Genomic DNA, 72,089 nt, shown 5'->3' on the forward strand with positions numbered 1-72,089 from the left:
TGATGCCAGTAGAGGAAGCCAATAATTACGGAATTGATCCAATAGAAATAAAACAAGATTTAGCTTCTTAAATTGATTCTCTTATGGTAAAGTATTCGTATGCATGCTAAGGAAAAATATATTTATTAAATGTTTGTCATAGGAGCCACAAGAATAAACACTCATTCTCTCTCTCCAAGGCTCCTTTTCACATTCTCTATGTTTTACTCCATGTCTACCTCTAGTTTTACTCATGACTTGATTTTACTGCTATAATCAGTTTGTCATTCATTCATTTGGTGTAAGTGAAAGTGAAGTTCGTTAGACGCGTGGCGCAAGCATGACTGGTTTACTTCACGGGAAACCCATCTCCCAAAGGAGGAAAAAATTCCAGAAAATTCTATTTCCTGGAAAATTTACTAACAAGGTTTTGGTTACTCAAAGTTTCACTCACAATGTGGGATTTAGTGGCCTCCCTGGGTGGAGGGAAGACAAAATATAATAAACACGACAGAGGCTCACTGGCATCGAACTGATCGCAGTGTATTAGGAAAACAAGTTATGAGGAAGCTATGAACACAGGCTTTGTACTTTGAGAAGTGGAACAGCTCAGATGCCTATTATAAAGATTGGAACTAATAGCAATGCCCCAAAGCAAGGTTTCTGTTTCAGGACCGCCTATGTCCGTTTTATTGTTCATTCATAAAGAAATCTCAGTTTGTCAACAGGAAGCATACCAGACTCCTCAGGATCTAAGAATTTCATTTACACAGAAAATTACTATAAACACGTGCCCTTCTTTTAAAGAGAGCAAAGGCAAGCTGAAACCAAGCATAGGGCATTTGGCTTATCTGTCTTTTTGCCAAAGGAAAACATGTAGGAATTACAATTAGTTTTTTTATTTAAAACATGTTTCAGAATTTTTTTCGGGCATATTTATTTTGTGCCATTTGTTGACTTCACTGTGAATTTAAATAAGACTTCGGTGTGCTCTTGGTTTATTTGACTTTTGCTTTAAAAGGCTAGGAATGAATTTCAGACTGTAAATTTGGAAATCTTTGGAGTAGCACCTCCTAGCTTCATGAAGGAGGCACCAGTTAAATCAGCCCTTAGGAGTGAAAGGGTATAGTTTGAACAACAAAAGACTGAAGGAGATTCCCCTACTCAGAGCAGGTTCTTGGATGTAAACAGTGGGTAGGAGTCAAATCCTGTTAATTAAGTCAGAGTAAGTTTGTGGCGCAGGACATGGGCAAAAAGGAGGTAAAGCTGGAAATTTAGGCTGGTACTCAGCCCAGAATGCCAGGACGGAGAGTGTATTTTAATAATTGGTTCTTGATAGATAGTGACAGTTTTAGGTAGATTTCCAACAAGCTAATGAATAATATAGAAAGGGGCAATGAAAAAACATAAACTGTTACGGAGCTACTTTTCTGCGCTAGGCGAGTTACATTCCCCATTGTGTAGAACAATGGTAGGGACACTAAGATCCAGAGATGCTGAAACTTGCTGAGACCTACATATTGAGCATTTGGATTTATATTTGTTGAATGCAGAAAGTCTTAAGAGCAACAGGATGCAAAAGAAATGCTTCATGATCAGAGATCTGGCCTAAGACACGGAGACCAGAAGCCAGGACGTTGGACTGAGTCTCTAGCTATATACAAACAACACTGAAAAACAAAGTCTCCTGTTACAGAGCAAAGGAAAACACCAGGAGTCTAGTTGTATTATTTTTTCAGATTATGACCGTATATAAGATTTCTGAGTTAGCATACTGGGCATGCTGAATAATTTACTTCCTGTTAGCTTCCTAGTAAAATACTCATAATAACACACAGAGTGACAGCAGCACTATAAATTAAACATGAGCGAGGAACTAGGAAAGAATTTTCTCTAATTGCCTTTCTGGTGTAACATTTGCAAAGGGCCCCACACTCAGTTCCGACCTCTGAACCCAGCAAAGTAGCCTCCAAAGAGAGGAGGCAAACATGCTTACCACTCTGATAGAGCTCTTAGACTGAGGTTTGAAGAGGTGCTCCCCTCTGAGCATTGGTATCGACTTCTCCGAGGCATATGTACTGAAATCTGAGCTATTTCAAGCCAGAGCCAGTTCTTTCTTTCATTTCTTCTGCATGCATCATCTTCTCTCTAAACATTAGGATCTCTGACTCCTATTCAGAGACCAGGAGTTTCAGCATCAAAAAGGCCAGGAAGTAGAGGAGCTAGAAACAAGCGAGATGAGCAAACATGTTTGGTAGCTTGCTGCAGTTCTGAACAGCTATGGATTGCATCGATTCTAGCATCTGCAGAGCACTCTACTGCTAAATGTGGAAAAACTCACACACAGTTACCTGGGTGACTACCGGAGAAATTTCTGCTGTGCTCTGCAAGATGACAGAAGGAATAGGCAATGCTTTTGTTTTTAGATTCAGATAGGAAACCACATTTCCAAATTCAAGTGGGTCTGGAGGGGACAAGTCACTCTCCTTATTGTAAATGTCATGTTTTGTTAGACATTTTTGTACATTTAAAGAAAAATAACCAAAAGACACACTGCACCAACACCTGAAGCCCATGATAACAATGTATAGAATAAAGGAGGACTACATTGCCAAAAAGATGTGCAGAAACGCTTTGTTTACTTGGCTTTATGTTGAAATCTCCTGATTAGAAATAATACCAGCACTCAACTCTAGTACTTCAGATTTAATTGATCTTGAGTAAAGCAAAGCATTTATCCTTTTGATATATTTATGTTTTACATCTGTTTTGGTTAAGAACTAAGAAACTAAAAGCAAACCTGAGAAGAATGTGTAGTGATTATCTATATCCTCTAGCCTTACACATACATACATGGCCCCCCCACATACCAACACCTACCTCCACAGTGGTACATTTGCTTCAGCTGATCACCCTACACTGACACACCATCACCTGAAGCCGACAGATTGCCTTGGGGTTTAATCTTACTGTTGTGTATTCTGTGGATTTGGATAGATGAACAGTGACATGTGTCCCCCACTTTTCTGTGTGTGTATGTATGTATATATTTGCAGTAATGGGGATTGAACCCAAGTCTTTCATGAGCTACACCTTCTGCCATTTATTTATTTATTTAGAGATAGAGGTTGAGGGGCACAGTTTTCCTTCTTAGACATATTTTAGTTCCCCATATGCTTGTATAGCAGGATCTTCTAAGGAAACACATCAACATTAAAATGTTAAAGCGAAATAGCAAATCAAATAAGCCAAAGTTGCGTATGGCTTAAATGACTTCTTTGTGTCTTCTTTATTTAAGAATGTTTTTTCATCCAAAAGAGTTGATTTCAGAATGGTAGAGGGCAGTACCAATAAGGCCATGGGTGTTGAACTGAAAGATTAGTGGGCTCTGTCCATGGCGGTAGACTCCAAGCAACCACCTGATGAAGGTCTAACTTTCTGATGAATGAGTAAAGAAAAGTGAGTTCCTCAACTACTTCTGAACTCCCTGATCCTTGATTGTTTGCTTCATGTTTAAATTTGGAAAGTGGATGATATGGTGTATAAGTTTCTTTTTTCTCTAATCTACACATTAAATTGTTTTTCTTTAGTAGCAGAATCTATCTAGCATTGAAGACAAAAAAATCAAATAAAAAGTATGTTTTTCTAAGTTTTCATCAGCTGCTTTACACTTCACAGGTATTCCAGGAATGAGTTTAGGATAAAGTGAGTGAAGAATCTGTGCCCAGCACCGAACTTAAGGGGCACATGTTTTAGAGCCTCAGCTTTCATGGAAAAAACTCTTATTGCTACACTGAAAAATCCCAAAATTAATATAAAAATATTCACGACAAATAAAACCTTAACAGTCTAATAAAAACAGATTGCACTTATTATTTGTTTTTGTATTTTTGTTTTTCTTCTGGTACCAGGAATTGAACTCACAACCTTGTGCTTGCCAGGCAGGCTCTGTGCCACTGAGCTAAATCCCCAGCCCCAGATTACACTTTTTAAATTAAATATTTGGCTTTACAAATTGATGTGAACGTTTTTTCAAGGTAATTCATTGCAAAGGTAATTTCAATGCAGATTTGTGGTATCCATCACTCGTACAGTAAACTCGCAGTAATTTTATATAGAGAGAGTTTAAAACATGAGCTTTAGCCTCAAAGAATTTATAATTTAATGTAGGCTGGGATAGAGAAGTTGGTGTGGTAGGGAAGACACAAACTTTTGTAAGTAATTTTAATACAAAACAAAAAAATGAAAAATGAAATAATACAGCTAATCCATAGTATGGTTATTTAGAAGACGGGGTGATGGATTTTGCTAAGAATATGTATTTGTGTGTGTGTGTGCAGTATCAGTAGTAAGTAGTAAAGTAGGACAGTTTTATGAAAAATGTGACTTATTAACTATATAAGGTTTTCTTGGAGAGATAATGGAAAGGTCACTAGACTGAAGAATAAAGTGAGAAAATTCAGGAAAGAAGGAGTCTTTGGTGGCAGAGTCATATGTGTGTGTGATTGGGTACAGTGATTGGATGTGTGGTTAGAACTTGAATGAGAATCTACCATCGACTGGATTCAGGCACTGGCTTGAGGAAATGAGCTCAAAATATCCTTTAAAGTATGGAATCCTCACAAATAAGAACCCCCTGTATTCTAAATGCAGTAGTGTGCTGAGAGTGTGTAATTCTTGCCTAGTAAACTTAGCCAAAATGATGTAGTTAAACATCTAGGAAAGCATGCTGCTTCCAAAACTTAACTGTGAACTGACAAAAGGAATTATTCACTCCCCATTTGTAACATGGACGCGGTGAGTCAGAACCAAGACAGCGCATTTTTGAATGTGGCCCTTTATTCTGATGAGTTGTTCACCTTTAATACACCAGTTACTCCGTGAGGTTTGGAACTGAGCTAAGATTGAATGCCATGATTGAGAATCATTTCTGTGAGAGAAAGCACAGCACATGGAAGCATAATCATTTCTCAGACTGCACATTCACTCCTAGAGATGCAGCATCTTTGGTCTTGACTTAAAGTTGTGGTGTTGAGTATTTTAGCACATGGAAGGTAATGGTTTTAGACAGCAGAAATAAATGAGAATCTCCATAATCTTTCTGACTTGGTATTATGGTATCTAGTGGCAAGTGCAGTGCATATATATCTAAAGGTAAATAATAACTTCATAAAAATGTAGGCAGAATTTCATAGTGTGTCTCCTTGTTCTCCTCTGATCTTACCTACTCTTAACTGCAAGACATGTGGGCTTTTCTCTTTCACTCCTCCTTTTCCTTTTCTTTCTTCTCCTCTCTTCTCTCTTCTCCTCAGTTCTCCTTTCCTCTCCTCTCCTCTCCTCTCCCCTCTCCTCTCATCTCCCCACCCCCTTTCTGTTTTACTCTCTCTCTGCTTCTTTTTCCTTCTTGTCTCTCTTTATGCTAAATCTCTAAGATATTGTTTATTATCATTCCTTTAAGGGACTGACCAAATTTCCAGCTATTGTATTACTGGTAATTTGTTTTCTAAATTAGGAAACTGTGGTCCCCGCCTCCCCCCACAAAAAAAAGAAAATGAAACTGCTTCCCCCACTTTTCTGCTTTATTCAGTTAAAATAGCATTAGGGTTCATCTAAATGGCAAAGTTTAAGAGTATATATTTTGGCATAAATCTTCATATACAGTTATTATTAAAAACTCTTAATCTTTAGCAAAAGTTTGAGAATTCTGTTGTTGTTGTTGCTCTTCTTCTCCTTTGTTTTTTGTTTTTTTTTTCTTTTGTTTTTTTTCTGGTAGCAGGAATTGAACTCACGACCTTGCGCTTGCCAGGCAGGCACTGTGCCACTGAGCTAAATCCCCAGCCCCTCTTCTTTTCCTTCTCCTTCTCTTTCTCCTCCTCCTTCTTCTTCTCCTCCTCCTCTTTCTTCTCCTTCTCCTTCTCCTTCTTTTTTGCCTTCTCCTTCTTCTTCTCCTTCTCCTTCCCCTTCCCCTTCTCCTCTTTCTTCTTCATGTTTTTGCAGTGATAGATATCTAACCAAGAACTGCCTGCATGCTAAGACAGCATTCATATGTAAAATATTTTAAATGTAAGAATAAATATCTATAGTGAGTGACTCATTTTGGAAACTGAATTGCGACTATGAGTTTTGGTAACATGTTTTTGGACTCCTTAGATTTGCCAGTAAATAGGCACACTCATTTAGAGCACTTAATTTTTAAAAATATATGCTATTTGCATGTAGAATAAGATTTTTTCAAAAAATGTTCATGAAGTAACAAAAGTTTTATTCTTCTCAATTCTATTCATTTGACTCTATGGAAAAAATTCCATTTAGCTCATTCAAAAAATGTGTAAACCTGGCTTCATGCATAACACCAATTTTCTAAAATAGATGGGCCGGAGCTGGTTTCCGCAGATTTCTTACAATCAATTGTGTGCGGCTGGAAGTTAGACTGACAGCGATTTATAATAAATTACTCATTACTAGTTTATGTTATCTTCGCCAGTATAATCTGTCAGTTGTTCCAGCACTGTCCTGGGTTCATAATCTACCTAAGGTTACTAGGTTTTTAGGAAACACATACTAAGTACGAGTCTTCCAAGAGGGAAGGACTGACTCCCAGCTTCTGCTGCTGCAAATCCTAATCAGTAAGGAGAAAAGAATCGTAGGCATAGTTACTCACATCCAACGAGAGAGTCAGAGTCTGTATTGATTGATAATTTTTTATTTTAAAGAGGAAAAACCCCAAAACTTCAAAACAAGATAATAGGAAGGTAATAATGGTTAATGCATTGCATATTCTTATCTTTAAATTAGTTACTCAGAGTTCAAGATATGGGCATTTAATTGTCCAAACAATGTTAGCACAAACCTTTTCAATGAACTAAGAGAAATTAGTAGTATAACTATCTTAACTATCATATATATATATATATATATATTTCTCTTCCTTATATATATATAGTATATATATATATATTTTCCTTCCTTATATATATATTTCCCATATATATATATATTTCCCTTCCTATGTACATATTTCCCTTCCTATGTACATATTTCCCTTCCTTCTTTTCCCCATTCTCCCATCCCAGTTTCTCTTCTATTTTCAAGTTTCTTCCCACTTTACAATATCTGTTGTACAGTTTTTCTCTTATTTACCCTTTCTGTTTCTCTGTGTTGATAGATTTATATGGATTCACTCATAATTTTTAAATTCCTCCCTGCAGGATCAATGGCAAAGACACCAACAGGATTTAGGAGTGAAGTTTATTACTTTAAAGGATCTGGAACTACCATACTTCATTAAGGTGGGCCAAATTAGGGTGCTTGTAGATATTTTCTAAATGGCACATTTCCTCTTTCATTCATCTAATTAGAGAGGTTTCAGTTGTTCGGGAAAAGACCCAGCAGACTTTTAAAGACTTCATTACATATTAAAAACTTCTGACTTACTATATGTGGGGAAATGAAGGGATTTTTTCTAGGTTCACACATACAACTGATAGAAATTTTCATTGCAATTTTAAATTTTGCATTAGACATTCCCGATCAACTGAATGATGAAAATATTCAGAAATCTTTTTTATTTTTTCAGGAAACTGCATGAGGAGTATGAAAACAAAGCAAAAAATAATAAAACTCAATTCATCTTTCCATCTTTCCCCTGGGAAATTCTCCAGAATCACTGAATCAATCACATGTCTGTATGAACTGCTGTCTGCGACTAAGATGAACAATTTTTGTTTAAATATTGTGTTTTGTAACTCTAAACATTGTTTCTGGAGTGAAGGTACCAATTGAAGTGAATGTGCATGTGTGTGTGTGCGTGTGTGTGTGTGTGTGTGTGTGTGTGTATACATAGACAACATGCCAGCAAAGAAAAATTGACTTTAAAAAGTTGATAACAAAAGTACAAAAAGTGGCATATTTTATAACTTTTCATTTTCTGGAAGAATCATGGAAGGATAGTTCAGACTGTTGCCAATTCACATGCTGTAAAATTTCTAATTAGTGGGTTAAAAGGATATGTTTCTGAGATTTTAAAGTGTGGAACGTGAAAACATAGATTTCACTTGATTGTCTGGACATTGGGGCTCTTGGAACCCTGAGATGCTTTGTAAAAAGATTGAGGTCCCTGCTGACAGGAGCCTCTGGACCCAGCTGAGACTGACCCTAAATGTCGCTTTTAAGACACCAGCCATGTGAGTGAGGCAGTTTGGATCCTCTGGGCCACTGGAGATGTGCAGGAGAGGTAGAACTAAGCTGAGCTCTGACTGATGGAATCATAGGATAAAACACCAAATTCTGTGTAGTTGGCTAACAACATTAACGAGAACATTTTCATTAAACTTTTGTCTTATTTGGTCAAAATCCTTGTTTACTGTCAACACATAATTTTAAAGATACATTTTGCTCTAGGTAATAGATTACCCAGACTATCAGCACCTTTTTTCCTTTCCCCTGCGTTCAACCTTGTTTTTGATTGATCTTTTCACTGTGGCTATAGATTCTCAGTGTGCACCAAGCTTTTAGCTAACCTTGTCTTTGAGCCAAAGTGTAAACCCTAAGGTGACTGCATATCAAGGTTCGATTGGTCGATGCTTTTAGTTCAAGCTTTCATGATAAATCTAGTAACTTTGATTCTATTTCTCTTGTGTACTTTTTTATATTACAACACCAGTAACTGGATCTTAAACTCGTGAATTTTTCCCATGGGTCTAACAGAATAGCCTTTCTTATATTCTACTCTAGGTTGACATTTTAACTTGTTCTTATCTATGTATTCATTTTTTAACAGGTAGTATAACAAATGCTAATCAATCAGTAGCTTTGCATGGCACCCCTTCATTATATCACATTTCTAGAGAGGTCCAGGCTCAGCATGGCTCAGCCAGGTCTCTGCTCTGGATTTTCCAAGTCTGGAATCAAAGTTTCACTGGGGCTATTTTTTCTTTTCTGGGGGCTTTGAGAATTAAGCTGATTCCCATCTTGTGTTAGACTGCTTTGTACTTCTGTAACAGGATACACAGACTGGGCAATTTATAAAGAAAATAAATTTATTTCTCATAGTTTAGGAAGCTGGGAAATCCAAAGCTGAGAGGCCAGCATCAGGAAGGGACTTCTTGCTGTGCTATAACATGGCAAAAGGTGAAGGAATGCGATAGATAGATAGATAGATAGATAGATAGATAGATAGATAGATACAGAGAGACAGAGACAGAGAACTGAAATCACCTACCTGAAAGCCATAAACCATTCTTGACATAACAAACACTCTCTCTAGACAAACCACATTAATCCATTCATAAGAGCACAGCCTTTATGACCTAATCACCTCTCTCTCTCTTGTACTGGGAATCGAACTCAGGACATTGCACTTACCAGGCAGGCTCTTGTGCCAGGTAACTATATCCCTGACCCCCAGTCACCTCTCTTAAGAATCCCACTGTTCAACATTTTTTCCTGGGAATTAATTTTGCAATGAGTTTGGAGGGAAATATCCAAACTGTACCAAAATTCCTAGATTTTTATTACTAGACTCTTGTTTTTTGCAGTTGTAAAGCTGAGGTCCTTGTGTCTTTGCTTGCTGTCAGCCAGAGGACACTCTCCTTCTCATTTCCTGGATGCAGCCTGCATTCCTTAGCTTATGCCTTCCTTTTTAAATGGTCCAACTTGGAAATGAAGCATGGTATCTTTTTCACGCTTGAAATTTCTCTGATTTCTCCCTTTGCCTTTCTGTTCTGCTTGTTAGAATTCTTCTGATTACATTGGACCTTCCCAGTTAATTCAGGATAATCTGTCTGTTTTGAGGTTTGTTGTTTAGTAACATTAATTCTATCTGCACAATACTTTCACAGCAGGACCAAGATTGGTGTTTGACTGGATAATAAAGGCATGAGTATTTTGGAGGATATAGAATTCTGTTTTTTGCAAAGTTACAAACTAACGACTTGCAATCAAGTAGGTAGTCACCTTCTTACTAACTCATCTATTCTTGATGCCTGACATTCCTAGTCTGTGACTTGGCTTGTTTTTTTTGTTTTTGTTTTTTTTTTTTAATTTAAAACAGTGTTACCTTCTGAAAATATTCTCACTACTGCCTTTAGCCCACTGTCCATAACTTGCTATTCCCTGAACTCTTTCATGATGATTATCTACCTGTATTACCATCCATGCATTCAATCACTCATTTATTCAAAAATACTTACTGAGCATTTGTTATACGCTACACATCCTCCTCATAGCCTATAATAATGTAGCTATAAATAATGAAGATATATGTTCAGGTAGGTACATTTGTAGATCTGTGTATATTACCGGAGATAGAAAACATCTGAATGAGGGGCTGGGGATTTAGCTCAGCAGCACAGCACCTGCCTGGCAAGCGCAAGGTTGTGAGTTCGATTCCTGGTACCGGAAAAAAACCAAAACAAACAAACAAAAAAACATATGAATGACCATATCATGAAACTGTAAATTTTGATAAGAGCCATGAAAAAAAAACTGAAGCAGGAATGTACTGCTTAGTTTAGAGTTAGTAGAGGCAGTCTCTCAGAGAGAATGTTTGAACTAGGATTTTATGGAAAAGAGGGAGGCAGCATATATTAGGAAAAGAGCATTCTGAGCAAGGATTCTACACGTGGTTCACACTTGATACATTGGAGGATAAGCAGGGAGGTGAATTAACTGGAATACTGAGCTGCAGCTGGAGAGCAGGAGAAAATGTGAGGGTAGGTAAGCCCGTTCCTTTGGGACCTCGCAGGCACCAGAAGGACATTCTTCCTTACTTTGGGTCACATACGAAGATGTTGCAAGACTTTTTAGCAGAAGAATGAAATGATCCAGTGTGGCATTATGTGACCAGTCTTACTGATGAAGGAATCAGGCAGCTTCACTTAAAAGCATTTGCTTGCTGGCTGTAGTGATACACACCTGTAATCCCAGCACTTGGGAGGCTGAGGCAGGAAATTCACTGAGAGTTCAAGGCCAGCCTGCACTACATAGTGAGTTCAAAGCTAACCTGAACTACATAGTTCAAAACTAGCCTGCAGATTTAGACTTTGATATCTGTGACTGGTCCTGAAAGTCAGGACCGTTAGTAAGAAGGTGACCTCTTCCTTGATTCCAATATAGATCATTAGTTCCAGGGATGAAACTTTGTAGGAAACAGAATTCTAGAGGTATCCTCCAAAATTCTTATGCCTGACAATTTTGAAGCAACATCCTTGTTTCAAAAAACTCTAAATAAATGAATGAATGAATAAATAAATAAATATATAAAAGCCATTTGCTGTGTTCAGGCTGGAAAAGGTTGGTGGTTTGGATTTAGGTGGTAGCAACAGAGGAGCTAAGAACTGAGCAGTCATAACATAACCTTGGAGGAAGGAATGTCTACTACTTTTATTCATGGGGAAACACTGTCTGAGATGAGCACAGCTGGTCAAACTTCCAGCGCTGCATCACTCTTTTGCTTATAAAGGCTGTTGTGTGTTTATATCTTCTGTCTGATCCTATTCAATTCTGAATCCTGAGCTCCCTTCTTAAAACTCCTTAAAAATACAACTAATATCTAAGCAACAAGAGAAAATGTCTTTAAACAGGTTGTGGGATAGGAAAGGCCTCTGAAAATGACAAAACAACCTAGGTAAATTCTTTGCAATGTTTATAAGGTGACGTATATTGGAAAAAGAAGGGTTAATTGTTCTTGACATTTTTATAGATGAAACACTTGTTAATCTTGAACTAGTTTAGTCACTAATTTTTGAAATGAATCTACTTACAAGTGATTAAGAAATATACTTTTTGGCTCTCTAAGATTTAGATGCTTTTAATCATAAGTAATAACAGCAGCAACAAAAGGGCTATGCTTTCAGTTCAAGGCAAATCCAGATGAAAGATGAAGTAGAGAGACAAAGCATGGCAGGCGTGTAGGAGGGAGAGAAATCCGCGCTGCAGGTAATCTTATAAACATGTTAGATAGCGGTCTTGGGTCTTAGGTCTGCTTATTTTCCTCCATCCCAACGCACGTGTCTCAGATGGTTAATTATTCCAGGATTCAATTCTTTTTATCTATGTAGCAGACATGCACAGAACTTTTAAACCACTTTTCCTTCTCACCTATGTCTATATAAAAGCATGGTAGTCAATTTATTTTCAGGACTGTCCACAGATAATCAAAATCTAAATATGCATAATCCATGGAGTTTGAGGGTGGGTTGTGATCATTTATTCTGTGGGAAAACATAAGTAGAATTGGACAGACAAAACACTCTAATGTGTGTGTATATATATATATATGGAAAGATGCAAGAGAATATAGACTTTTATGATAATTTGCACTTCACAAACATTTCTATGTCTGTTTCTAACCCTTTCCTTTGTTCATTCTGCTCCTAATTTAAAATCTACCCCTCAGAATGTCTTTGACATTGAAACAGCTCATTATTAGCTGCAAAACTGTAAGGCTAAGTGCTTAAGTTTGAAGTTTATTTGTGTGTTAATATTTCTAACATTTTAATTGTTCTCAAACTAAAGTTCCTCTTCTCTCTCTTTAAATAGTCCTCTGTTGCATTCTCAGCTCTTAACTCTATTCTTGTTTTTTGCCTGTTTTTCCTTAGCCTGCTTGCCACTTTCCTTGGAGTTTCAGGAGATCTCTTGCTGTACTCAGGAACCCACTCTGCAGGACATGCAAACACTCCTCCCTCCACTCCTCCAATCTCACAGCCCTCCATTCACCATGTGTTTGCTCCTTCAGACTCACTGTCTATAAGGATTTCAGTCTTAGTGTCTAAAGATGGTAATGACTGATAATAAATACGTGAGGTGCTTACAACAGCGCTTGGCACTTGGTGAAAGCCAGGTAATCACTAATGATTATCGTACTGTGACTGTCATCTGCAATACTGGAATGTCAATGCCCACTCACAAGGTTGTAGAGAGAAACCTGCAGTAAATATTTTGTGAGGTGGCCAAAGGGCCTGACATGAGAAGATTAACAACTCTTAGCCATGTTGTGATCATGTAGTTGGCAGACTATCTTTTAAAAAGTGTGCATTTTTAATCATTTCTTTAAAAAGTACAGATGGTACTGAGAAAATATACAATACTATAATTCTAAAATAATGCTAGCTATAAGAGGGAAATTCAATGTTTGTATCTTATACTAAATAGTTATAATTTGGGGTTTAAGAGAGTCAGCGATCTTAGGAATTTTAATGCCATAAATCTGTTACCAAATAAACAGAATTGCTAAAGAATTTCAATTTGAAAAAAAGTTCTTGGCTTCTATTATTATGTCAGCTTTAATTTTATGTCTGGAATAAGTTTATATACCAAACCAAAAAATAATGCAAATTCTATTGTTTGTTGTTCCTAATTTAACAACCAAATTTCAAAGTGGGCAAGCTTTAGAGAGGAATAATCTAGCAAGAGGAACTTGAAATAATAGCTCCACAGAACTTTAATAGATAATATTGTCTATGCCAATGTGAATGATGAACGATAGAAGTTATAGAGAGCCTAGGACTTTCTTGGTGCCCGCTTTTGTGCAACTGATGTCATAAGCAAATTGAAAATAACTAGACAGTAGTTTCCAACTCTAAAACATATTATATGCAGCATATACTTTAACCTAGTTTACAATTTGTATTTATTGTGTCCACTGAAACCACAAAACCAATGTTTTACAGCTTTAAGTCACACACAGGAAAATGCTTTACAAAATAAGATATTGCTCCTCAATGAAAAATATTACAGAACAGACAGTTCCCAAACGGCTCAGTTCAAGTGGTTTACCTGAAAAGCAGAGCTGTTGTGGAATGCAGGCTACAAGATATAGCAATTCTTTAAGCAGTTGACTCAGGTTTGAAGTTTGCAAAAGCTAAGAAACATTTTAAACAAGACCCAGCTTGGTTTTCCTAAGATTTTTGGTCTTTCTACTGCATTATGGATGATCACTTCTGGAAATCTGAGGATAATAAGCAGTTTACAATTTTATATCTTATGTATACTATATAAATCTTCATTATTTTTCTCTAGCAATGAAAGTATATTTCAACACTTAAAAATCTCAACTACACCTACTTATGTTTATTACTTGACTTTATTCAAATCAAATTATTTGTACCACAGCTTATGTCAATGGAACACATTTCTGTAATCTAGTTAGTTGACTACAGTGTCTATTTATGTGGGTGATCTCCACTAACAGGTCATTACTAAAATGTAAGGAATGCTTGTCAATCCTAATTGTAGCAAGGTAAACCAACAATATTTATGTCATGCCTGAGTGTACAATGCAAAAATATTATTCAGTCACTGTAGAGTTCTTAGTTGAAAATGTAGCTGCAATTACATAGTGAGTACTTCTAAATACATTCTCAGTATAGAAAATGTGCTTCTAATACACTGTGAGCTGTTAAAGTTAAGGTTGAGACATAGTCACTAAGTGTTTACCATGGGCATAAAATATCACAACGTTAAAATGTTAGGGTGAATACACCAACGTTTGAATGTAACATTGATGGTTTAACAATTCTGAAATGTGACTCACTTAAATACGATGGACTTGATAGACTTCAAGTTTTGTTGACAACTTAAATATCCTCAAATATACATGTAGGCTGTGTCACTCCCCATTGGTCAGAATGACCATTGGCTATGTTTACTTCCTGAATTTTGAGTGTGCAGTTGTGCTGAGGCTTGAGCAAAAATGTAGAGGTCTTCCTTGCAAATTTTAAGATCACATAAAAAAGTAGAACTGAGAAATACAACATTAAGCAGTTGATCATGGAAGATATTAGCACCTCAGTAACCATTCTTCATTGGATGTGTCAAAGTAATATGAAAAAAAATGCCCTGTTTTATTAGCAAACAATAGTTCTCCTCACAGTATTAGACTCTGAGTCACTGTTGTGGCAATATTTTATAGGAAGATGGACCATTATTTATCTTTTCATTAGACCTATGCAGTTTATAATGACAGTTAGTGAATCCATCAGATGAGGATTAGAGACAGCAAAATTATGACTAAAGTGCTAGTAAATTAGTAAGGTGCAGTTAATTGGGAGAGCTAATATGTATTCTAAAGTCTAACTCTCAAAATGAACTAGTTCTAACAACATATCCCTTTATTTTCCCCACAAAACCTGCAGTAGAATTATATTATGTCACTAAGCATTTACTAGGTGAATGCTTTGCTGATGTGACCATCTTGTATTCCTATCTTTTGCCTAATACCTGGTTTTATATTTTAATATGCTCCCATACTTTAATTGAACAGAGCACAATTATGCAGTGTAGACTGTGTGTTTTATGATGATATAACTCAATAAATCATTTTGTAGTTCAGGCCAACAGACAGCTATTAGGAAAATATTTCAGTGGACGAGTCAGGTCAGTAGATCTATCTCTGACAATATAAAACTATAGGTTGTTGGCAAATGAGAAAAATACTAGGAAAACATAGAAATTCATTTTCTTTGAGTCTAAATGACAAAGCACCTTGAATTTGTTTCCTATGTGTACTTCTGTACTTATGGTTATTTCATGTATTCATAGCTTTGAACTCTATAAAAATAAGGTATTTGGCCTCAAATTTAATTATAAGGAGTTACTAATATGCCGCCCTCTTTCTAATGAGATTTCACACTCAGACTTAGATTACTAGCAAAATTCAGTCATTGTTAAATTCAATCTTATTTTACAAACTGACCTCGAAGCCGTAGCACAAATCTCAAATTTCTCAATCTGGCTAGACATGAGCTTGCTAGCAAAGATTCAACAGAGGGTGTCAGAACCGGAGATGGAGCTCATGAACTGTGCAGTGAGTCCAAGGGTGCTTTGACATATTACAGGATCAGACTGTGAAGTTAGTGTTCTCATGTGTGTTACTGCTGCCTCTCTCCAGTATGATGATCATAGCTCTGAGTGATTTTAGAGTCATAAAAAAACCACATTTCACCAGCAGATATCCAATGTTTGTACAAACAGTTGAAATTACCGGACCTGAATCATGGAAATCCCATTTGTGTGTGTGTGTGCTCATCTATAGAATGCTACAGATATTAGAGACTAAGTGATATTAATTTTTGGAAGTGTTTCTCAAGCCTCAAAAGACAAGCTTTGCTTTATTGTTATTCTTATCACTCAAAAGTTGTGTGTAAAGGACTTTCAGATAGAGTATCAACAGTGCTTTGTGTTTATCTATCATGTGAATGAACCTGGTTCTTTAATGTGTCTTAGCTTCAGTGGAAAGCTTCTAGGTCAGGAATGATGAGCCTTTTAGAGTTTTCCATGATGCAAACAGCTGGCTGTGGCATGCATGCCACAGGTTTACCACCTCTGTTCCAGACTATCTGTATGCTCATGTGTACAATTTACCCCTTATTTGATTGAATAAGCATTTTTTCTTGTCTGTGACTTGGAAACATTAGTGCTGATGAAATATAAAAGACCTATTCGTGGAGCTACAGGTAATGAACACTACTGATCAAGAAAGATTAAATTTAAAATTTCCTTGGAAAGAAGAATGATAGTATCAGAAGAAGGAAACATGAGAATGTACACATATACACTTGATTCACACAGAAAGCTTTCAGTATAAAAAAATACAAAAGCGCCCAGTGCTGTATATTATGTAAACACACAAAACTGTACTTTATACACAAACATGAAGCATAAATTAAAAAGTAGGACTATAGGAAAAAGTTTAAATATAGAAGAATTTGCACATATTTTTGTTAAATAAGAATAAATAATTTTGTCACACAAATTCACATACCAGTTGCAAAAACAATAAATTACTTTTCAGTGCTGCAACTTATTTTCTTTTTGTTTGTGATTCATCCCTTAATTCTTAGTTTAATGAGATAAAACTGTTTCCACAGGAAGGCAAAGGAAATTGAATTTGTAAGATAAATTACAGCAATGTTTTTATACTTCTAAACCACAAGGCAGGGCTTAATTTAACCTTTTCTATTCTGAAAGAAATAAACGTATTTTCTTCTGGGTTCCCTCTGTACTTAATAAAACTTACTCCAGACTGCTTAGTTATGCAAATGAGATTAAATTCTTACAAACCTGAGCATTTTAAACAAACTCTTTTTTTCTCCCTCTTTTCAGCATCTTGAACCCTAAATCGGTTTGCTTTTAAATTCAAAATGCAGGTACAGAAATGTGAGACAAGATACAATCAAACTGGACAGAATTATAGTCATAGAGCACTTTCCTTTTGCTCACTTTTTTTATCTACTGAACATTCTATTTCTCTGAATTACAGTTTTCAGTCTATACCACTTTTCTCAGGAGTTGTGGCATACATTCCTCAATTTCGTGATACTCATTAACAAAAAAAGGAGAGAAAACTTAAAAACCTTCAAGAGTGGTTAATTTATTCTAACCTTTCTAGGATTGTTTCAGTGAGAAGTATAGAACTTCGTGCATCTGGGGAAAAGTGAGTCACTGATAAATATTACCACAAAACTCTGAATATACTATGGTGAAGTCGAGTGGAAGACAACCATGTTTACTCTTCAATACTTTTTAATGTTGCTGGAAATATAACCACAGAAAGTGAAAATGAATTTTGTCACATTTGAGTTATTTGATTAAAATTTCCAAATTGGGTAAAGTAACACTGAGCTTTGTACTGATTCTGTTCTCACAGTTAAATATCAGTATGAGTTCTTTTAATTCTTTTTCTTTTTTTTTTTTTCTGACCAATTTGAGAGCTTTGTTCCCTGCCCTTGTCTTTGTTACCTGGTGAACTCCAGAAAATATAGGTTACTAGTCTTGTGTAGATCCAATTCTTGAAATGATAACTCCTTAAGATAAAATTGCTATGTATAAAACAAAATAATCCTATGAAAATCCAAAAGATGATTATAGATTTTGTAAAATAATTATCTGTTCTTAAAAATAATTTCTTAAGAAAATATCTTAAACAAGAGACATGTTTTCATAGCCCCTGAAATGAATGAATTAATGTGATATAGTGAGATCAATTACATAATTCTTTTATAATAAAAATATTTTATACTAAAAATAAATTCTCATAAGTTTAATGGAATCAAATCAATGATTCCCTAAAATTTTTATATTTAAATCTTTCACAATAGGCACATTTGGTATTGTTTTATAAAATTTTATATAAAATGATTGGCTTTTAGTATTTCACATAAAAGAATAAATCCTTATGGACTAAACATCTTTGATTTTCTGACTTATGGGCATGTGGATATGCAGTTCACAATCTAAAAATAAATTTTCATGCATGTGATTGTAAAACATTTTCAATGGCTGACTCATCAAGCTTATAACCTACCTAGATAAGATATGGAAATAAATGTAATATACTTCCTGAAAATCATAACATTTTATCACTCACACATGTACTGATACAGCCAAACCCTTTCCAATTGGGAAAACCTTGAATACAGTAGGAATATATTTATATTAAATTAAATTCTTGCCTGTTGTGTGGAAACAGTCTTATTAATGTTAAGCACTTTTTTTGCTTTAACCACCTTAATGATAATTACCCCTTCTAGATGTGGCTTATTACTATGTGAGCTTTAATATGCCTATTAAATCAAGCCAAAGAGAAGTATAAAACATTGTAGATTTTTAGAACCCTTGAATGAAACAGACAAACAAGCAGAACAAACACATTTTAAAGGCTTGCTGGTAAGAGGTATACCAATGTTTAAGGTGTTGGATGTAATAGCTCTGTGCTGTGTGTTCTGTATGTATGTTACACATTGTAAGATAGCAGTTGGGAGCCATAGAAAGAGCAAGCAGTTGTGAAAATATAAATTGAAAACATGGTGACATACATTTTTTCTTGAAAATTCCAACACAAGGAAACTAATTTTTACTCTTGAATATTGATCACATACACACAAACACTATTCCTATATTCTATTCGTTTGTTAATTTGGCTGGCTGCCTGAAAAAAAGTATAAGTAGCCGCAAGTTTAAGTAGATGGACCCAGGAATATATTGAAATGACTAAATACGCTGAGATTTGTTTTTCTTTGCAAAATTGCTTAGAAAATGCTTGCTGTTAAAATGGTTTTGGAATATATTTTGTTTGTTTTAGCCAGAAAATGTACTAAATTTTTTTAAAACAGCAGCAAGTTCTTAACTTCCAGTAAAATATCCACAGCTCTTTCTGGAAAGTGGGAATTGAAATAGCTGTAGACCTACTTTGGTCAAACACTTTTTGATAGAAATATATATACACACACACACACATACACACACATACACACACATACACACATATATATACACATATATAAATAGAACCAAGTAATATAAAGTGACATACCAAGGGGAAATGCACTTACAAACAGTAAAAATAAGCTACTGTGTATCATGGGTGAAACTGATTATAATGCCTTTGAAGACATTGTATAAGAGGTAGGTGACAGAGGGTAGATTGTTTTGCTATCTTCAAATGTCCCCTGATTCTACATTCATTAATGTTTTATTTATTTACTTTTTGTTCTTGCAGGCCCAGGGGATATTAAATAACTCCCAAGTTTTTCCATAGTTCAAGGTCACCATTGTCACATGAAGCAGTGTACACATCTTCTTTTGGTCACAGAGAGCAGATTCTGCCCATAATTTGATTCCTGGTGACAGTGACACTGAAGTGTGACTTTCTGTGCGTGGGGTAGACCTCTTGTTCACCACAGCTGTATCCAGGATGCATCCTCCAGCTGTCTTTGCGCAGAAGAGTGTAGCCTCAGGCTAACATTTCTTCAGCAAGCACTGTTTAAATGCAGAAGGCCTCTGAGAAAGAAGACAACCCTTTGCTAACTTCCGGTTTCCATCCTGGCACTGCACCGTCCTTGTGTGCCAGCCCGTGTCACAGGTCCTTGAACAGGCGAGCCATGGGCCGGTCACCCACTGCAGCTGTGGAGTGTGCAGTCCCACTTTATTGCTGCCATGGCTAGTGACCGAGTTTACTGCTGGAGTGGATTTCTTGGGAACAAAAAAACTGTAGCGGACATCTAACGCCTTAGTTGGGTCAGTCGCAAGAATCTGCACGATTAGAATTTCCTTTGTGGCCGAGTAGCCCATCCCATGCAAGAAGTCATCCCGGTGGCTCCAGCCGCTGTAGTTCATGACAGTGCCGTTGATGTCGATGATGGTCTCCGACGTGGAGATCATGTACTTCCCATTGATAAGGTACTCACCGTTTTTCTTTTTCAAGGCTAAATAGGCAGTGAATCTAGTTTGGTCTTTGGCTTTGAACTGTCGGACTTTTATGTGGGTTGCCCCTTCCGGGATCCTCACAACATCAGTGTAACCCTTACTGGAGGCAGAAACGTTCACAGAAGAGCAAAGAGTGGGAAGACAGTTAAGGGAGGGAGTGAAAGAAAAAGAGGAAGAAAACAGAAAGTAAGTAAACACTTCAACAGATAAACAAATAGTAATTCTCTAAAAGCTTTCATCTTATTACAAAGTCATCACATATTTCAGAGCTTACTTTAAATTGTCTTTAAAATTAAATTTTATGACAAAATAAAATTGTAGTTAGGCTATCAGGTTGTACACAATTTTATTGAGATGTTCAAAAATAGGATGATGTTAGCAACCTACCATTATTTAAAAAATTTATACCAACTTCATTTAATGCTTTATATTCTATTGCCATATTAATCAATACTACCATCTTTACAAAGCTACTTTATATTATTTTTGGCATAAAATGAGGTATATGTATGTGTGAGCCTCCAAAAAAATTCTCTTTATGGAATATCACAGAAATGATTAAAGTTTCTCAAGTTTGTTTGCGTATTGGAATTAGGTAGGTATCTCTTAGAAATTCCCAAGGTTATGCCAAAGCCAGACCACTAAGTCCCCATCTTGCAGGATGAGGTCAGACAACAGTACTTTTCAAGCTCAAGTTCAAGAGCACAGATTTAGTTGTTGTTTGTCTGGAGGTGGAGCAGAGCCTCTGAACTCTGGATGTCACGAGGTAAGACACTGAATGTAAGGTCAAATGCTGTCACTGGATAATGAGAACCTAGTACCTCATAGAAAAATAGATTTTAACATTTTTATTAAATTTTCCTGAATACTTAGTCTGCAAATGATCTTTCAATAAATTGAGAAAGGTTACAGTAGGTGACAAATAAGAATCGAAAGATCCATCATTAGCTCTGAGGAATGGACCAACATATAATTATTTCAACTGTCTCTAAACTTGGGGTAAATTCTAGGACAGAAATGCTAATTAAGCACCAAGGGATTATGCCAGTATGAAGGAGCAACACTTGCCAAAATATCTGCCTTCATAAGCATTCCATAATAATGTCCCCCTATATTACCCTTACTGTACTTTCTTAGTTACTCAAAGAGAAATACCATTACTTATACAGTTTGAAGTGTGTGAAACTGAATTGTCTCATTTCCGGTTCCCACCTTTTACCAAATAATATAATCAATTTATGTTGCATATCACTTGTCTCTATTATGAATTTCTTTGCCTGTTCATGTGACATTAATGTTCAGATATTAGTTGTCAACACAAAAGCTTAGAATACTCTATTTAACATTTTTGCAAGTGCTGTTTAACCCTAGGCAGGAGACATAGCAAATAGTATATAAGGTAGAATTTTAAAGATGATTTTATTCCTCATCTAGTTCAAGAATTTCCTTCTTTTCCTTTTTTCTTCTTTCCCTTTTTCTTGCTCCTCTACTTCCCTTCTTCCTCCTTTGTTCCCTTTTTCTCTTCCCTTTTCTTTCTCTGTATCCCCTTTTCCCCACCTCCTGTCCCTCCCTCCCTTCTTTCCTTTGTTCATTTTTGAAATCACAAAGTGGCCTACAAATTCTATGACTTCAATTGTAACCTCTGCTCTTCTCTGGTATTCATCAGCCATTCAAATTTGTGTAAGTCTTACATGTCCATCTTCCTGGTTTCCTCTCTTGTAAAACAAAAGATTGAAATGATCATCTCTGAGGTGTCTCACACCTTTGAAATATACAAAAATGCAGGATGTTCTTTCTCTTTAAAAAAAATGCAGGATGTAATTGGATGTGAAGAGTTTTTTTTTTTTTACAGGTGTGGCCCCACATATGCAAATAATTATTATTTCCTTAGCAAAAAAGATTGGTAAACTATATTTCACTCAAAATAAACTTTTCAGCCATACATTTTTAATGAAAGAAAATTTTCAGTTTTTGCATTATGTTTTATGTTTTTAGTAAGTTCTTATTATTTATTTGGGCTGTGCATCACTATCAAGTTAAAGATAACTCAGCATCTATGTAGCGAACACAGGTAGACTCAACCCATTCCATTTGGTGTGAGTTTTTGCAAACAAGAAAAATAATCCCATATTCCATCAGGTTCTCTAGCCAATCCATCCATTCTGTAAGAACATTAGATTTTATGCCAGAACCTGCAATTCATGCCCTGATACCTTTAAAGCAAAACTGGAGAAGCTAGAGACGCTGCTGTGTGTATACCCTGACAGGGTAGTCATACACCAGAATAGTTCACTCTAAAGTAGGACTGTTACCCTTGCCACTTTAATTAACTTATATTTTTCAGAGGAAATATTTTCTCAAGAAGAGCACAACCTGCCAGCTATCCTTTCATAAATTATACTTTAGAAATAATCAGTCTGCAAGCGATGATTGCAGTGAAATGCCACCCACTTTTCCTTTTTAGTTGTCTGACTGTGCAAGACCTTGAGCGCTAGGACTGTAGCAGTTCATGAGTGTCCACTGAGCCACCAAAGCCTTATTTATCTTCTCTCCTCCCTTCTCAGAGTCACACTGTGCTACTCAAGCCTCTTCTGTGAGAAAGCCTCTTACAGAGACCTGAGGCAGTAATATGAGTCCCCTGGTATCAAGTTTGCTGGTCTAAAGCTTTATTCAGTTCATAGAAGGGAAAGGGTTCTATAACATTACCTTTTTTTATTGAAGGTTCCAATAACCTTTGTACAACTGGAGTTGTCGCCTCCACATACTCCGCATTTGTCGTATTGCAGCTTTGACCCAATGATTCCATCACAGCCAGTTCGCACACACCGCCCTCGCACGCAGACAGAATTACTGTAAGGTCTGCACTCGGTCCCGTCAGTCACCTGAAACATGGCAGGTACTTCAGCAGTGGAACACATCTGTGCATCAGCACTTGGCTCCTTTGGCAAGCTAGCAAACTCTAATATGAGTTTGATTGGATTAAATCATACATTGGAAAAGAACAAGCAACCAATGATCAATCAACCACTTACTTTTCAGAAGCATCTAACTAAAAAAATCTTTGCAATACTGGCAGTAAGAAGTTTCAGAGAAGTCAGAGAAGGTTATGCACTTTCTCTTGAACCCCCAATATGTTAAGTGATTCAAGGTACTGCTCTCCATTTTTATATGCATAACAAGTTCTGGAAACATTTCAATGTACCTCGGTATACAAACTTAATTTTGCTCTACAAGTTTGGAAAAGATGGCCACAATTATGTTGGTGTGGGAAAGATGGCCGCGGTCATGTTTGTCACCCGGTGCAGTCTGCAAACAAAAACAAAATTTTGCCAAACATTTCTGTTTGAGAATTTTTGTTTGCAAGTTTTTTGCAAACAAAAGCATCCATGAACCAAGGTATTACTGTATCACGGCTTTTTACATTGATCAAAACAATGTTTTCACTTAGGGTATGGGTCTGTTACTCAAGTAAAAAGCTGAACATGAGAAGGCTTAAGGACATAGAGAGTCTTTTCTGTTGCATAAAGGTTATTATACAAAAAGCTGAAAATTAAACCTATCCAAGACCATGTCATAGGTGGCAGAACACTTCCCTTTGTGTGTTGGACTATTAGACAATGAAATAGAAGTAGACAAGTAACTGTAAAATATACACTCTGGAAAGGTCAGAAAAGTATATACTGAAGAAGATTGAGTACATTTTGAGTAAAAAAAGATCAGTATATGCTGTTGCAAAGCTAGTGAAGATAGCATACTGGGGCTGGGGATTTAGCTCAGTGGCACAGCGCCTGCCTGGCAAGCGCAAGGTTGTGAGTTCAATTCCTGGTACCATAAAAAAAAAAAAAAAAAAGATAGCATATAATCATAAACATTTGTAGCTTGTCCAAGTGAGTACATATAACATATAAATATGAATTTTTTTTAGTTGTGTCAGTGTAAAACTAGATGGTGGTATTTCAAAGTGGCATTTTTTAAAATCTGTAATATTTTTTATGAAAATGTATTATTTCATAAGTGAAATATGATATTTTAAGAATTACCTGTTAGACATTAGTTTATTTTTCACTAACAAGTATATGTTTGTATGTGTGTGTGTGTATATATATATATATCAGGCCAGTTTCAGAAGTGTTTTAAATGTAGCACCTGTTAGTAAATTAAAAAGTTAGTATTTTTCAACTGCAACCCAAAAACTGAAAGAGAAAAAAAACCTGGGGTATATTTAGGAAATGCTGTTCTGTGAAAAATAAGGAATGAGATATTATTCATATTAAGAGTCTAAGACTTACTCAAAAGCTTGCATCGGAGACAATGAATGGGCATGATCCCATCCTTATAATTCAGCAAAGAGTTCTTATAGTCCCTTTAGCAAACGTGCCTAGAAAATGCTGGCTGTTTTCTTGGATATTTTAAAGTTAAGGTCGCATTTTGCTTTCCTTGACAGTGAGTTATGCTTTTGAAAAATAGCTTTTAAAGCATTTATTTGTTACATTTTCTTTAAATTGTTCATTGTATAAAGTTTGAAAAAAAATAGCAATTAAAAAGATGAAAATAAAAACCCTCCCCAATCCAGCCACCTTCCCCAAATAATGAGTGTTTACATTTGGCCTCTGCAGGCTTCCGTCTACCAAATCATGGAAGACATCTACTGCTCCTGGCCAGTGAGGGGGTAGTTACCTTGGGAGAAAAGACCACATAGTAGCCTGTGCCTTTGGCCCTGCAGGTCAGTTTGCATACGTCCGCTGGCAAGACTCCAGCGTATTTGGGAACCCATTCCACAAATGTTTTGACTCCTTTTGCATCAGACTGATAGCCATTTTTAGCCTCACATTGCTCATGACGAAAAGATTTACCTAGGGAACAAAGCACATTATAAGAATACTTTATTTGTTCTGCAATTGAGCTATATTCTTATACATTTAAATAATTAATTTTCAAAGGAAGATGCTAGTGTTTTTATCACACAGCTTTTGTAAGCAACAGTATTGAATGATTTTATCTATATGAAATGGAAAAGAGGACGTTTTGCTTCTAATTCTCTAAATACATATTTTTATAATGATAATACTTTAAAAACAAGTCACATGTTTGTTATTGATTTGAACAATTTTGGGACTATGCACTAATAAGATAAACACTATTTCAACAGCCTTCCCTATTTACTTCTGCTGGGACACAAATTACATGTGGTTTGTGGCAATTACTGACACGTGGGAGCAGCGTACCATTCGGCGGGCAGGGCGCAACACTGCAGGATCGGTAGATGGCCCTCTTCCCTGTGCAGTAGCGGCCGCTGTTTCTGGGTGCAGGGTTATTGCAGTGGCGATAGGCAAACTGTACTCCACCCCCACATGAGCGAGAGCACTGGCCCCAGGGCCCCCAAGGCCCCCAGTTGCCGTGGCTTGATGTCTGAAATAGAACACAGAAGATAGTTTAACCCAAAGAGGAAGAAAACATCCAAATTGTACAGTACTTCTGGAAAACACCTGCAAGCAACGATACAGCGGGAACTTAAAACAGATACAGTTAAGTCTTTACTGAACTGAACGAGGTCATGCTCTGGAATTAAAACACATTTCCAATATTAAGCAATTCATTTTTTCCAGGATCCCACTCTCAGCAACAAAGAATAAACATCACCCTAGATTCTTAGTCCTTCACAAAGATTTCCTCTTGTTTTCCCTGAGACATTCTAAATTATGCTTTCTGCTATTGTCAAGTCTGTTCACAACTGCTGAAGCACTCTGACTTTTGTGACATGGATTTTTAATCAAATGTATAAAGCCAATGGTCTGCATGACGGCAAACACTGTCTGGTTGTATCTGCATCTTTTTCTTTCTAGCCCTAAAGTTTCACAGTTCCTTTGTTGACATCACACATCCTGCCTGTGACAGACTCCGCTGCATATCCAAATGTCTTGGAGTTCAGCTTGGCATAAATCCTGATTAGATGCGACATGCTGAAGGGCATCTGCACCCTACTTCTACGCACCCCACAGGGAAGGAGTGTTGGGTGCCACCCAGGACTATTCTCTGGACTCCTTCCAGGAGGGAGTTAAGCCTCCCACAAGCAACATACTTCAAACAATTTTTCCCATAGAATATGTGCGAAACCGCCTCTGGCTGCTGGTGTTGGGTGTCTGATCATGCGCAATTGGTGGCAGGCTGAAAGACATGGACAATGAGTACATGGCACCCTTAAGTTAGGGATGTCACAAACCTTACAAATGACAGTGAACACATACTCTGATCTGGTCTTGAAGATTAAGGACACTGTGCATTTAGTGATAGAAATGTTTCCTTCGAGCAGTCTTAGCTTATGGTAGCTCCTAAAGGTAGATGGACTTCCAGTTGGAGTAAAACATGGCCATATTAGAGATTATCAAATAATTAGAAGAACTATGTTGTAGGCTCTCCTAAGTAGCCTTTTGTTCCTTAGGTCAAATGTTTTGATCCCTAGAAGTCAAATGAAACCTTCTGATGACAATGCCACACATGTCCTAGGCATGTACCTCCCATGGTGACTTTCAGGCTTTGGGTGATGCGAACACAACTTACTGAATAGTATTTCTTCTTGGTTTTGTCTACACACTTGCCCTGCAGGCAGATTCTTCCTTTCCCACAGGGTGTCCCTTCCACAGCAGGCAGCTTCTTGGTCAGACACACCATCTGGCCCTGGCGCACCACAGCGCACCAGAGCCGGGCACACACATCCATGCCGGGACACACAGAGTATTCGGGACCAAAGGTCAGGTTGCACTGCTGCGTGGCATCGTAAGTCTGTCCTGGAAGTTCCTCAGGGCCCAGGATCTGCTTCCGTGGCACATCTAGCAAACAGTTACCTAAAAGAATAACCAAGACTAATCACAGCTGTAGGTTTAGGTTTCATATCACTGAGATCAGAGATCTAAAAAATGTGAAATAAATCACAGAAGGTTCAGTGAGGCATGGTTCCTCCTACAAGAGAGATCAAGTACAAATAAAGATCAAAACTAAAGATAAATCATATTGTCTCCCTAGTATAAGCAGCTGAAAGAATAAATAAAATCCAAAATGTACAATAGATATGGTAAAAGGGAAAGAAACTGCTCAAAAGGAAAGAACAACTGGGATGGGAGAAAGGAGAAAAGAAGAAAGGGAAAAGAAAAAAAAAATATATATATATAAAACAGCTAAGATAATTACACTACTAAGTCCTATTAGTTCATCGAAAGGAATGGTTTGTACTTATATTGTTTGATCAATTTTGCACTCCTATATCTTGTGATCTGAGCAACTACTTTGAAAATATCAGTATACAATATAATAACCATTGTTAATTTTCTATTATCTTGTTTTAAAATTCTGTATCATTGATTGTATTTTTTTTCTATTTAAAATTAAAAAAAAACAAAAGATAGATGATAGGAAATTTATAGAGATGGGAAGGGAACCTGGGGGGTGTGAAGGGGAAGACGGGTTGAGATGTGATATGTACATGTACCAGCTCCTACAATGAATGGAGTTATTATATATAATATAAAAAGGTTCAAAAAATGAAATGCTGCAGGTAATGTTGAAGCACAGAGCGCTCCCAAATCTGCAGTGTGGACCCCTGAAGAAGGTGATGTGTGTGGGGCAAGGCTGGGCACCTCCCCGGACTCCAGCATCCCCCATGGGGCATCTGGAGCATCTCTAGTCTTAGAGTTAGTATGATTACAGGAAATTACTTTTTTGTACTTAGCTATGGAAATAGCCGTCTTGCTGAGGTACCAAAAAGACATTCAGGTGGACCCAGAGGAAATCTGATTGTGAAATTAACAATAGCAAACCTTTTACTCTCCAACCTTAAGAAACAGAGTATTCTAGGTGCTCTATTTATAACACGTTCAACATTTCCGACTTATCGTTTCCCTCATGTGCTTAGCACGTGCCTCCTTTCCCCTAATTCCATAAACAATAACCAAAGTGGTACCTGATTTATTCTTGTATTTACTGAGCGAGCATTTGCTTAGTACCAAGCATGCTCTCCAACACATTCTAGGTGTCAAGAACACAGGAAAGTGATCCCAATCTACCCGTCATAATTCCTGACTAAGGTGAAGGGCATAGACTACATAAAATATTTCTCCTAGACTGAGAAAGATTTTAATAAAAACCTTTCAAAATTTACAGAATAAAGGAGGGATAGGAGAAGAGAAGGAACAATCGCTGATAATTCAGGACTAGGCCAATGTTTATAGCCTTCTGTTTTCTCCCCTTTGTGTTTGTTCTTTCACGGAACTGGTCTACATTGGGTACTTTGCATCTGTCAAAGCCCGGTTGGTGTCTTACTGTACTGTGTATGGACTGCGTGCATGGGGACAGGCAAAGGGGAGTGAAATGGGACATCGATCATGCAAAGTCAGAGGCTGAAATGTGCTTTTCCTCCCAGACTTTCCTTAAGAATCCCTGCCCAGTAAATGGACAGCATTAATTTTCTCTAGAGGTTTAGTTTTGCTTGTTTACTTGTTTTTAGAATTCATGCCCTGATTATAGCAGCAATAAGAATAATACACATATGTTATACTGTACACACTATTCTCAGTTAACATGTGCTAGCTTACGTAATGCATGAAAACCCTATAAAGCAGACTTATTTTGCTTCTTCCATAGATAAGGTGATGGAAGAAAGCTAAAGGTAGATCAGATGGCTTACCCATAGTGACATAATACAGTATCAGGGCTTTGTGCTCAAACCCTGCCTTTCTTATCGTTTACCACATTGCCTCAGGCATGTGGATATCTGTCTTATTTTTCTGCTGAAGGGCAAGTATGTCTAAGGATCCTTTAAGTAGTGAATATTATGCCTAATGGTAAAAACAGCTGTCTCAAGTCTAATCCTGGAGAAACACTAAATGGCTGAGTGCTTCTGGTCAGCTAGTTAAGTTTTCCCTAATTTATTTTCAAGATAAGTGAAATGTTTCTTTTTTCACTATGACATTCTGAAAATAAACTTAGCTAACAAGATATAAAGGGAGACCAGAAAAATATGAAACCATCACAGTTGCTTCTATGTCCAGCCTGTTTTAACAAATTTTTAGATGTATTTCATTCAGTAGAAGAAAACTATATTCAAATCCCTACTTTTCTCTAAGAAACAAACTATAAAGCACATTTTAAGTGTATTAAAAATGTTTTTACAACCATAGTCGAGTTTCTTTAAAGTGAATACATTACACCTATTTGTCCATGTGTGATGAAGGCATTATATGAAAATGAATAAAAACCAAATTTCCTATTTAACTTTTGAGCCAGGGTGTTTGAAGAGGTAAAGCTTCTCAAGACAAGCCAGAAAAAGCATTAAAAATAACTATCCTGCCAAGGAGAACTCAGGGAAGAAAACATTAAGTTAAAAGAAAAACATCAACATCAAGTGCAGAGGAAAGAATCATAGTAAGACCTCACTAAGCTTTATTTACAGACAGAGTAAGATTAGGCACTTGAGAACTCTATGAAAAACCTTATCACCATGGCTACATAAAAAGGAAGGAGAGCCATGTAATTCCAGGAAAGCTTAGCGAGTTGCTAAGGTTAAAAGACCATCGACAAGTCTGAGTCAGCAAGGATGCTTTCCAATTCTTCAAAAGTGCCATTTTGAGAAACTTGAACACATTTTACTAAAAAGCACAGATCACAGGACTGGGTAAATAAATATTAGCTGGGAAGTCTTTGCCTTGTGTGGGTACATTTATCCTGACTCAAAAGACCTCACCGCCTCACTATGATACAAAATCACTGACCTCTATTTTATCGCAGGAACTGATGCGGAGTGAAAAGAAATATAGAACATAATTTGAAATCTGTATAAAACAAGGAGACTTCAAGATGTGGCATCTCTTTATCTAGCCTCATCCAGTATATTAAAAAAAAAAACCAATCCATTTGTTTTCCTATTAAAAATTAGGTATATCTGTTCTCTGATTTATTTTCCTAGAGGTCATGTGGAGATGACATTTGCTTTCTGAAAATAAAACGGTTGCTTTTACTAACTGGTTGTCATTGATTTATTTTCAGTGTTCTAAGTATTAGGGCTTGTTGCTCTACTGGTTCCTGCTTACCCTGGAAACATACACTCTACTGACTTCATTTTTATGTTAAAGTATGTTTTTTGCAGTGGAATAGGTACAGACATCTGTAATTCATGGCAGGTTCTTGCCAAGTAATAATGACAGCAAACAATTATTGAGCCTGCTTCTAAATCTAATGGTTTAAAATATTTAAAATCCAAGCACAACTCAATTGGACAAACATTTTCCATTTTTTTAGAAAATGGGTACTCTTTAGGGGAAGGGTACAAGGGCAAATTTATCAATCTCTCAGCATCATTTATGATGACCCCTAAAGCCATCTGATCTATTGTTAAATTTTTCTGGTCAGTTTTTCTTTCATTCCCATTAACTTCTTCATATCAACCTCACATTTGTATGAGTATATATTTGTAATACATAATAGTGATATTTGCTTTTATTATGTAATACATAATAGTGATGTTTGCTTCAAGTAGCTGTACATGCATATACCATTCTTAATCATCTTCAATTCCTTTAACCCCTTTCTGTTAGGTCCTCCCTTTCTTTTACCTCCTTCCTTACCTCCAAAAAGTTTGCCTTTTTGTCCCGTACTATTTCTCATATGGTTTTAAATTTACCCTAGTCTGAAATCCCATCTGGGCTTTGCTGCAAACATTTTTTTCACTTTACTGTTTCACAAATTGTGAAGCTCCTTCCTTCCTTCCTTCCTTCCTTCCTTCCTTCCTTCCTTCCTTCCTTCCTTTCTTTCTTCCTTCCTTCCTCCTTTCCTTCCTTCCTTCTCCTTTCTTCTTTGTTTCCTTCCTTCCTTTAGCAGTTTGTAGATAAAAGTGGATCTTTTCTAGAAAAAAGCCAGTAAATATGTGTATATATTGCACACATACTTTACTATCCATGTTAAATCAAAGGCTTAAAGAAAAGATTAAAAAAGTAAAGGGTAGTGATTTGGGATAAAAAAAAAAAAAATGAACGAATATAGTAGTTTCTCTCTGGCCATTCCTCCCAGGAATGAATTCCTCCCAGGCCTGATGAATGATATACCTTGTCTTCAGGAAACAGAACAGAAAAATCTCCAGTATTGTACATCTGGCTTCAGTAGTACTTTTCCTTCATATAAATAATGCATGCAAGTTATCAGAGTAAGGCTGTTGTTCTTTACAACTTCATTTTTCTTTCCCACTTCTAGCAGTGCAGTTATTTTGTTCTTCTCCTTTTTAACACTCAGGCTTAAATTTAAGCATTGGCCCAAGTATCCATGGCCTAGAACAGGTGTATTAAATTGTAGTCTGCAGACTGCAGAACACATTCCCTATTTTTTTGATTAGTATTATAATAACAGCAAATAAATAAAATGGGAAATGTTGTTACTTATATATACTAATTGTTTAATAGGCTGCCCAAGACAATTCCTCTCCCCTTGGTGAGGCCCAGGAAGCCAAAAGGCCTTAGGGAAAAATTAATTAGTATTCCTAACAAAACAGCCAAAGAGGCCCAGTGGACCTCATAGGATCTCCTCCTGTTCCTTATCTTCATCTCCCTGCCTTTACATCGCTTCTTTTAGGTGTTTTAATGGCTACTCTCAAAGGAGGAACCGGTGCATTTGCCTGCTGTTTGAGGAATTATTTCGGAGTGAGCGACAGATAAAGGAACAAGGGAACTGACAAAGGAACAAAAGGCTTTGATCAAAAGTCATTCAAGGAGTCTGTGAAACTGTTGGAGGCATTAGGTACACAGAACACCAGGTGTGACAGCAAGGAAACCTGACTACAAATTCTCTGCGATCAAGGGTGAAAGAAGGATTTCAACAATGTAGGTTACCATGGCCTTCAAATACAGAATATCTTATTTGCTCACTCTCAAGGAACGTGTTTATGGTGAAAATCAAGACACAAGCATAAGAATTAGGCTCTGAATTTTATTAATGCCACCTTACAAACTGAAATGTTAAGCTCTTATTGTTAGATGTATAGTGGACAGTTAATAAAAGGTTTAAGGGACTGATTTTCTAATACCATTTTCTATCAAGTTCTGTGTTTAGTGAGCAACTGTAAACTTTAGCTCTTTACATCAACTACAGGTCAATTGTTCAAAGCTGTCTATAGGTTTTCCTCAGTAGTCTGCATTGCAGGTCTTCCTGAACCTAATAGGTGGCGGCCTTTATCATAACTGGGCACTGTGGATCTAGGATACAACACACACAGCTATCTTTTTTGGCCTCAAGGTTATTAAGCATTTGAGAAAGAAATTCAATAACCTGCTTTCACTGCACAATTTCTCGGCCAGTGCTTACCTCCACTTTAGAAGACCACAGTCCTCGCTAGCTTGCCTATAGCTTGCTTGTACAAACACTGCAGAATTTCTACAAGGACCTCTGCCAGGAAGGAGTCCTGTGACGCATGCGCACTCCTTTTCTGAATCACCAATCCGCGTTTGCACTGCTGGCTTCTCAGCCGTAACCTAACTGCTACATATTTCTTGCTGGATCTAAATCAAGAAACACTCAGTACTAATGAATTTAAATTTGGCAGTGGTCAAGTGCTACACAACTGTCCAGCTACTTAAGGATAATAATTTTAAAAATAAATCAAATGCTTTGAATTTAATTTTGCTTAGGATCTCATCTTTCCAGCACCGCTAGAGGCAGGAAAGGAGGGGATAAGATATAACGCATAAATGGATTTTCCAGATAGAGTTTAAGTATCATCAAAAAGTTGTATAAATTCTGTGAGCATATCCCCTTAAACATAATAGTGGCTGTGCTGCCTTTATGTTAGCAACACCACTTAACCTTCCTTACCTAAGTAACTGAAAATCTTCTTTTTTATCTTTTTGAGACAGGGTTTCACGATGCAGTTCAGGCTGGCCTTGAACCTACTTTGTAACCCGAGCTGGCCTTGAACTTGCAGTGATGCTCCTGCCTCAGCCTCCCCACAAGTGCTAGGATTATAGGCATGCACCACCACACTAGGCTGAAAATTATTTTTTTATGTATAAATTATTATATTATGCTGAAATATGCAAGTGTCTTTAGGGCTAACAATAGTGTGAAAGTGTTTTTGAATTTTGGAAGAGAGTACCAGACCACTGTACTTTTTAAGTTTTAGTGCTGTATTTTACAACTTTTGCGGCTTCTCTCTCATTATCAAGCAATATCATTTCCTGCCATGAATTTATCTGTCTGAAGCCCTCCCTACCCCTGTAAAATATGAATAAATAGGGTCTAAGGTAGTTTCCTGAGTGACAAGATTTTATGACATGTTTTCATGAAATCTGTCACTCCTGGAGAAAATGTACACTTGTCTGTTTTTTCATCATCTTGGGCTTTTTTGTTAAAATGTCAGAACCTCAAACCCCTCACACTGGTTTACAGTTCTACAGCCATCTTTTCACTCACACTGACTTAGTATTTTTATCTCAATTTTTAAAAAAACATGCTAAACTCTGTTAAATCACAGTGCTACAGAAAAGTACGTTTCAATCTACCTCTGTGGTTGTTAATTTGAAAGGAGGCACGATTGAGCTTGGTCAGGGTTCCACACCACCTCTTTTTGCTTTTCACTTTTTAGAAAATGAGCATTTTCTGAGGGACTTATACAATAGGTATTTTGGTTTGATTAAAACAATGGTCTGTCCAAAAAAAGCCAGTCTATCTAAAAGTGACAGATATTAGGTTTGATTAAAGAGATTAATAAATAAATAAACTAAACATTGTCTGCCTAAAGAATTCAGTAATTGAATTTGGTTACTATATATATCTAAATAGTATATATGGGAAACTTGGATAACCTTTTATCAGTACAAACGAATAAGACTTATTCACACTCAAAGTATGTGCTTAGTTGCTTCCTATCGTGAGTTCTTTGGAAGAGAAATATGTTTAGAAAATGCAAAAATTTGTTGTAAAATCAGAGTATGAACTTGTCTTTGTTGTCTTTAAAATCACAGTATGACCTCCTTTAAACAGATTAATAATGTTAAGAAACAGAGATAATGCTGAAAGTATATTTACTGCATAGAAAATGAGGTCATAAATTCCACAAAAATGAAATAAATGAATCATTCTAAAATTATGGCAATAAGGAACAAAATTCTGCACAGCATTATAAGTAGTTGATCTAATACTTGTACAGGGAAAAAAAATCTGAATCCATTTTAGCCATAAGTATTTGCTCCCTTAGCAACTAAATCCATTCATTTAATGATTCAGGATTGAGCTCAACCCTTTGGAATGTGTAACGTGTGATTTTGAAATAAAATATTAATGTTATAATGTTATTTGATGTTCAGGAATCTTGAGAAACGTGTAAGAAGTAAAAGTAATTTTAGGAGTGGAAAGTTAAGATTCCACTGAAGAAACACTTTATTACATATTGATTTGATCAATGTAGGTAAATAAATAAAGTAAACATTCACTTAAGGACTTATCTGCATCTAATCATTATCGTAAACCAAACTAAGCATAAAATTACAATCTTGGGGGCCATGGATATAGCTCAGTGGCACAAGCACCTGCCAGGCAAGCACAAGGTCCTGAGTTAATTCCCGGTACCAAAAAGTTGTGTAAAACTTAAAATTTTTATTAGTTAAAGGACAAGCATATTACATTGATTCCTAATGTAAGTGTCAAGTCTTTAAAATATTTGTAGTTTCTTTTGACAAACGAAAAGCATTTATTTTATACTGAGAGTAATTTTAAACCAAGTTGGCCCTAGATTCCTTTTTGGAAGAGAAAATACAGATAGTAGGAGCAAGGGAATCTTACTAATTCATCACTCATGTAACAAAAATGGATTAATGAACACCTTTTAGGCATGACATTAAAGAACTCTGCAGCTGAACTTCTTTTTGTCTGAAATGAATTTATCATTTCTGTGTAGACAAAGTTCAACTTGCCTAACACATTAAGACATTATGAAAATGTGAAGTCATAAACATTGTGGAACTCAGAAAGCTAATTATCACAAACTATCCATCTGCCTTTGAACCACACGTACAAGAAAATGTTATGCAAAATGATGACCAGAATTTCTTTTATACTCAATCTAATTACTAGTTTTAGAAAGAGACAAATTTTAAAATGGCAAAAAGGAATGTCATTTTCTGTAAGATGAGAAACTTGAAAAATGTGATCTCTGAAGAACTTCAACTCTTACCATGTCTGCCTCCTGGGTCCCTACTATTTTAAAGTACTAAAGGATGCTATGAAATTTGCAACAGCTTATTTGAAAGACTACTTAGGGGCAAGGATTTACTACTTCTAAAAATTGTGACCTCCTTTGTATTTATGTGTAACTTGCAGCACTTATCCTAGCCTTATGGAATTTAATAAAGAAAGCTATGTTCTTAAACTGTCTCTAAGGATAAATCCAAGGACTTTCCTTGACATTTTGAAGTGCTTTCCCATCATTGAGATTGCTTTTCTATTCCTGTTCTGCAGTTTTCATTCCTTTTAGGAAAATCTGCTGTCAGGATGAAATCAAACTCTTCCAGTGAGTGAAAACCAAGAGAGCTTCCTTTCCTGGATTTACGCTACCATTAGAAAATCTGGTAGAATTGTCATCAACACCTTAGCCACATCCCTCTAATGGGTAACAAATAATTCAGATAATTCTGAGCATTATATTAATAGCAGGCAAACAAAGATGTCTGCCAAAGTTCTCACAGGAAGGCAGTGGTGAAAGAAGAAATAAAAGCCAGGGTTTCAGGGCACCAGCTAGGCATTTTGTGTGGTCTCCCACATTTTTTCTCTTTTGAACTTTTCCACTCAAAACACACCATAGCTGTAATGCCACCAAGGATGTTGACATTACATGTCAACAGTCAATTTCCATGCTCTTTTTCTCACACTGTCTAAACCATTGTCTTAGAGGCAAGATGAACACTATAGAAAGGGTAGAAGTTAAGTTGCAAAGAATCCCCAGTTGCTTTTCAGAGCCCTAGTTGTTTGTAGTGATACATACCATGGCCATCATCCAGGAATTCAGTCATAGTGGCTGAGGTGCATTTTGACCAGGGTTTGGAAGCATCAATGCTGGTTAGGATGGAAGACATTAAGCGTTTATCTTCCATGGAACCGAAGTTCTCTTCACAGAATTTGGAATCATCATGAGAGAGGCCAAGGAGATGCCCTAAGGGAGAAAACAGAGGAAGTGCACATGACAGAGAGAAAAAAGGATACCAGTAACTGGTCATTTTGGATTTCTATTTCTCCCTGACAATTGTGTTAGCACTTGACTTTTTCTGCCCCTTAATTGTAGATGAGTTCATTCTAATAGCCTTCCCATTCAGAGACTGGATCCCCAGGGAAATAAAATCTGCATGTAGTTACTGGAACAGTTACTTAGGGGTAACATTTGGATGAAAACTGAAAAATTAAAGTAAGGAGTGGATTTTCCCATAATTCATGTGGGCCACATATGCTCACTGGCATGCAGACACAAAGCCTTATTTAGAATCTAGAATTTGTGAGGCAACTGCAGGATTATGTCATCATCCTTACCACATATTATTTTGATTGTCCAATTTTCTGCCTCTTCTGATCCACCCTAAGCCCCCTGAGATCAAAGAGCATCTGCTGCCCCTCACTGTTGAAACCTTTGTATTCTATCTTCATGGTATACAAGTGGCAAACATTAAATAGATGGGGTTTTGAATGTTAGCGACTTCTATTTTCTTGGTCAAGTTACATGGTTATATCAGATGACACAGGGAGGAGAAAAAGAAAAGAAATTAGTAAGTTTCCAGTTCCATGCAAATGTAAGCTTGCTTCACATTTCCTTTTAGTTTGTTAGTGAACTGTGAATGTTTACTAGTTACACAAACGAACAGCTTATTTTGAACATATATACATCTGCACGTAAGAAATGTCTAACGAAGATGCCTATCATGGAGTGCTCGAGAATGAAGAGCAAACAGATGCTGAGAAGTGTGTGGTTGTGCAGAGATCCTCAGACAGGTTGTGTTTGTGGAGGACTTCCAGCTTTGCTGGCAACCCAAGCCTTCTGTTAGCCAGACATTATTTCCCAGAGTGCATCACCACATTGCTGTCATCCCAGTAAATTCCTTCTAATACCCATTATTAATTTTCATACAATCTAAGAATAAAATAGCATTAGTCAATACAGCTAAAAGAACATTTTTAAAAATCTAGGTTAACAGTCTGAGCATTTTGCAGAAACTGGAAGGAGGAGACAGGTCGCCCGAGTAGTGTTTTTAGACAAGCTTTCTAGAATCATATGAAAACCACTGAAAAATGCAGACAATGTTATGGCAAGCTGATCACTCTATTCTCCTTAGGTTCCTGAATGCCAAGCACAAGAACTTTGGTCATTCGATTAAGAGTCTAGCGCACACCAATAAAACACAGGCAGCATGAGATCTTACATGTGACATTCTAACTACTTTTGGCCAACTTATTAAATCACCAACACCTCATAACCAAATTGTTTACTGAACAGCCGACTGCTATTGTGGCTTCTTCTAAGTGACTAGGGAGCGGTGGTCTTCCAAGTCCCCACATACTTATGCTATTTGTTCAGTTATTAACTTCAGTAGTATTTATGAGGACAGCAATTTCTCTCTGGGAAAATTTCCCACTGCCATGCACCATTTGTTTAGTCAGTGGCATGAACATGTACCATAGTTTCTAAAGTATGACCGAAATATACACAAAGGAGTTCTTGCATGGACCCATGCAATTTTTGAGTGGTATACTGAGATTTTTAGGGAACTCACAGCTCAAAGAAAAATGGGGTCATTACTAATACTACTGAAACTGACTTAGTCTTTTAAATGCTTGCTGAAAATCTACTCTACAATTGCTGAACTTTATCTGCTAACACTGTGTGGTTTGCATGGGGATTTTATACTTGAGATTTTACTCTGGTATAGAAGAGAAAGAAGGAAAATGGCCCAAAGTAATGGCCATAACATGTATGCATTTAAATTCAGGCTTTATATATATATATATATATATATATATATATATATATATATATATTTTAAATGTGATTGTTTTGCATTCTCTTTAATAGATATTCTTACGTATTTAGTGGAGTAATGTCTTTTCCTCCAAACTGATATAAATAGCACTTTCCACACGCATTTTTATTATTGCATCAAGGGATTTTCACTTCATTTGGAGAGTAGATTTTAGATTTTTAATTTAAAATACAGGCCATATGGCAAACATCAAATTCACTTTAAGGGGCTGAGGAGAGTACCCTGATTTTCTTTCTTTCATATGGCAGAGCGAGGAACATACATTTAAAAATTTTAATTAGGTCAGCAACACAATTCACTTTTAAAATATTTTCAGATACTTAGTGAATCCTTTAACACAGTATTTGGCATCATACTGTGATTTGTATGCCCCTCAAATGTACCAGTGTATCCACGTAATTTGTCACTGAATATATATATATATATATATACACATACATTTCCCCCCCCCCCAATCAGAAAAGATTGTCCTTTTGAGCATGCACATATCTTACTGCCCTCTCAGGTAGAGCTAATGGAGATGTTAATTTTGTAAGGTCACAAAATCAGACAGAAAGAGACTGATTCTTTTGCGGGAAAGTGAATAGTTCCATCCCCTTGAAGAACGTCTGTTGGCTGGGGGAGGCACACTTTCTCAAGGGCAGTGAGTCATGGGCAATGTGAAGAACATTTAAGCACCTTCAAAGCGGGCAGCCAGCTCCAGAGTGGCTGGAAGCAGGGCACAGTGACAGACCCATGTGACTTCTCCTCAGGAGCAGGAGGGGAATTGAAAGGCAAGATCAATGGGAGGGATGCTTGGATGCTCCTCAGGGAGAATGTGACACACATACTAAAAGCTGTGAACAGCAAAAGGGGACAATTTTAAATGTGAGTCCCCGATCAATTGCACTAAGACACCTAATGCCAGTCTGAAATTCCCCAGTGTCATTGAGCCCTTAAAGAACAAGGAACATACATGAGCACACAGTATTTTAAAGGAGTGCTTACATGAAAGACAATACGGTATGGCACTACAGCTCACGAACCAAGAATGTCTGGAGACTAGCGATTTAAAATTTCACAGGGACAACCATTATTTCAAACAGTTTTGATGGGGAGTCACAATTTACACTGACCGTCTAGACCAACGCTAGCTTTTCAGATATCTGCCTTTTCAGGGAAAGCTGTCCATACAGAATTCACGAGCATGTTTGAAGTGAATATTTTGAGTTGTAGATAAAGACGTTTGCAACAAGCAGTCCCCAGAGCACTGGCAGCGGGTGGGATTTAGGCACTTGTGCTTCAGAGGATAAAATGGTTAACCCCTTCCCCCAAAACCGAAAACCCCAAAGAAGTGCTGGATAAAGGGCTCACAAGACTGAAAGTAGTTTGTTGTTTTCATTCTGATGTGTTCTATACTGGCGTTTTACAGAAATACAGAGAGGCAAAGTTAACTGAGGGATGAGGGCCTGGAGGACATGATGGTGGACTCAAGCAACCCACCTAAGAGTATGGTCTCTAGGTGCCTCCATTGAGCTGTAAATGTCTGCAATTTATCTTTCTTTATGGCTGAGTAGAGCTCCACTGTATTTTTAAAAGACATCTTTATTCATTCATACAAACTTAGTGATAAAAAGGAAGCCCATCTAAAAAGGCAATTCTTTTCCATGGAGAGATGGAGAAATATTTCTTTCTCACAAGTCTGAGAGTAGCAGGGAACAGAGTAGGCAGGATTCACAGCAATTTGGAAATGTGAAATAAGACTTTTGAGGAAGCTCCCTCAGTAAAACAAGACACGTAAACTGGGGAGAGATAAAGCGGGATTGATTTGGGAGCATTCATACTCTGTCAGGATTTGAACTAGAGATTCCAAGTCTTATTTTAGGGAAGAATTAAAATTTGTCTTTAGAACCATTTGTAATCTATAGTAACATAAAAAAACACTAAGTGGTTTGCTTGAACAATTTTGTTTACAGTACATTTTTAGCAAATCCTTAATTCTTGATGATGCAATCGAAAACATTTCTCCTAAAATCCTGAGGCAAGTAAGAAGCAAATATGTTCTCATACAGAGGATTCACTTGCTCTTGGCATCTGTATTTATTTATTAAGTAAAGGGAAAAAAGGTAGGGTGACAGACAGAAGCAGAGTAAAATTCTGAAAATAATGCAACTGTCTATAAGTACTTTCCAAGAGATATGTTGGGAAAAAGATAGGTATTCTCGCACTTCAATACCGTCTGCTGCTCCAGAACGACTTCAGAAAGGCAGCACGAATAATGGGATAAGTATTTTGCTGTTTGAAATTATTAGTAAACATAAAAGTGTAAATTGCATGTGCTTTGGTAGAAAATATTGGTCTATTCTTAATAGATACTGAACCATGACATAATACATCAGTCCTGTCAATGAATCTCTGTCACAAAATTAACATCAGGACATTTATTTGAATTATGATAAGGAAATGAATTTACAGATGCAGTGTGTCAAAACCAAACCTAAGGAGTAAAACATCTGAATTATACATTTAGATGTTTTTTAGGTCAGAAATAGCGTTACTTAGCTGATCATTTTTTCTAGTATTATAACCCTTTTTTTAAATTGGCAAATGAGTAACATCTTAATAAATAAATTTAATCTTTGACAGTCCCAATATAGATTTTAAAAGCATTTGCCATCTTAAATTCACAAGTAAATATGGTAGTAGAAATCTGTGATAACATACAGCCAGTTGAGGATATTATATTAAATTAAAGGAAACTATTGGGTCAGCTTCTTATTCAGGTATTACTGTACAACTTTGGCTGACTTACAATATTATACTCAGGAAGTAAATGGGTTATTTTTCTAAATTTTGGTCTGCAAATTGAACAGAATTTCAAGCTTTTGTCTCCTGATCCAAAAGTGACCAGTGGTGAAGGGGGCACAGTACCACATCCCCCACAAAAGTCACAAGAAGCTCCATAATATGTTTACTTGGGAAAGTGCTGCTCAGACCAAAGCATCTGTTTCTAAATGAGGTCATGTTTTTATTTTACCTAATTTTCCAGCTGGGATTAAGAAGGTAGAAGAAGGTCTTTCCAGGGCTGAAAAGTGAGTCAACAACTCACTTGGGGTCAGAGTCTAGAATCATTGAAAAAGGGACCCAAGAACTGCAAGAATTGGATGGTACATGTCCCTTCCAGCATGAAGCATTGCATATGAGGTCTGATTAACGAATACAATGAATAATTAAATTTAAAAATTATTAGAGTAAAGAACACAATGCTATTAACCCCCCTTAAAATACTGCCCTTTGCTCTGAATACACTTATCCCACCATTTCTGCTGCCTTCTGAAGCAGTTCCAGAAGTCTTCTTTTGTGAGTGTCTTCCGTTGTGCTGTTATGGCTGCTACAATGACTTGAATCACTTCAAGACAGTTAACTTTAATAATCATTTTGACTTTGGTGAATAGCCAGAAGTCAAAGAAGTGTCATATTTGGTGAATAAGATGGACAAAGGCATTCTATAATGTTTCATGAGCCTGCCTTTCTATTGGATGATACTCAGCAGATGTGTTACTGTATTTTTTATCACATCCCCTAAAGACACTCATGAAAGAGACTTCCAGAGTTGCTTCAGAAAGTGACAAAAATGATGGGATAAGTGTGTTCAAAGCAAGGGAGTGGTATTTTGAGGGGGATTAATGGCAGCGTGTCTTTTATTGGATCAATAAAACTAATTTCTTTCACCTTACAACTAGCAGTGTCAATATCCTTTTCAATCAAATTCAGGATTATATCTTTCAAGTGGAATACTGTCTAAACAGACCTTATAGGACGGCAATAAGACCTTGGGCTCTGGTGCCAGATTATATAGATTTGAATAATAGCATACTGGTGATTTAGACAAGTCTAGAAACTTCTCTGTGTGTCTGTTTTCTTCTTTCTGGGGTGACCCATAATATTACTTACCTCATAGAAAGTTGTGAGAGTTAAATGATATAATATGTGCAAAATTTTTAAAACACATGCATGACACACATTAAAGGGTCAACTGCATTTATTGTCCTCACTGATCTCCTAGGTTTGTCATACATTAATAGCATACTCTAATCTCCAGTGGTTTTAATAAATTTTAATTTTACCAAACATCTTGAATTGGGAGGGAAGGGAAATTTTCCTAAGTATCAGAGAAAAAAAAATCACATAGTTCAGTTTTCCTTTTAATGTCACCTTCAACCAGTACCACTAGACATATAGCAAAGGTATGTCTCTAGCTTTCATCAGGTGTCCAAGAAAGTCACAGTATGGCACAATTCCCAATGGATAGAAAAGAATGCTCAGGTCATGTTGAGTGAAATGATGAGTTCAGGGATAAATAAGTTTAATCCTAGCTTCTTTCTCACCTCACATCTTACGGGCAGTTCAGACATCTGATCCTGTGTGATTGGCTTTGGTCTACGGTATTTTCAAAGGCTCTGCAGCTTTTCAAAACATGGCTTTGTTTAATCTAATCAGCTAGGGGAGCACAGTCGCAGGCAGATCAGCACAACCAGAGGTCACGCTCTACCCACAGCAAAACACAAGCAGCCTGCCAGTTGTGTTTCTACCACTTCCTAAGTTCTGACTGAATATTTGGTCTTGACTTTTTAAAATGGACTGAGATTAGCTTAGGAATCACATTGGAGTTTTTCATAGAGGAGATATTCACTTAGCACATTTTATAATTAACCACTATAAAAAAAAACCTTTGGCATATTAGCAAATTACAGATTTCATTAATCTAAATAAAATCAAATTGTTCCCCCTAGTGTATTACAAGCTGGCTGCGCATCAACAAAATTATTGTTTTTACCCACCATGTGTGCAGCAGGTGAAATCTTTATTATTGCAAGTCTATAATAAAAATTTGACAAGTTAAAAACCTAAACTCAAAATGTAAACTTACATCAACTTAAAAAATTTCTGCAGTGCACATTTGGATTATAAAATGGCTGTAAACACATTCCTGTCTCCACCCAACACGCATGGATGGGGGCTGTGTTTTTGATGGTTTAAGTATATTTCTCAAATTTTCTAACACTTTAGTCAATGTTCCCATGAACATAAGACAGTGAAGAGGAAGGCAACTTATTAATGCCTATGCGGTCCATACTAATCAACACCAACCTTCTGGAAGCCTGTACTGGCATCAGCTGACTACGTACCTCCAAAGCTAGTTGGTACTGTTGTTGTTTTTAAGAATTACCAAGAAAAGGGAAGAGTACCAGTTAAAGTGTGGTACCCAGAAAAAGGGGCAACTCTTCCAAATTGTTCATTTAATCTATGACATGCTAATAGAAGCAATTTAGCATTCAGGATAGAAATGATGCAAGAATGGACTTCAGTTTTGTCTCTGTTTATATTAAGCGGCAATCCTCCACATAAGAATTTTCTAAATGGACAAGATAAAGAGCTAAAATTTACTTTAAAATTTACTTTATTCATGCATAAAATGAACCAGATTTTATATTTGAAACCACTATGTTCAGAAAGAGTAAGAAGTCATACACTCTGACGAGAATTTGTGTTAGTGAACATGCTATTCTTCATCAAATGTATCATTTTACCGCTTACAGAAAAAGGATAAAGTAGAAAATGTAAGGGAACAGCCTGGAAATTTTCTCCCAGCTTGTGTTTTGAGTGCAATAACACATTTACAATATCTGTTTGTGTGATGAAACCGCACACTTTGGAGTGAGGTTCAAAAAGATTCAAAACATTAAAAAACAGGTTTTACAATGTTATTTTAATCACCACACCATATACATACATATATATATGTGTGTATGTGTGTTCTAAATCTGGAAAGTAGCAAGTATTTAATAAAAAGAAAGGAAAGAAACTGTGTGAAAGAATAGAGTAGAATTAGAATCCAGAGCACAGTTAGCACAGGCAGGGCTGAGGCAAGGCTAGCAGCTTCATGCAATAACCCAAAAATAAAAGCACTGGAAACAGATCAGGGACAAGACTCCAATAATATACAGCGGATTTAGAAATCTATTGTGAGGTTATCTTTTCTAAAAATTTAAGGCTCATACTTCATAACATATGTTTCTCATATTTAAGCAAAAAACAAAATGAAATAATGAAACAATTAGAAAACAAACTGAATGAAAGACTTCTTTGTGAAAAAAGAAAATTCAAATCATATTCTCCTAAATCCAGAAATTAAATATCTCAGATTAGGCCATTTATAATATAAAAAGGGAAATTGAGTGTTTGATTGGCGAAGCAATTACAGAGAATTCTAAAGAAGTTAAACAAATGATACAACAGGGAAATTAAAGGAGACACAAGGATGTAATCATACAGCAAAGATTTAGGTTTGATTTTGCATGTGGAAGCCCACATCTCTCCTATAATCTTCTCTTGTATAACCAAGTTCATTAATGTTGTACTATTAAGGTCAGTTCTTCTTGTATATATGAATATAGTTTTAATATAACGTTTGCTCTTACCAGTGCCTGGTTTCCCAGCTTTCAGACTATTCTATCTGCCTGTGTAATCCCAGGTCCTGGCTGAGAACTCTGGAAGGCTGGGAAAGGTGACAGTAAAATCTCCTCTTTCCAGTCTGCAAGGCTTGCTAGTCAATGCAGCCCTGAAGAAATTACATTTATGGTGTTTCCCTTAGAGTGAAAACCTTCTGAAGCTATCAGTGTGAGAAAACAGCTACATAGGAGAGCAGGACACGGGGAAGAAATAGCCTTTCTTTAAGGCATGAAGACTAGAATTTATGGTTAGTGATTCTGGGGATGAGTAACATCAGACTTCAGCTCAGTTGCTACTGTATTCCCCATCATTTCCCCTCCCATGCTGACACAGCAGTCTTCTGTTTTCCCAGGGATTCAGAGCCTTTCTTATGGAACTTCTCTTGGGCTGAACAGTGGTGATTAATTACTGGTGCACTTCTTAAATCTCCTCTGTTTAATTGCAATCCTCGCGTGTAACTGGGCTAATTTATCTGCCACTGCAAAATCAGAATGTGGCCTTGAACAGCTCTCTTATTTCACTGATGCAATCATGCATATACTTGGATATGTAGAGATATTTAGTGAATATTGATTAAAGTTCTATATTTGGCTGTATGTTTATCAGTTAGTTTCACAGACATGAGTGAGAGACATGTGAAGACATAATCCCCACTCTGAAGCTCAAAAAGCTTGTGTTTTAAAAACACCCTCAGGCATATCAGCACAGGAGGACACCACGCCTCCTTACTCATCCACCATAGAGGGAAAAAACAGAGTCCCCAAGTGTTCAAATCACTTGGTGAGATAACAGAGGACATAGAGATGAAGCTAGGACTTTATCTCAGATCTTTGGCTCCTGAGACAAAAGATGCTCATTAAAATGCTAGAATGAATTATCATTAGAGATGCTGTTTGATGGTTATTTGCATTAAGCTTTTATACATGGGATTATTGCTTAGATGATAAGAAGAGCAGAAGTTATGAACATTAATGTCATGATTAAAACTTAAGAGTAGAAATTTTACTACTTAATTCTGCTGCACAGCTGCAGTATTCAGACTCACAAGTGATACCTTTAATTATCAGTTGCTTTGATTCTTCAAAGAAATTTAGCAATTAGAAAAATTGACACCTGTGAGAATATTCTCTGCCTACTAGGAATATAAAATGGAAGCTTTAATTTCCATTTAGAAGCTATAGTTTTAGCTTTAAAAATGCAATCCCTTTTATAAAAACAGAAAAATATCTAGAAACCAAATATAATAATGATCACATCATATTTTGCTCCTTGAGAGATGATGTTAAGAGGTGATGCACAAGTTAAGAAAGCAAATGAAATTTTTATTTAAATAAAAACCAACCAGAAACAGAAGTGTATGTGTATATAAATAAAATATGTACTACTTTTACACTACCAAGCTTGCTCCCTAAAAGAATTCTATCCAAATACGCAGTCTTGTTCCTATATTTCTGATAGAAAAACTCAAGTTTAGAGAGTTTAAATAATTACACTGATGTGACACAGGAAGAAAGTACTTGTGCAAAAATTGAACAAGGATGTGTCTAATTCTAACATCTATTTCCAAGTACGAAGACAATTTCCCATTTACTGGTCAATGATTAGGAAGCCCATATTCCTTACCGAGGGATTATTGAGGGATTTTAGCAGTTATTCCTTATTGAGGAATTTTAGCAGTTAATTCAGTGCTAAATTTATACTTGCAGGATTTAGATTTGTTGCTTCTAACAGACAAACTTGGTAAGTAACATTTTTAAGGTAAACTGCGTTGTCAGCTTAGTTTCATTTGCTTTGCTATTGAGAAGATAGGAATATTTATTATAGGTTGCTGATTACTTTTGACAGGAGCCTACTATTGTCATTCACAATGGACCAAAACATAGTAAATTTCTGTGCAAACTGATTAGCCCTGGATGAGTCAGTACCGTCTTGAATAACTTCAAAAAGGGACAGCTCCGCATTCCATAGACGACTGTGACAAATCTTGTCCAGGAGTCATTTAGGGATGCTTAAAAAGACAGGAAGAAGACAGCAGCAGTAGTGAATTTCTTAATAATGCTTTAAATGACACTGTCAGAAGGAAACGTCTACTGTGCTGCTGACTTTGTCTTCCTTTTCCCGTATTAGTTAACCCTACAAGTGAAAATATAAACAGCTTTAATCCTCAATGGGTACATCTGAACCAGAAGAAATCTGGAATTAATTGCCAAGTATTTTGGTTCCTGTTGCAGCTGTTACAAGTGTTTGATTTGGCGAGGGAAGAAAAAAGGCCCTGCATACCAATTTCGTGAGCCACAGTGAAAGCTGCGTGGAGACCATCATCCTCAATCACCGCACAGCTGCGCTCCGGAGAACATATGGTCCCAACGTCTGCCATTCCCAGGGTGTCACATGAATGATGCCCACATAAATCCTGTCCCGGGAGAAAGAAAGAAATCATTAAAATCAATTTGCATCCAGAAGGAGCCACCATGTAGAGCCACTTGCTCAGCCCAAATGGCAAGACCGGGATATGTTTATGGTATCACCTGCTCAGCTCTGGAAATGTTCCAGAGGCAAAATGAAGGCAGCCACTCTTCTGATCTACTCTGGGACCCAGAGACATAGGAAGAAAAAGAATTCAATTACACTTGAAAAGATGTGCTAGGATTATAGCTTGTCCATTTCAATCACTGAAGCAGCCCTAACAAAGCTGTAATGCGTATTTGTGTGTCAAGGATAACTTTCACATATGGTCGTGTTTAGGAAGGGCCTACTATGCTAAATTTACCAGTAGACTGGTCTCAGGGGCAAGCTACAAGCATGTATTTGTGACAGGATATAAACTTATCAGTAATTCTAATCCATATTAATTCTTAAAAGATCATCTCTTTAATTTTTAAATTGAGTTATAATTTCATAGATTATGACTTTGGAAGTTTATGCATTCTGATTTATCACATCTAACAGTGTTCTCAGCATTATCAGTTCTCAAAAATACATGTAATGAAGGTGTCTGTGTGTACACAAGTACGTGCGTATTTAATAATACATTGAGTAGCTTTTAAGAGATTCTCAAAAGGGAAAAGATCAGACCTCACTAATATTTAAAAGTTATTGATTGAGATCAGAGGAAAAATAAAGACATCAAAAGTATGAAGCTTAAAAAGAAAATACAAGCCATGCCTTTTGATGATAAATATGTAAAGATAAACTTTCCTTTAAGTGCTATTTGAATATTAATGGAATTAGAATCTCTTGTATTTATCTGTTTATTTTTAACAAAAATTAATTAACAGCTTGTATATGTATATCCAAAAAAAGAAAGGCAGTATTTCTAAAATCCATAAATCAATAAAGGCAGAAAGAATGTTTTCAAAACATTAATTATTGGTTGAAATAGTAAGTATTGTTTCAGTTATGGCTGTCATCTTTGTATCCAAAACTACCCTCAACGCTGCTCTTGAAAACCCAAAAAACATTTGCTTAACTGAGTCAAACAGTAATATACAGTGAACTCAGGGTAATTCTTGCACAGCTTTAGCAAACTCCTTGCTGGGAGGACTTCAGCAGCCTCAGGCAGTCACTGTACAAAAGCTGGCATCACTCTACAACCAATGTCACAGGCTCAGTGCCAAAATGCTTTCTTCCCCTATTTTGTGATAAATATTTAACTATGATGAAGAATATTTGAAAGATATGCGCTATTCTATTCCCTACATTTCCATGTCTTTATTGTGTTCTGTAAACTAGGAGTTTCTACCCATGATGAACGACACTGTGATCCTCATGTTATTGTGGCTTCAGACAGTGGCAATCTCAACCAAACGGCTCTGGTGGATCAAGGCACCAAATCAACAATAGTCCTCTCCAATTTGCTGTGTATCCTCCTATGTCATCCCATGGGATCCCAAATTACAGCTGTTGAGAACAAATTAGTAGTTTTTAAAATTGAATTTGGAGCACACTTTTGCATAATAGCCTTTGACATAATAATATACTGTAATACATTTTTTGAATCCTGCCCCTTCCCCACCATCATTTTAGTAGTTCTTGGGTTAAATACCAGGTCATAGTTTAAACAAGTTGCCAGACACCGAGGGTTACTTGTATACACACACTTTTTTTTAAAACCAAGATTTATGCTTATCTTCAGAATTGTGCTTTCATTCCCTTCAAATAATAAGATTCCAGAATTAAGTTTTCCTTTTTACTCCTTACGTTAGCAGCAAGCCTGGCCGAGGAGTCACAGCAAAGGGAAATGGCCTTTCGGTTCTGAATGCAGTTTCACGTAGAATCTTCATCTCTGTTTACTGCTAATCAATTGCTCATTAGTGGCCATCAGCCCTCCTTGTCATCTGTGAATTGCAGTAAATGCACTTGGCCTTTTGCCATGGAAATGTGTGCGTGTGACAAAATTATGAACAGAGGCGCTAGTTCTTTTTTTCACCACACTGATTAAGCCTCCTGACTATACAGCTCCATTATTATATTTCCGTAGCTGTAATTATATACTGGCAACCTTTCCACCTCCCACAAGCAATTTCAAAGCTTGACAGTACAGTTACGTTTGTACCCTCACAACTTACAATGAATATCTGGATTTTTTTGTAATCCAATGTTGATCTCAATCAACTTGTTAAGTGTGCCTGCACACACGAATATGCTGTGTATCATATTGAGATGACTTGTGTATCAACTTGTTAAGAATACAGCATACATTTCCATCTCTGTTTTCTCAGGGAGATTTATCATGAAACTTACAGATGTAATCCTTATAGGAATTATTTTTAATTAAAGTGGAGGGCTAAGTGTGCTATTGTGACAAAATTATCTACCTGGAAGGTTAATTGTATACAGTATCCATGTAAGAAGTAAACAAATTGAAAGTGCTGACAAATGATTTTCTGTTTATTACATAGGGATGTGAAGGTAAGTGACATTTTTTGTCCTATCAAAGAAAGCTTCTTTCACACAGGATCATTATCTTATTGCCATACTTGGGACAGTAGCGTGATACAAAATTTAGTAAGATGGCAAAGTGTGCAGAAATCTAATTGTCATACTGTTATGTGATGTGGCCAGGGTACAGGATGGAGACATTGCATCTAACTCAAAAATATATCTAAGATGATTTGCAAACTAAAGAGACTTGACAGCGAGGTCACTAACATCCTGACCATCTACCCAGTATAAACTTCTAGATTATGAAGTTGGCAAAAGTTTCCATTTGTCGTTGAAATCCAGACTAATAACAGAACCTGAGACCTATTTGTGGAGACGTCAAATGGACCATTATATCGCTTGAGAAGGACTGCCTAGGGGACTGTGTGGTTTGGAAAATCCCAGTGTTCCGCACCGGGTGGGGAAAGTGATCCGAGCAGGCATGAATATTCAAAGGGAACAAATCACAGGAGTTGGGGGGTTTCCGGCCTTGATTGAAAGAGTGGTCTCCTGTGCAGCACAAATGTGCTGAGAAGGAGCCAGAGGAAACACAAAGACCGATAAGGGCAGATACCATCACAGCGGCAGCGGCAGGCAAAGTCAAGGAAGAACAGCTTAGACAGGAGTTACGCCACAAGATTTCTGTTTCTTGTAATTACGTTCTTCCTGTAAGAGCAAGAGTGAAGTCTAGAAAAGGGCATAAAATAACACTCGCCTGTCTTGAGGTGTCTAATGTTCTCCCTATACAATTTTCACTAAAGAGATATTAGTGATAGAAGAATTAATAATAGTGTACATATTTTAATCATAAGTGTTACACATGCTGTATATACCTACATATATACTCATGCATATTTATTCTAGGGGTCTGTTTTTTGTAATTATTTTAGCTTTGATAAGTATGCACTAATTGTACATACGAATGGATTCAGTGTGATACTTCCAAGAATCCAAACCACACTCACTGATCAAATTTCACTTCCTTTTACCCATTCCCTATATCCAAGTGGATCTGATTCTTGAGATGACATTTACTGTTCTGGCTACTTATATAGTGATCCCCAATAATGGAAGCTTTAATTTGTATTTCAGCAGAGACTATATTAATTGGAACTGTTAGGACAATCATTACAATGACCCATCTACTATCTCTACTCATGTCTCTGGACAAAACTAGGTGATCAGAATATGCAAAGCCCAGCTAAATTAGGGGTTTAGAAACATAGGTACCCCTACTGCATTTGTATAATCTGCAAGCCATTGTGGTAAATGCTGACACTATAGTAATGAAAATAAAGTTAAATACAGTAAATAAGATCTCTGTCCTTAAGAAGAAACACAGTCTAGTAAGCAGAACAGATAGTTCAAGAAGGAAGCAGCAGGTGGAGTGCTACAATGAATAGATTGCTGTAGAGTGTAGAAGAGGAGTAGATGAATGCTTCTTTAGGGAATCAATACAGCTTCTCAAAGGACTGATGATATCTTTACTGGATCTGACAGTCTGGGCTGAAAAGTATTTTAATAAAGGACTCACAGAAATATCATGGGTGGTATAAAGGTAGGCTAAGTTTCAGAAATGACAAGAAGGTTTAGGTGGACTGTAAGGGTAAGCTGGGCGGATGACCTGGACCCAGGATTACTAGAAAGGACATTTTCTCTGGTAGATGCAAGGTCAGAAGATGAGAAAGAAAAGAAGGGACAAAGCAAACTGGAGATTGAGGAGACCGAGGGTTAGTCTGGAGAATGAGAACAAAGTTGTTAGAAATGGAGAATGAAGGTAGATTGCTCTTAAAAGTTTGTCTCTATTAGGAAAGAAAAAACATTGTGAAAATTATTTAGGTGATTTGAGATGAAGTCCTCTTATTATTAGCATAAGGTATTTGGACCAGACAATCTCCAAGGCTTTGTCCCACTACACGTGTGCATCTATTAATTGGTAATATTCTAGTTTTACATAGGTGAACAAATTAAAACTCAGAAGTAGCAAGTGCTCAGGGTTCTAAGCTTGGGCAAAGTAAAGCTGAAATACAAACCTACACCCAAACATTCCAATTCCTCAATTTACTTCACCATGGTATTGCTAAATCACTACATATGTTATTCTGGACGTTAATCTTATCTTTTACATTCACAGTCTGCTTTTGATCAAGCAAATTTCTTTTTTTTTTTAAATAGTAAATGAAAACAGCCTGGTCTTCATCTCTATGGTATGTTTGGTAAAACTCAATAACTTAGAGGCAAACAAAATACTCACAATGCACTGTGAGAGATATCCAGAAAATAAGAAAATAGAAGTGACAGACAGGAAACCTGATGATGCCATTAACATACCGCTCCCTGTCATCTGCTACATCTAATCAGTCACTGTAGGTCGATGGAGTTGTATTCTCTTTTGCATTCTTTCCACTATTCCTTCTTCTGTCATCTAAGACTTCTAACTGGTCCTTTTGCCTCCCATAATGTCCCTGTGAATATGCTGTGATCAGTTAGCTTCTTAGAGCGTAGGACTTATAAGATTGTTCAGCTCCTCCACATTCACTTTAGCCTATCTTTCAGACCCTGGGACGGTGTAGCCCAATCTTTCTCTTTCCTCTACTGACCCTCCTGTTCATCTTGTCCACGATTTCCTGCAAATCTCATGAATATTTTGGTTCACAAACCTTAGCCCCAAATATTCTCTCTGCTAGAAGACACTAATTTATCTACATCTACCTTCTTTTTTCTTTTTTAACACTTCTTGACTGGGCCATGCCTCTTCCTTCCTAAGGCTGCTGCTTTGGCTTAGGCCATTTTGAGGCTCCTCTGCAGCTTAGGTTACTCAAACAGCCTGGCTCCCACAAGATTCAGGCCAGAAGTTCGTTGGGAATGCACTTCTGATCCTTGCCATACTTTCCCACTGTGCTCAGTTTACAATGACAATTTCTTTTTTTTTTTGGTTTTTCTCCGGTACGGGGAACTGAACTCACAACCTTGCACTTGCCAGGCAGGCACTTTGCCGCTGAGCTAAATCCCTAGCCCCCTACAATGATAATTTCTTAGCACCATGTTATAGCCTGAACAGTGTTTTTCTAAATTGCTAAACTGAATCCCTAACCCCTAAGGTGACCATATTTGGAGACAGGATCTTTGAGAGAGTAAATAAGGTTAAATGAGATAATATCATGGAGCCCAGATCAGATAGGCTTGGTGACTAGAGTTGCTTTCTGGACTTCCTCTCTCTCTGTTTCTCTCTCTGTCTCTCTCGCTCTGTCCTTCCCTTCTTACATTGAGTGCACACATACATGAAAGGCTGTATGAAGCAACAGCAAAAATAATCAGGAAAAAGGGAAAGAGCCAGGAAGAGAGGCCTCACTAGAAAATGAATGAGATAGAACTTTGATCTTCAGCTTTTCATTCTCTGGGGCTAAATGAAAAAATTCTCTGGGGCTAAATGAAAAAATTTTTCTCTCAGGGTCACCCATCCTATGACGTACCCACACGATGTGCCATTTCTTCTGTAATCTGGTTATTAACGTCTTCTCCAAAATTCATTACCAGACCACCCTTGCTTTTCCTGTTGTATCACCATTAACCTCCTATATTTCACAGAATCATCATGATTTCACATCTTGCCCTGGTGTGTCTCTGGTGCCTACCTCCTGTGGTCAGGCTAACGCCTTGTTCTTCTATCATGTCTGACAATCACACCTATGTATCATAAACATCATCATGCTACACCAAAGTAACTCACTTCTTTGTCTATTTCCTGGAAGAGATTCTTAAAGAAGGTGCCAGTTTTAAACCTCTGACTCCCTGGGTGCCTAGGACATCTTGAATGTTTGAAGAAATTAGTTAATTTTAATGAAGAGAGCACTAACCAGGACTACCTTCTCTCTCTGCCATTTGTAAGATATCACTTTATGATTATCTCTGGTCCTCTGCACACAAATTCCTCATCTGTCAATTTTAAAAAACAATACAGCAGTTGCAGACAGTTGAAAGGAACAATTATAAAAATGGTTTATGTCCATGGAGAGCATGATAAGAATGCTTAGTAACAGGTGGTTGAATCTAAATCAGATCTGTCCATTCTTCGAGGATAAATTCAGTTCTCCCTTTGCAACCAGACCTGTGTGAAGATCACAGATAAAAGTGTTCTCTTCTTTTTCCTTTCTCGGGCACTCTCTATGCAGAATTACAGCATTTGTCAGTTTTCCTATACTGGAATGACCCTTGCCTGTACCTGGCTCCTCTGTGCTCCTGCTAAGCCTGGTGGATAGGACCAGGTATTTTCCACTTTGCTACCTTCAGCTGCCTAAATGAGTGTCTCACACATAGGCGGTGTCCCTAGCTATCTGTCAAATGTGAGAAACACGAAAGTGTAATAGGTCTTGTGCATTGTGGTCTATCACCTCTCATAGGCTAGGTTTTTCAGACTCTTTCTCATCTTCTTTAAAAAAACATGTCAACGAGAGTTCCTCAATTCGCTAGGATCTGTTTCTGAGGTATTTTTAGGCTTTTATCTGAAACACATCTCTGTCTTCCAAGCTTCTAATCTTGCTTGAGTGCCCCCTATTGTCAGGACCCAAGAAATCAGAAAGTAAAGAAGAAATGTCTTGGGGCTGGGGATTTAGCTCAGCGGCAAAGCGCCTGCCTGGCAAGCGCAAGGTCGTGAGTTCGGTTCCCAGTACCGGAGAAAAACCAAAAAAAAATAAAAGAAGAAATGTCTTAAACTCCAGCCCCAAAGGCAGAGTAGGAGAAGAGAGGTTTTAGCTGGGAGACAACAGCCTACTAAAGGGCACACTGATGGCTCATAAAAGTGAATGAAACTTTTATATTACACAGGCACTTAGGTGGTTCAATTCAAAATAATGCTTTCAATGCTTGAAAGTATAAAGCTTTCTTTGGTTTGCAGGAAGATGATAAACAGTTTCCAATTTTGTTATCAACCAGGTTTTTGTTTCTTAGGAAGATTGACCAGTCTGCAAACAGATTTAAGGAGAAAGTCAAAAACAAGAAAAGGCCTCTGGAAAGCAAAAATAAACCATGGGGAGACTGGATTTCTACTGTTTCATGGCATGAACGGTGTGAATTCCAGCATAAGTGCCATTCCACGGTGAAAAGGGTTCCTCTGCCAGAAAAACGAGGGCTGCTAAGTTTCTCTAATTAGAACAGAACAAGAATGCTGAGGTACAGTCCTGACAGGGAAGTGGACTCGCTTGATGGGTGAGTTTTTAACACTATTTGCTGGCTCCCAGATACATAGTTCAAGGTGGCCTGGGATAGTAAACAGGGGTGGAAAACATATCCTCACACATTTGCTTCATGGCTGAAAAACAAGCAATTTAGGAGAAGACATCTGGACACAAAATTTGAACAGGACTCAGAGCCCATCAAAACATGGATTTGATGGCTTAGCGTCTGGCTGCTAAGCAACGCAATTCTTACATCCAAAACAGAGTAGTAAAAGTAGAGTCCTGGTGCCAACTCCGGGTATTTTTCATTGAAAAGAAATAGCTATGAAAATTTTCGTTAAGCCTTAAGATATCTGATTTCCTTGAGATTGAAGAACTCAGATAATGTCTCCTCCAGCCTTCCTGATTTTCACTTTCTTAAGTATTAGGAGATTAACTTTACAAATGAATGCTGCCTAAGGGTATTGAAATATCTTTAAATTAGATGCATATATTCATAATATCAGTGTTTTTCAAATATTCACTTTTCATAAAATTAGATTTCTACACTAGAGGGCCAACCCCAAACTCAGTGAGATTGCTATACCTAAACTATACTTCTGTCTGGCAAAGATGCCAGAAAGGAACCATGTAAAATATTTTCCATGCACAGATTAGGTTGAAAAAAGTATTTTATTACCAAAATTATTAGAATTAAGATACACTCAATTTCTCCTTTGCTTCCACCAATTTACAGTGTGCTGGTAAATTTCACAGTTTGAGTAAGAGGAATTGCTAACTACCCAAGCAAAAAACAAACCCCGAAAAAGCAAAAGACACCATTTAGAATCCTTACCTATTCTGTTTTTTACAATTAAGAAAATTAGGATCAGAGGGCAATGAATTATGGGCCTTCTTCATTTTTACTTCTTTTAGAAGTATAAAGAATATAAATTTTCATTCAAAACTTAAAGCAAATTATTAAAATGACCTAGTCTTTGGAGTGATATAACTACAAAAGTATTTTTTCCTCTCTCTTTAGGGAGCCTCATTCCATAAACTCACCAAAGCCTCCTTCTTGGCAGGCTCTTATGATGTTAGCAAAGCAAGGAAACCCAGACATGGAAAGTTGCTTATGAAAAAAAAAAAAAAAAAGACTTGGAAGTCAAAGAAGAAAGGGATAGTTTTACCGGAGAACTTCACAGGACAAGCTACAAACTGAATGTTCTACCATTTCAAAGACTAATACTGTGCAGAGGAACTAAAGGATGGCTTCCAGAATATCACTTAATGAGGAGAAAGATTTTCCATTGTGCACTGCCCTGTGCACTGCCCAGTTTCCCCTAAAGGGCTGCCCCTCTAGTCTCTTTGTTTACATGTGGTTTACACTTATGTCAACCCCAGGAACCACAAGTGTTTCTCTACTCCAAATTTATCAACACGTTTCCTTCACACCATGGGCACCTTAAAAATATAGAAAAATTAGTAGTGAAGCTGTGTGATTTTGAAGTCTCCTGCAATGCATTGTTCATTTCCTATTCTTACTGTTTGTTTCGGGTCATATCTTTACATAATACTTCAATGTTTATAATCCTTCATCTACTCTGGGTGGATTGCAAACACCTCAAGGGTAAGTTTTAGAAGCTGACTCTTCCCAGGCATTTGAGAGACACAGTTTAAAACTGCAGTCAAAGCAAAGTTGTGAAACTGAGGCTCAGAACCACTGGCAAGCCGGGCCCCAAATCAATCTGGACTTTGCCTCGATGTCACACTAACTTGGTGGTCCAGTAACTGTGAAAATAGACATTGCTTTTCTCCCAGACTCACTGGTCTATAAAGATCCACTGCTTTCCTTTCCTGTAATCATCTTCTTTAAAATGGGGAAATCCTGGGAAAACATTCCTTCTTCAGGTCTTGACTGTTTGCCCAGATACTCTGAACCGGAGCTACAGAATCATATTCATCCAAAACCCAAACCTGTGAATTGGAGTCAGCCCTCCTTTGGCAGCTGAGTTGGCCAGGGCAGTGCTTGTGATGCACTGACTGACTAGGGAAGGATTTGCGAAGGAGCCTCCCAAGTTTGTCCCTTCAGCTGATTGGGCGTCTATTTCCTTTGGGCCCTCCCACATTCCTTCCTTCCCAGGAACCCGGATTCCAAGGTGGATGTGTAAGAACTCCAGGAGACAGCCAGATAGGAGGAGTCATTTGGAAAGTCTTCCCTTCACTGGTGCTGCAGAAGGGGTTCACATGGGGTTATTTACAAGGGAAAGTCATGAGATAAAAGTGACTACCACAGATGAACCCCCAAGCTCTTTCTCTCAGGTTGGACAGAGTCCTACTTTTGGATTCACTGGAAAGTAAGAGACTGATGGATCCAAAGGCAATCTTGCTTTCCCGTTTCCCTATTTACCTACATTCCCAGCATTCTGGTGCCTTCTTATCAAGTTTAAGCGCCTGTGCTACCCTCTCTCTGACGGGATGACACGCAGAATCCCTGACTGCTGATTGCCTAAGGAGGTGTAGTCACCCAGGCAGAAACTGCTACCGAGGTTAAAGCAGAGAAACAGAGACAGGCTAAAGAATCCAGAGTGGCAGGTGGTTCGTGTGAGAAGCAAAGGCATCAGCAAGACAGTTCCTTCTACCTGCCTCCTACCCCAAGCCCGCTGTGCCCACCTGGCTGCACCTACCTCCCGGGTGAACAGGATGGCAGCATCGTAGTGCTCGTCATGGTCATCTCCCAGCTGGTTGTGCTGGTGCTGCCATTTGCAAAAGTTCTTGAGCGTGGTAGCCGCGTTCTTGCTCACCTCCAGGCTCCTGTCCTTTTCTCCCAACACCACCACCTTCACCACAGCCAGGCGGATGTGGTTCTCGATGCTGGCGTGGCTGTACAGCCGGTTGGCAATGGAAGCCAGGGTCAGCAGGTAATGCTGCAGGCCTCGGCCGTACATCCTCGCCATGGACGCATCAGCCACTAGCAGCAGCTCCACCTGGCGAGCCCGGGAGATGGAGCGGCGCCGCCGCCGCCACCAAGTCTGCGGTCCTGGGTCCCCAGCGGGAGAAAGAGCTGACCGGTCTGGGAGCTGCGGGGCCAGCGCGGCGTGTCGCCCTGGACTGTTGTGCGCAGGGGGGCGCTCGTGCGGCCCAGGCGTGGACGCGGGGGTCTCGCAGCTGGCGCGTGGCGGTACGGCCTCGAAACTGAAGCCCTCGCGGGTGTAGACATGCGGGATCCGCGCAGACCCATCCCCGTACACGCGCGCGGTCTCTGCCTCGGCCCACGGCCCGCGCGGTAGCGGCTTTATGGTGTAACGCGCGTGCTTGACCGCGAAGAAGCCGTGGAGCCCCCCGCAGAGGTCAAAGACAGCCAGGGAGCGAGGGCTGCCGTCCACCGTACCCCGGTAGAAGCAGTGGCCTCGGTGGCGCCGAGGTGCGCTCAGCCCGCCTCCCGCGGGCGCGAAGCCGGCAGCTCCCACCGAGCCATCCCTCTCCAAGTCTAAGAGGAATCTTCGGCCGCCCGCGTAGAGGAGGTAGCCCACCTTGCCGCCGCCAGAATAGAGCTGGTCGATGCTCTGCACGAGCCCCCGGGCTCTGCGCTGGGGCGCCAGGGCGTGCGGGTGCCCCGGAGGCTCGACCCGCGAGCGCGCCTCCTCCCCCTGCGGCCGGCGGGGCTGGGCGGCCGCTGCCGCAGCCCGAGGCGGCCCGGCTTTATCCTGGGCAGGTGCGGCGGCCTGGGGCAGGCGGAGCGCGCACAGCAGCAGGGACGCCCACCCGAGCAGCATAGTGCGCGGCCCGCGGGGAGGGGCTGCGCCACCCAGACTTTATGGGAATTTGTTATTCGCTAGGGAAGTTGCCGGGGCGGAGAGGGGGCATCCACACGCTCGCTTGGAGGTTGAGTCAAGTGTCGGCGGGAGAGGGAGGGGGGACCGCAGCCGCGCCAGCCTGTGGGTCTCGATGCCAGCGTGCGAACTTTTCTTTGTTGGTTTGGAAAATGTTTGGATTTGTGGTCCAGAAAGAGGGGAAATGGAAAAAAGAAAAAGAAACAGAAAAAGGACAGAAAAAAAGAAAGAGGCGGGGGTGGGGAGGTAAAGAATGACAAATGCCCGGTAGTGGAGAATCAGCAAAAACAGGAAAAGAAGAGAAGCGAAATGCAGCCGCAATCCTGCACCCAAAAAGTAGAGAAGGAATAGCGCACCCGGCCGGCAACTAGTGCGCACCGCCTGCGGCCCCGGCTCGGCCACTGGCCGGCTGCGGAGGTTCCAAGCCCTGGGGCCACTTCCTTCCTTATTTTGTGGATTTCCTTGGCTCTGCTGGAAGCAGGAGGAAAGGAAGGAAGAAACGGGAAAAGGCCATAAAAATTAAAGCGAAAGCGCAGGGGGTGGCCTGCGGCGAGCCGGGGAAGGGGCGCGTCGGTCCGTGTCCCTCCGGCGGCGGCGTCCTCCTGCCCGCGGTCATCCCCAGTCCGCCGCTGCGAGTGCCGAGAGCAGCGCGAGCGCTGTGAAGATGCGAGGAGGTGGAACAATGAATTTATAGCGGCATGCCATCCTGCAATGGCAATTTCAACAATTCGTCACTGCACGCTGCCTCTTAAAGGGAGAGCTTCCCCCACCGCTCCCACCCTTCCCCGTCCGCGCCTAATCAGAGGGGGGAGGCGAAGGGAAGGAGGAGGGCGATCGAGGAAAGCCAGACGGAGAGGGAGGAAGGGACCGGGACCTGATGCCGGGGAAAGAGGGACAAAGGAGGGAGCTAGGGCGAGGAGGGGAAAAGTATCTGGGCAAGAAAAACAAAATTTCCTCAGCGAGTCCGGGTCTGTGTGATATTTCACAACCAATCGGCGTCGGCTAACCTCGGCTTACCTCATCTCCTGAAGGGATGTTTTGGTGTGTTTTTAGTTATTGAGACATTTTGGGTCTCTCCCTGCCTCCTTCTCGCTTGCTTTTCTTGCCCTTGGTAGGAAGTTTCTGCTCCAAGCTTTTTTCTTTCTTTCTTTCTTTCTTTTTTTCCCTTTTGCTGGCTGGTGCGCTCTGGCTTCTCAGATCTCCCAGCTCCATCCACTAGCCAGGGCTGTCCGTTTCCAGGGCGGCCCCGGCCCCCGCACTCCTTTTACTTCTTCCCAGCCCTCCGGACACCCGGTTTCCTGCGTCCTCATTCCCCAGTCTTTTTGAGCTCCTCCGCTAGCCGCTAGCCGACTTCGGGCTCCGGGTGACTAACTTCTCCCGGCCACCAGCAGAGCGGCGGGGCAGCGGGACAGCCGCGGACGCTTCCTGGCGCGTCGCTGCGCCCTGAGCGCGGCGGTGCCCGGGCAGGTTGGCCTGCGGCTTGGGAGCTTTGCGGCTTTGTGTGCGAGGGCAGCCTCCCCCTCCCTTAAGCGAGTCTTTCCAGTGTCCACAATCTGTCACTTAATCCCAACCCCTGGAACTTCCTTTGCTTTAGAAAGACGAGAAAGAATTAACTCTTGAAGGGACCTTGGCTCAATTATTTTTTTACCCCCTGAAAGATTTAAAAATGTTGTGCTCACATTTTTTCTTCCTGCTTAAATAATAGCTAAATGAGAAATACACACGTATGTCGCCACTGTGTCTCCTAAAATAACCTTTCATTCCCATAGCCTTGAGCTACTATCATTCTCAGAAATATGAGAGGAGGAAGATTGGTGCTTATCAGTATGCGGGTGGCATTGCCACTACTACTTCTTACTCCGTTCTCTTTGTTTCCCCTAATTATCAATTCTAACAAGGTAGAAGGAAAAATCCATGACTTTCTAACTGTTTCTAGGTAGTGGTTAAAAGATCTACTTTAGGGCTGGAGCTCCTCCCTTCCCAGCCATTCCTGAGGCCAAGGGCTGCACCGATGTAAAACACCTAGAATAATTACCAACTTTCCATGTTTTAAAACTTCTCTGATGTCAAGGACAGCAGGGACTCCCCCGTGGTCCCCAAACTGAGCACTTCTCTGGGAGGGAATTGTAAGGGTCCAGGGTTGGCTTCAGGTCCTCATAGTGGAGTTAAACCTCAGGAGGGAATTCCCAAACCAGCAGTGATGCAGATTGCCCTCTGCCAGGAGCACCCCCTGCAGCCATCTGTGAGGCACGTGCAATGTGTCCTAACATCTGGTTCTCACTTATAAATTAAGTGATCCCTGGGGTCCCTGGAACACCCAATAGCCTCTGATGGAATCTGAACTACATCAGCATCTTGGAAGAAGTTGCTGTTGCTGAAAGCTGTTGCCTGTTAATTCTCAGTTTTAACCCTTCAGCCTCTCTGTGGTCAGCTGCCTAAGGCCAGTCCTCCCAGCTGGTGGAGGAGGATGGAGCTTCCCCAGACATCCCTCTCCACCTGGAGCCTTCAACCTGTGCTGACTTTTTTACCCTAGAGGTCATGGCCTTGTGCCTATAGCAAACTTTAGTCTGCCAGTTCTAGTGAAAAAATGTCCAGCATTTGACACTAAACACCATCTCTAAAACAACTTTGATTCAATAAGCTTAACTATTTCACCATTGTTTATCTCAAAGGGTCATTTGGATGGCATTTCAGATGACAGTGCTTTAAATTTATTAATTATAGTTCTTTTCATCCACAGACAGATACATTTTGAATTTAAGAATATCCCTGCCCCCCAGAATTGTCTTCTAATTGAAGATTTTCTTCTCTTTCAAAAATGCTGCACAGGAATGCTGTATCTGAAATTTAAGGCCTTAAATTTAATAAATGAATGTCATCAGTGCTCATGAAGCTAACTCAGATGTTTAGAAATACCTTAAAGAACAGTTAGAAACACTAAAGCCCCAAATGTGAATATCAAGTGTTTCATTTTTTATTATAACTGCAGATTTACCAGGAAAGGAGTTACTAGGGCTTATAAATAGAATGAGAAAATTCTTACATGGATATATATGTGTGTGTGTATATATATATGTCTTTAAAGGTTATTGGGGTACAGCAAAAAGTTCTTTTGGTAATTCTTTTAAAATGTTACCTCAGTCCATTAGGATGAGCCGCTGTACTCCAGAAAAAAAATTAATGTCTGTCTGTTCAAGGAAATAATCTGCCTTGGATGAAAGTAGCTAAAGTTTTTACTTTTACAATGGAAAGACAAAATATATTAGTAATCATGTCCAGGTGAGCTAATTGCTATATCATTACTTTGTTATTCAAAGTAACAGCTTTTGGGCTTATTTAATGAGAAACTTCCACTGCATTTGTAGAATATGTGACCAAAGATTCAATTGACTTAAAATTTTTACATTTTCCTAAGGAAAGAAAGTCTACTCCAGAATGCTAGAAGCTGGAGATTACCCAGGCTATCCTGTAAGGCAACGTCTATCTACCAGTGAGAAACTGAGATTTACAGGCCCAGCTGACGAGCCCTTGGAGGAAAAAGTGAATTAGTAGCTGACTTTCCTGAAACCTAAATCTCCCAACTCCTCATTTAGAGCCCAAACCACAATAGCTCTTAGAATCTGTTCCATCTAACAAATACGTGTCAATGTGCGAAGGGTTTCGTGGGTTCTCTGGAGGCTCCCGAAGATAAATAAGCTAAGCCGTGGTTACCATTGAACTCAACGGTTCAGAGACAAAGCCAATTCTATCAAGAGACATAGTACTTGGAATTGTAGGTGGAAAATACAAATACAGAGAGGGGAAAAAGCAAAAGAATAACACCTACAGGTGCTTTGAGCTCTCTATTTCCAGTACAGCTTCACTTCATGGTTTTTCTATATCCTTGAAAGTAGTATTTTCTCAAATTTCCATTTGCTAAAGTGTCATTTCCTCACTCCCACCCCAAACTAGGGATTTAATGGTAAGAGTAAGGAAATATTTCACAGTAAAATATTCCCCTCCAGCCAAACACCTGCTCTGTACCTCCCATGTAGAAGAGTCACAGTCTCTCAACTTTGTTTTCCTTTCCCACATCAAGATTCCTACCCTACGCACTGCTGCTTTCGGAGCCTCCTTGGTATCCTTTCCCTTAGTAGCAGGATGCAGGGAGGCTGTGAATGGGACCCAGTCAGCTCCTGCTTGGGGCCACTTGTGAATGCTTTATAAACTGTAAGTGACATTTTTCTTCCTGTGTCACTTTGCTTTGCCAATTCTGGTTCATAGAAGACTTTGCTTCATAAGCAAAGGCAATACTTTGGTATTAAGCAAAGGAGTGCATTTATTATTGTAGCTTTGATATCAATCCTGCTTTTAAAGGGTTAACCTGGGCTTGAACAACCTTTTTCCCCTCTTCTCCACCCATTTCCCTCCTTCTTCACTTCCTCTAATGTTTCTTAATGGCAGAATGTGCATCTTGCTGCACCTATGCACACACAGTCTCACCCTTATCAACACACACAGCACATATTAGCATGGATGTGTGCACATGCACACTGATCGTAACACACATTTCCATCAAGACTGTGGGGATGGGTGACCATAGAGGGTGGACCAGAGGTCAGATAATAGGAGAAGGGATAAGAACAATTGCAAAGAAAACTTTATTGAGACCTACATTATACAGACTTTTTTTCCTCAGAGACATTTACCACATGTCTGATAAAAAGCACAGTAATTTTCTCCGCTGTTTGAATAGGACATATTACACAACAATCTATCACGATGGATACAAGGTACTTTAGAAACTGTTGTACTTAATGTTGTAAAAATTAATTTTTAGAAAAGATTGATTTTTGTTTTTCTTATACTTAGAAATTTTATACTGTATGAAAGTCTTCAAATGAATAATGTACATATGTATTATTTAAGACATACAGGTGTTATCTGTAAAGTAAAACCTACAATTCATTTTTTGTGCTGATCAGCCATGAAACGTTTTAGCTTTTCTCACACAATTATGTATATGTTACTTGCTTTTAGAAACTACCCAGATTCTTTTTTTCTTTATTTTCCAGAAATTATCTCAAAATCAGATCTTACTGGAAACACAAGGAAAGTCAGGAATTTCCAGCAGAGACTAATTTGAAACATTTGAGGTTATTTTTTTCTTCATGATGACAAATTTAAAGCAAAAATTTCAAATTACTTAATGAGTAGTATTTGCAATTGTAGTCGGAATTGTACCTTATTTAGTCCCATAATTACACATTTTTAGGTTAGGTTTCCATTTAATATCACTCTACTCAAACTCCAAAATATTAAGGTCTCCCTTGAAACTACTCAGTCTCTCCATATCAAAAATATTTGCCTCATTGCACATTGAGAAGTCAAAGCTGGTCCAAGCAAAATTGATGAACGTCATTTGGTCCCTGACTCACCCACCCATGTCTAATAAGGAAATGGAAACTGTGGCCACTTAATCAGTGTATTTAACTTCCACTGTTGTGGTTTGGGACTATTTTTGCAAGGGAAAACAATATAATGCAGGACACATATTTTATAAGATTATTCGTAATAGTCATCCAAAGAATGATATACAAGAGTGTGAAGGAAATCTGTCCACACTATAGACCAAGAATCCAGCTGAGGGTCTGGATCCTGCGATAATGTCCAACATGAGGCTAGCTGCAGACCTAGAGCCCATAAAAATGCCTCCCATGAATCTAGCTGGAGGGCCAGAGCCCATAATAATATCTCATGCAGGCCTATTTCACGGATCTGCACTGGGAAGGCCCAAAGCTCAGTGGTGGAATCTAGAAAGTCTGTGCCAGCAGGATGAAAGATCTGTGCTAGCAGGCTGAGGGATCTGCACTGGAGCCAGGAAATGACACTCAGAAGAACCAGATCTCCCCTGAAAGGTACCACAGCCATCCTCAGCAACAGTTAGGTCCCGAGCTCCTCCAATGATCAAGATGACTGAGTTCCCATCAGGGAAGCCAATGCACCAAGCTTCTCCAGGAGCCTGGCAGTACACCATCTTCTCCTCTGGTGTCAGAAAGCGCTGCTCAAAGTGAAGACTAGAGCTCTCCCAAAGTGAACCAAAGCTATTTTCAGTGTAAGCAAGGCCCCGAGCTCCTCAGAGGATGAAAACAGCCAAGTTCATCAGGAAAGGCAGCATGATGAGCTCCTCCAAAAGAACCAACAGCTCCTAACAGCTTCTATCAGCTCCCAACAGCCTTCTTTCTTCTCCAATTCTGCCTCTTATGCTGCTGGCAGCAGTCCCCAGGTGGGCCTCCCATACCCAGCACCATGCTTACTCACTTCAGCTGGGGGCTATAAGTTCACCATCAGTTGTCAGTCCATTACACCCACCCACATTATTGAAGGTGCTGTGCATTGTTTAGATGGTCAGTGAAGGATAGATGCAGACTCATTTACTTCAGACTGTGAATGAACAGTTACATAACTCTCTATTACTCCTATGCAAGTACTGTAACAGGAGGAAGAACAGCTATACAGGCTACAACCCTAGACAGTCATCAGGGGAAGGCAGTGAGTTTTCATTCTTTTCCTTAGGAGATGCTATTTTTCCTATCCTTCAGCCTCCAAGCTACACATGCCAGTCGTTGGACATAAAGTGATAATGCTTTCGACCTCGTGCATAAAAGAAAATCTGATTTAAGACTCAGAAAGGAAAATCTGAACTCGGTCCCAGGAAAGATTCTCCTTTACAGGGTTCACCGTCAACTTTGTCCCCTTTCCCCTTTCACCTGCCCAGACCTGGACCTGTTGGAAATCGCCTAACGAAGTCACCTAGAGTCACAATACTGCAGCTTCCAACCTTTGAAAATATGAGCAGATGAGCTCAAGGCTGTAAGAAGATAAGAGGAAGTAGGCTTTGATTGAATTCCACTTCAGGGAAGTAATCTTTGCTCACAGTTTTCCATGGGGTTCTTTAGTAGGGGTGGTATCCCGTTTTCACTTATTTTCACATTTCAGAACCCACTCTCTATCCTTCTACACTATTTTGTCCATGACTATAACTGTAATATTTGTGATATGAAACATCCCCTCAAAAGGCTGCTGGAAAAATTTGGTTTTCAGCTGATGGAGTTTTCAGGGAGTAATTGAATCATGAGGGCTCTTACTTCATCAAGTGGATCAGTCCGTTGATTATAATTTGATGCCATTACTGGAAGATGATGGACAGGGTGGGTGGGACACAGCTGAAAAGAGTGGCTCAGTGAGGTGTGACCTTGGGGACCCTCTCTGGTCCTCACTCCTTCCTCTCTGGTTCTGGTGCTCTGACTCTGTTTCTTGGCTGCTATTAGGTGAGTGTCTTTCTTCTGCCTGCCTTTCCATGCTGCTTTGCAACCAGACGTTGAGTGAAACCTCTGGAAATGCAAACCAAAATAAACCTTTCCTTCTTTAAGGTGATTTTCTCAGGTGTTTGATTACAGCAACCAAGAGTTGACTATTACAATGGTAAACCTGGTGCCCAGGGGGTGGGCATGAAATGCTTTAGAGAATGGATTTGAGGAAGAGAGGATGAAGTTCTGGTCTTGTCACTGTGAGAATGTGGCCTAGGCTCAAAACCATTCCTGAGAGCCGTCTTCACCAGATCAACTCCAAAAAGGGAGTAGATCACCAGACCCTTGATAGTCTACATCAGGTTTTGTTCTAAATGGTTTGGGTGACTCGACTGAATCAACCTGAAAGAGCTATTTTGATTCATGGCTTTATAGAATTAATTGCCAATGGTGAATTATTAAATATATTTTTATAATTAATTATATAATATCTAACTCATCCTTTTCTTTTTTGCAGCTCAGACCATGGTTATTTCTGAAAATCTTGAATCAAATTAGTTATTTCATTCATCTCTTTTTTTTTCTTTTAAAGATAAAAGGGGGGAAACATTAACAGACATACAACATTTTACAACATATCACAAGCACAGTACAGACAATACAGAGTTACAAACAAAGTGGTAGGGAATTATATTTCATTCATCTCTTACGAGCATAGATGTCTTTTTTTCTTCAGAAACTTTGAGTGAGGAAATGGCGCAAACTGAACCTAAGTAATGTAAAGGAATCAACAGAAGAAAATTGGTAGGCATTACCAGAAAAGACCTTTCAGGTACCTTCCAAAGCTAAACTACACAAAATTTTCAGAATCCAAAAATGCCTTTTAAAAACTACTGTAGTCTAAGGACTAAAAGAAAATTTATCTGCTACAGTCTGTGCTATCTTCCAGCCAGTTGGACCACCCTCCAAGATATAGACAGCAGTGTCTTGTGACTATGAAATTCTTTGCTAAACTTTGTCTTTGCTTTTGCCCATTGATAGGAGTCTAATGGTTGGGTCCCTATTACACAAATGCATTCTTTTGCAGGCTAAAGATAACAATATTTCAGGATTTTGTTGTTCTGCCTCTCTTTCTTCTCGCCATTCTCTTTTCTTTCTTCCTGAATGTTTACTTCTATGCCTGTATCCTTCACTAGGTTGTGTACCCTATGAAGACAGGGGCCACAGCTTTCTTCCTCACCAGCTTATCTCTAGTTTCTACCTCAGTAACTGGCAAATAGCAATCCTGGATAGATGCATGCCAATTACGCAAAAACATATATTAACTGTTTTTTTAAAAAATCACGTATGCAAGTGTTTGATTACTTTCTGCTTTTCTTTATTTTTCTAATGATAAAGCCATTCCTTTTCAGAGAAATCCCATTCATTCATTTGAAGAAAGCTGACCTTTTCCCCATAGATCTAGACACTGGATACTAAACTTGATGGCTCAGCATGCCCCTTACATCTGCCCGGGGAAGCTGCTTCTAGGAAGAGCTGTGCCAAATAAAGTCTCATGAGGGACATCTGCCCAATAGCCATATGTCTATTTTCTCAAGGGTTAGGAGATCTAGAGATGATATTCTAAAATAGGGAAGCCCCACTGCTGTATCAAACAGACTTAAGTTCTTAGTGGCTTTACAGAGGGCATAATCATTGCCCCTGTCACAGTCCACTGTGGATTAATGATCAACCCAGTCCCTCTGCATTCATATTCAAGAACCAGCCTTGTTCTACCCCAGGATCCTGGCCCATCTTAGCTTGTTGCCTCCAAGACTAACATAGAAAAAGGAGAAAAGGCAAACCCTGCCTTACTTGCGCCTTCTTAGAAGTGATGTATTTACAAGCCATTAGCAGAAACACAGCCCATGTGCCAGAGAAACCTGCAGGGGTCAGATAGGTGTAAAGATGTGGGAAGGAAGCTAGCAAATATAGAGAAGCACTGAGCCAAGAGGAGCTCGTTTCTGCTCCTTTCCCCCTTATATCAGCAATGCTACCAAAGGAAAAAGTCTCAAAATGAAGCCAGGCAGACGTGAAAAAGTGAACAAAAACACAAAGTAAGAAAGCAAAGGAGAAAAAAATGAAAGGGATAAATCATCAAACTTCTAGAATCCAGCAATGCGAGTAAAATCTTTTTTTTGGTTTAAGGTAGTGTAATTAGAGATGCTGTCATTTAAAACAAAGAGCTCCCCCTCCTTTGGTTGGCATTTTATGAACACCCTTATGTCAGGGCCTTTCATATGGCAGACAATCTAACTTTTTATTTAAAAAAATAAAAAATAAATACCCAATATAACATATTAAGCTAAAACATTGTGTACTGTAATAGTTGATACATTGTGTCAACTTGACAAGTTTAGAAGTTTAACTAAGGATCTCAGCAAGGGACCAGGGTCTTCACTTTGTAAGCATCCTCATCCTGTGTAAGAGGAGGGCGCAGAGATGGTTTGAGTGCTATACCCACCCTTGCGGGGGTAGCCTGCTTACAATATGAGGGAAGAAAAGAGGCTTTCTCTCCCCCTCCTTTGTTGCTCTTGCTGCTTTTGCTGTCTTCTGCCAACATGAACTGTTGCCTCTCTGCCATACCACCCTGCCTTGGAGCCAGTTGATTATGGACTACATTGTCTATAAATTGTGAAGTAAATAAACCTTTTCTTTCTTAATTTTGGGTATTGGGTATTTTATCTTAGCCATGAAGAAAAAATAACTGAGACAGAATTTGGTACGAGAGAAATAGGGTCCTTGTTGTGACTATACCTGACTACGTGGTTTAAGAGCCTTTGGGAATGGCTTGTGCGAAAGGATTGGAAAGGTTCGGAGATGTCTAAAAGAGTAGAGCTGGATCACCTTAGGCTGTTCTGTATGGGAGATTCTGGTCAAAGCTCAGAAGATCAGAAAAACAGTAAAACCAGGCTTGGGAAGTTTCTTCTGGGAAGAAGGACTGCACTGGCTGTTGGACTCCAGATGATATGTATCATGGCTTTGCAGAAAGCTTATCAACATTTTGCTCATGTCCAGAGACTTTGTCTGAGACTAAGGCCAGTGGGATAATTAAACTGGCAGAAGAAATTTCAAGGCAGTTGAATGTTAAGGCTATGGCATGGCTGTTGTTGGGGGGTTTTAGCCAAATGTACACTGAGAATCAAGAGCAGAAAGCCCAATAGAATGACTTAAAATGTGAGTTTGGCCAGAAAGGAAGCTTTAGTAAAGCTGTGCACTTCAAAGATAGAGCTGAGGAAATCTCCATTGTTTTTTTTGTTTGTTTTATTTTTTTGGTTTTTTTTTTTTGTCTTTTTGAGACAAGGTCTCACTAGGAAATTCAGGCTGGCCTTGAGTTCACTTTTTTGCCCAGGTTGGTCTCAAACTTGCAAAGATACTCCTGCCTCAGCCTCCCAAATGCTGGGATTATATGCATGCGCCATCATGCTCTCCATTGTTGAGAAGGAACAGGAGAATGTAAAAGATGGTCTGAAGGCATCACAAGAAGCAGCAAATCTCAACCCTCTGCAGCCTCAAAACTGCAAAAGTGAAAGACTTTGCTTTAACGAGAAAGCCTCAGAGCATCAGGTTCCAGAATGGTGGCAGCATAGAGAATTTGTTTCTCAGGATCAGGTTCAGAGTGCTCAGCAATCCAGGCACTTGACCTACACAGCCAAGAGAAAGGAAAGCCTGGCTACTGCTTCAGCTGACAGAAGACCTTGGTATCATCCACAAAATGCTGGTTTTAGATACACACAGAATGTAAGAATTGTGGGATTAAAAAGGCCTTTACCCTGATTTCAGAAGGCTTGGGAGGTCAGGTAGTGTGCTGCTGAGAGGGCAGTGTGTGAAGCCAAAAGGGTAGTGCAGACCCCAGAAGTTTGGAGAAGCCAAGAATGTGGATTGTCTGAGGAAACCTGCAAGGAGGGAACAGAACAGGTGCAAGAGAAAAGCCACGGGAGCTACAACCACCAGAAGTGCCATAGAGATGGAGCCATCCATGCCATTTGGAGCACACAGTGTGCCACAGATTACCTCAGATGCTGCATGTGGACTTAATGTGAGCCCTTCTGGATTGTGGACTTGCTTTAGTTCTAATCCTTTGTAAACCCCTGTTTGTAACTTTTGGAATGCAGATGTTTATCTTGTGCTATTGAATGCTGGAAATGTTTAACTTTTCATTTGTACAGGGGCTTGCAGCTAAGTTTGCCTTACATCTTGGAGCAAACTTGGGACTTGGACTTTTCAGCAATACTCAAACTGTTAGGACTTTGGCAACTCTTGCAGATGAACTAAATGCCTTTTGCATAAAGGGATGTGCATGAGTCTTTGGGGTTCAGGGGCAGAATGTTATGGTTCTAATGTAATATAATATTGATAGACAATACTGGTTCTTAATGATTGTTAACCCTATGTTATAATGTTCAATTTGTGAGATGATAAGAATAAGCATACCTTTGTATCTGGAGACCAGTTTAAAGAAATGTGTCTGGTTGCCAAGTAGACAATGGGTAGATTGTAATAGTTGATACACTGTGTCAACTTGAGAAGTTTAGAAGATTAACTAAGCACCTCAACAGGGGGTCAGGGTCTTCAAATTGTAAACATGTACAAGATAAGGGCTTGGAGATGGTATGAGGGCTACACATTCCCAGGGTAAGGAGAGAGTAGCCTGCTTACAATATAAGGGAGGAAAAGAACCTTGCTTTCTCCCTTTTTTGCTCTTGCTGCTTTTGCTGTCTTCTGCCACCATGAACTGTTGCCCCTGTGCCATGCCACCCTGCCTTGGAGCCAGCTGATTACAGACTGAAACTTCCACAAACTCTTAGCTAAATAAACATTTCCTTCCTTGATTTGGGGCATTGAGTATTTTGTAATTGCAATGAGAGAAAAGTAACTAAGATATATACTTATTGTCTGATATTAATTAACAAGCTTATCTCTTATGTTATTCCTAAAAATTGCAATATAAAGCAACAAAATATGTTGCACTTGTTCTATTACTGTATTTTATATTATTCTGTACTAGTGATTTCTCACATTGATCAATATCATAACTGTCAATATTTTTATCTGAGTTGATACACTAATTTCAGAATTTTCATGTTTATGATAAATTAAAACTGATATTCAGTTGCACTTCTATTATTCTAAGTCTGATGAATATCATTAAATAGTGAATATTATTTGCAAAATACTGGAAATTGAAGACAACTAAGCCCTTCTTCAAAATCCATGATGCTCATCTCTCTGCCTGACCCAGCAGTGTGGAAAAGTAGTTATCACTATGGCTCTTTGTAGTTAAAGTAAATGAATAGACTGAGCAATGTAACATTTTTCTACAAAATTATAAAATTTAATCTATACTATATTAACCTTATATGTGGTTAAGCACATCCTTGAAAGACAACAACTTTGAAACAAAAATATACACTTTTTTTTAACTACAGTTTAGGTACTGTCTATGAGTTTACAGAAGTTATTTAGATATCTTAAATATCTATTTCCTCATCTACAAATGAGTGATGATCATATATACCTCACTAGGTTTTTTATGAAGATAAAGAGTTTGAATATGAGTGAAGTAATTAGTACATAACAAATGAGCAGTAAACGTGTTATTAATTATTCAGTGTAGTAGTTGAGGGTTTCAACTGTTTCTGTTTAAACTTTGTCTCAGAGTTATCTCTGACTTTGTTCTGATTGGAGATTTTGAAAGAAACATCACTAAGAATGTAAAGAATGAAGATATTTAAGACTTGCACTCTGACCTCCTGGAGGTCACAGACACGGGCAGTCTGTGATTGCCGTTGGAGCGGCCCGAGTCTGGCTCCTGTGTGTGTCCTGAACTGAAGAGAGATGCAGAGTCAGGCAGGCTGCAACCCACTGACACTATGGTTCCCAGCTGAAAGCAGAAGAGAGAATCAGGTATTTCCCATCTATTTCCTGGGGGCAAAACAGATGACCCAGGACCCCGCTGCCACTACAGTCTGAGTCTCTACCTTCCCTGCACCTGAGGAAGACAGAAGATCCTCTCTCAGAAGTCCTGCAAAATGCTCTCACTGGGGTTTGCATGTGGGTCCCCCCTGCGCATGCCCTGTGCTGACAGAGCAGGTGCTCCACGAGCTGCTGGTGCAGCGGTTCTGG

The 72,089-nt window shown here is 38.6% G+C and overlaps 1 protein-coding gene across 2 annotated transcripts; it reads right to left on the reverse strand.

Annotated features, from left to right (window-relative positions):
* Positions 1–13,402: 13,402 nt before the first annotated feature.
* Adamts5 (ADAM metallopeptidase with thrombospondin type 1 motif, 5) lies at positions 13,403–60,210 on the reverse strand. 2 transcript variants are annotated; one of them, XM_005375603.2, is made up of 9 exons: positions 59,653–60,210; positions 57,490–59,341; positions 47,007–47,139; positions 36,194–36,361; positions 26,743–27,026; positions 25,410–25,593; positions 24,862–25,037; positions 22,891–23,066; positions 13,403–20,284 (listed from the first exon to the last, which is right to left on the reverse strand). In XM_005375603.2, the coding sequence occupies exons 2-9, from the start codon at positions 58,576–58,578 to the stop codon at positions 19,717–19,719; spliced, it is 2,778 nt and encodes a 925-aa protein (XP_005375660.1). In that variant the 5' UTR covers positions 58,579–59,341; positions 59,653–60,210; the 3' UTR covers positions 13,403–19,716. The 2 variants fall into 2 exon arrangements, with proteins under 2 accessions (XP_005375660.1, XP_005375659.1); XM_005375602.2 differs by having other exon boundaries at positions 57,490–60,210.
* Between the last annotated feature and the right edge of the window lie 11,879 nt (positions 60,211–72,089).

Source organism: Chinchilla lanigera, unplaced genomic scaffold, assembly GCF_000276665.1.
Source record: "Chinchilla lanigera isolate Chin_1 unplaced genomic scaffold, ChiLan1.0 scaffold00006, whole genome shotgun sequence".
NCBI lineage: Eukaryota > Metazoa > Chordata > Mammalia > Rodentia > Chinchillidae > Chinchilla > Chinchilla lanigera.

Bases quoted from the DNA above. Each gene is read 5' to 3' on its own strand.
- Adamts5 (XM_005375603.2), bottom strand. From the start codon at position 58,578: ATGCTGCTCGGGTGGGCGTCCCTGCTGCTGTGCGCGCTCCGCCTGCCC. The intron at 36,362-47,006 runs GTATGCAGGGCC...TTTCTCCCTTAG, and splicing joins CACTGTGGCTCACGAAATTG to GGCATCTCCTTGGCCTCTCT. The intron at 25,038-25,409 runs GTACGCTGCTCC...TTTGTTCCCTAG, and splicing joins TGCGCCCTGCCCGCCGAATG to GTAAATCTTTTCGTCATGAG.